Raw genomic sequence first — 72089 nt, 5'->3', positions numbered from 1 at the left:
AGTGGCAGGAGACGGCAGCAAAGGTGCCACAGATAAGTAGGGGGGAAGGATAAAAGGGGAGTGCTAGTCTGTTAGACACTTTTCCCAGCACAGTACCTGAGACCTGAGGCTCAACAGTCTGCTATCAGCAAATACCTGTGAAACCACTGATAAAACTAGCCTGGTAGTCCTTTCAGGGGATGGCTCAAACAGTTCACTATTGCCATCGATTGCATCAAGTCACCCACTGCCAGAGACATGGAGCTTTTATCCCTTCTGAGATAGTCAGCAAAGACTATTCTCATGACAATGACTTGGCCATTTTCAGCTTTGCATTGTTTAAAAAGGGAAAGTGAAGAAATTAGACCAGTGTTAAAATAACACTAAGATTGCATAGTCAAGCACCAAAGAGAAGGAACATACCAGACACAGGCTATGAAATGTATCTGTCTTTGGCCTTCTTGTACCTATGTAGTAGGATATGGCTTCAAAAGAAGTGACTACATACTCATTTTCTCTGGGCACCCTGCTTCTCATTCAGAGCAGAGAATGGCCATTACTTAAAACATCAGATGTGGTGAATGTACAGCGTTGTATAGGACTGCTTCATCCAGACATGGAAAATATGTCCTGGGTTATGCAAGGGGCTGGACGATGGCTTTAGTCTGTCGTTCTCATATTCCACCTCAGTACTGGCATGAATCACAAATGCTTTCCATTACAATAGAAGTCATAGGAAACTGCTTTTTCATATATAAAATTATTTCATAATGTTAACTGTGCATGTAAAATGATCTCCATATTCTGCTGGGAGACATGAGGTTTTGGTGAAATCAACTAAGAGAGGTGGCAACACCACCAAATTTTCAGGATTACAGATACTTGAGACCTGAAACAAGAACAGCAGAAAGTAAGCACAGCTGTGGAGCTCAAGGGAAGAAAGAGAAAAGAAGAATCACAGAGCTGAAGACTGTAGTGGGAAATACTTTCAGAGGTCAGATTAAAGTCAAATGGAGCAAAATTTGGCATTGTTTTCTTCGAGTCAAATGCTTGACTTTATAGGCACATAATTTAGAGATCAGAATGTTAAAATTAGGTATAAGAAAATATCAGAGTATGGAGCAGAACCATTTACCTCCTATTCAATCACTTTTTGAATTCAGCTCAGGCTGTAGTGACTGAAAGCCAGTGAAACGTTGATGATCTCCATCCAGCTTTGCTAAATGTACAGAAACCACCTTCAGCTGAAATTTAGGTTTTCTACGTAAGAGGCAAAGAGCAGTTGAGAACATCAGAGTGCTCTCACCTCCTATTTGAAAAACAGCATTTTCTGATGAAGACCAAAGGGTATTGTTAAGGGAATTAAAAAGCACGTAGTTATTGTCTCCACCATTTGGTAAAATAAAACAAAACACAACAGTTTTATTCTTCCTGCATTTTTCTGAAGATTATTTAATATATTTTTTTTAATTGCAGAGGGAGATGAATCAGGAAGAAACACCACTGAAGAGATATGTAGACATTAGAGGCATGTAAACATTTTCCCCGTAAATATTCCCAAAGTCTAGACCCACACAAAAGCTGGAACTTATCAGGTCAGTCCTTATTGCACAATTTACAATGGAAAGCACTTAGATGTTTTCCCAAAGGCAGGAACCTAGTACCCAGAGTAATGAAGAGTCTTCTTCTAGGACCTGTTCCTAGCTCTCACACCTAATCTGGAAAGCAGAGAATGAAAAGAAAGCAATTGCAGACACACCAAACATATAAACAAACAAACAACAGGACCATAGAAACCATGCACTGTTTTCTAACTCTTTATATCTGGGAGATAATTACTGTTAATATCCAATCACTATGTGTGGGCTTGCATTCAGATAGAATATCTGAAAGAATAGGTCAAAGTATGGCAAGTTCTCTCATTGCTGGTGCTATTTCTACAACTGTAGTAACTTTCATTTTAGCACTGGAATTTTTTAGGTGTTGAGTAATTCCATCAGCTTTCCCAGAGCCTGACAAAGAAAAAAAGGTACAAAGTTAGAAAGCTGTCAATTGCTTTTTCCTAATACTTTCACTTAGAAAACACTAGCAAGGTGTGTTATTCCATTTTTCATTATTTCTTTTGTTTCTGAAAACAAAAACAAACAAAATGGACTCACACTCAATATGCTTTTCCTGAAGACATATTAATTTGTATGGCTTGGATTCCATCTTCAGCTGATATTCTCTTTAATCAAAAATACTGCACAGAATCAAAGAAAAAATGCTGATTTATATTTTATTGCTCATGTTTTATCTTTCTTACTTGCATAAAAGACCTATTTTCTGCATTTTTAACATATCTTAATTTGAATATGTTAACACATATATTCATACGCCTATTCTACATACAAATATTTTGTATAAGTCTATAACAATGCATGCATATATATGAATATACATAAATATGCAGATATACAACTTTCAATTATTTTTTAAAATACATCAAAGGAAATCACTATTGTTATCCACCAGCTGTGACCAGAACTGTCTCTTTAACATGCTGCATTTAATGAGACATTATGTTAGCATTTCTTGCTTTCTGTGTTTCTGAGGAAAAAAAATATCTATGTAAAAATCAGTAAGGGAATTATGTAAATAACGTACCAACCCTGATGAAACAGCAATTATATATCTCAGCAGCTGCGTACATCCATTTATGATAGATGATTAACTAGCAAATTGTTTGCATATTTGTTTTATGGAGCATTTGGCAATTTAACTATTAGCTATGAAGGTTTAGCCAAAAGTCATTAAAATGCTGAGACTAGTATAGATCACAGCTGGTGCTGCTTTAGCAGACTTATAAAACACCAATACGTAAGAACTACCCTAAAGGACTACATCCACAATGGGATTAGATATCATGCTGGGCACCTAATCTAAACATTCAGTGATTTGTGGAGAGTTGGAAGACCTGAGTTTTGGATTCTTCTTCTGTTTGAACCCTAACATGGATGTCACCAAGGCTGCGTTATCCATTTCTCTTTCTGACATTCTGTGAGGAGGGATACCTTTGTATTAGACAAGAATACAAGCACAAGTTTAGAAAGCCCATAGAGTTTCACAAGTAGGTCTTGGCCTTTGGAGGCTTGAATTCCAGTTCCACTTTGATGGATATCTTACATAAATCTCTTGCAGTGTAGGTTTAAATCTGTTCAGAAGAGAACCTGCATCTTGGTTCCCCACAGTCTGGGTAGGTAAGTGCACTGACAAGGGAAGAAGAGCAGACAGATACATTGTAGGTGTGGCAAGAGTGACTGAAGACATTGTCAGAGATTTCTTCTAGGGCTGTCAAGCCAGCAGAATTTAATTGCGAGTTGTCACTCTCTGCTTTTAGCACCAAATGCAGAGATTCAAGCTGTAGAAGCAAACTTTGCACTAAAACAGATGAGAGGTACAGATATTTTCACACTTTCACAGCTATTGCAAGCAGCTGTAAAACTGCATCCTTAAGATGCAGATACCTGAAAAGAGTGTGAGTTGCTCTGAAGGCAGAGAAGTTCAGGTTCTGGAAAACAACTATTAGCTAAAGTGAGCATGAATATTCATTTTGGTATTTAAGACTTTTCTGCAGACTGTATGTTTTTTATTCAAGGGGAAAATAATTCTGGTTCCTTTATTACTTTATTTCATTAATTACATGGAAACTAGTTTGTGTAAGTTTTAAGTTAATCACACATCCGTGTGCTTCAGTGTAGGAGGTGTCCATTCTGCTCTTAGGTGTCCATCCTCTCTCATCCCTGATAATTTACCACTCATCCAACTTCTATGATTCATAAAGCCATTGTCTCCAAGTACTATACTACAAAGATTATTCCAGACACAGTCAGATCTATGGCATACACAAACAGATGTAAGGATGTTTTCCTCCCATGGCTCCCCTGCATTTCTGCCCTGCCTCTGGGCATAGTCAAACCCAGAGCAAACATTGATCTGTTGGTGTTGTTACACAGCGATCATGCAGCTCTAGCTGTTAATTACAGGCAAGGTACACTATTTAGTGGAGAAAGACAAGCATCAGAATAACTTCTCATGTAGCAGCAGCTACACTGCTGTGCGTATGTACATTCACATGATGGCTGCACCCTGACTGCTTGTCCCCTGTTGTCCCTGCCTGCTCTCCCTGCCCTCCAGGAAGGAGCCAGATGAGCTCAGGTTCTAGAAGTATTAAACTTATAAACATTATTTTGGAGGACTGTGCCAAAGCTGAAATGCAACTGTGCTCCTGAAGCCAGACTGATTCCCCAAATCAGCAGTGGTACGAGGCTGTTTCAGCCTAATTTAGCTATGTGAGTAAGAAGAGGTGTTTAAACAGTAAATTGCACCTGACCAAAAGTCCACTGGATTTTTTCCTTGAAATTCCAGATACCAACCATATTTTTCATGTGTTCTTGTTCACTTATTTCATCCACAGCCTTGTCAGCATCAGAGTTAACCTAGAAGATATGTGAGGAATTAGAGAAATACATTGTTTGCTCTGTTTGTGAAACAGGCTTTCCAGGAACAACATTTCCTCCAGCTACTCCCCTCTCAAATTTCCTTTCAGCCTGTTGCTAGGCTTGTGGTGTCTGTAGGCACTCAGTTTACACCATAAGCTGCTTACATCAAGGAGGTACTACTCTTGCTTCTCTGTAATGTAATTTTTTCACTGTGGACATAGCAACATATGCAGATAATCTACATTATACAAGCTAACAGGGGAGATGAGTAATTGATCACGATCATTGCTCCTTAGCGAAATGGGGGCTGTGCTTTGGAAACTGGCTATGATTTGAGTAAGTTTGACAATACACGTTCATCAATGTTGACAGAAAAAAAGAGAGAGAACTTGCACACAACACACAGCCTGGTGATGAGCTTTTAATTTTTGTTCTATAGGTGAAAAGAATAATTTTAAGAAAAATTTTTTGCTGGTGTGGGGTGTCGGGAAGCACTGTGGGATACCCTACCACAAAAGATTCATCTAAAATTTAGATGAACCAAGTCCAGGCTTTCCCACTTTCTCATTTTTCCTGATTCAGTGCACAAGAGGATGGTGATTCCAGCAGGAAGAAAGCAGGAGGAGAATCTGCTTGAAGAGATGCCTTCCTAAATTAAGCAGGATAAAGAGATGACCTGAATTTGTTTGCTTGTCTTTAAATAAACAGCTCATGAAATCTTAAAAAGCAGCTTTTGACTGTAAACAGTGACTTTGCCTATTTACTGCATCTTAAAAGACTTACCCTCCTCCACCTCCAGATGACAAGGAGACTTCCCTGGGAATACATGCAGGCTTTTTGCCTTCTTCAGGCACTGAGCTTTTAGTACTTTAAATACTTTCTAGCCCTTACTGCTATAAAGAAAACCCAAAATATAAAAGCACTCTCCAGGTGGGAAACAGCCATACCAAAGTACTGTCACCCTCTCCCACTTCTCTCTCTATCTCCAACCTACAGTACGGTTCTGCCTTGTCTACTGGCACCAAAGAGAACAAGGACCACTCATCTGAACTGAGCAGAAAGCCTTAAAATCTTGTTGTTTCAAAACAACATATTTTGATGTTATTTATTTGCTTTCTGTGTTTGAGTTTTCAGAGTCATGCCAGTGATTGCAATCATGAAGCCTACATTTTTTCTCCTAAAATGGGACTTCAGGCTGCTGTTAATAGTTTCTTTCCATAGATGAAGCTTTAAGAAAAATATCAAGTATTTTAAGACTCCTAGTAAAATCTCCAGAACTGTCAACATTTTATGTTATTGGCTCCCTTGCTCTCCTCATCTCTTCCTGCTTTGAAAAACCAATTCACTCATGTCAGATAAGAGAGCCAGAATGCATGATATCCATCCAAAATCAGAGTGCAGAAACACATTTTGTAGCTCAGGCAAATCTCATCTCACAATCTTTAATAGCAGCTCAATTTTAGAACATTCCGAGAGAAAAAAAAATTAACAGTAAACAGAAATATAGCAATATTTTCTTTAGATTGAAAATGTAAGTAGGGCCCCAAATATGCACTATGTGGCAGAGTGAGCTGCAGTCCTACTGAGTGAGATGCCACCATTTTGATTTAACTTGGAAATGTGGTTGAGGCCAATAGTTACTACAGCAATCAAAGTAACAAATCATTTTGTTTTTGACAAGTTGCTTTTTAATGAAACTTTGCTTTTTTGATGAGAGATGATTTATGACCAGAAATTTAAAAACATTCCCTGTTTTTTAGAGCAACTCTCTGACTTTCTTTGAAAGATCGAAATTCTGAACACCAAAACCAATTTGAGTACATTTTTGTGAGGAAACCTTTGAAGTGTATATACATGTATGAACTGATCCCATTTGCTAGTTTATTCTGAAAATAAGAAAAACAAAGTTTTCCTTTATTTAGTTCAGTGATGGGAATGCCACAGAACTGCAACTGAATCTGAGAGTCCCACTGTAGTAGTTACTGCAGTAGAAGTCTGCTCCTGCTCCAGGACACGTATAAACCCAGATGTCAGTTAAAGGAGAGAATAATGAGTCAGGGTGATGAGGTCACATTAGAAAAACAGAGTTTAGCAGAAAAACAGGAGCCTCAGTCTGCCACAAGGACTTTTTTCAGGATGATGTAATTTCTATTAAATGACATGAAATTACATTATTATCCAGTACTGCACATAGCCCAAAACATTGACATGTATGAAGTTATGCAGTTTTCCCAAAGAGAGAAACTATTCAAAAATAAGTACACTATCTCAAAGTGCTGTGACTTGTAATAGTGGATGCAAGTATTGTGGTTTCCAAGGTTTTCAACATTTGAAAGAACATTCGCAGACCTCATTTTGAAATAACTGTCCTTGAGTACAGAAGACAGTCCCCTCTTTTTTACAATTAATATAGTAAGTACATCATCATAAAACTTTGAAAGGATTGGGATCAACTTATTGTTTGACAAAGCTAAAGCAAGAAGGGTAATCAATCCCTTGGCAATGGAAATTTTAAATTTAAAATAAGCTTTAACAAAGCCTTTGAATCTTCAAACACTTTATCCTTAAGAAATTAATGGGTCCCTGTAGAAGTCTTATTTCCTTTTCTGTTGAAGTTGTATATACTTCAATTATATTAATCAACAATGCAGCAAAATAGCAGATAGAGGCCAGCCTCCCAGGAAAAAATAGTCCTTGTCTCTTTGCCACTTCTTCCCCCTTTATTTTATTATTTTATTTTCCTTTTTGTATTTAAAGCTGCCTTGGGTTTGTCAGGAAAAAAAAAAAAAAAAAAAAAAAAAAGTATTTTTCTGGGTTTTTTTTGGTTTTTTTTTAAGTTCTGTTTATTTCAGCTTCACTCTGCTGTCATAATTACACCTCCCTCCACCCCTGACCTATTCCCCTCTCCAGCAATTTGTGTTGACTGCGGCAATACCTATGGATGAAAGCAGCCCTACGTGAGAGGTTTCATTCTGCTGAACTTGGAACAGCACTGAAGAGTCCTTCAAATGTTTCTCTTCTTTAAAGGCAATTGGAACTTTATGGAACATTTTCTTTTTCCTCTTAGGAGCAATTACCGTTGTGGTCCCCAAGCTGCCATGCCAGCCTCTGCCTTTGGGCAAAAATGAATATATTTTTCAAGTTTCACTACATCAAAACCTCCTAGAAGTGACCTTCCTTGTTACAGGTATAGATTGTGGCTGCCTTTATTGTGTCTACCCTTAAATCCCATCTTAGTTATAGTTTCAGTATAGCTCGGCTTCTCCAAACATGAAAAGAGAGTCTGTGTGAACTGTTGACACTGTTTTCCCCTCTTGGTTCCTTTGCTCTCCTTAAAAACCCAAAGCCTAAAAATAAATGTCTTCAACTTCAGCCTTCTATCTGGTGTCTCCTCGCACAGCTTTGTAAAGAAGCTCATATCCACCACTGAACATTATTTTGTCACTCTTGTGATGTTTAGCTGATCTCTCTGCTAGCATTACCTGGGAGCACCACCGTGTAGAAGCTGCATGTCTATTACTATTTGTATTATAAATGTTCTGATTAAGGAGTTTATGTAACTCAGAGGTAAGAATTTGGTTTTGGCTGAAAGTCATTACCTCTTAGCCAAAAAGCAGAATTTTGTTTAATTTGACATAAATAAAATTGATGTACTGTGGTTGGTCTATTTTACTGAAGGAAGGGCCCTTGTGTTTAAGTAAGTATCTCCACATACTGCATGAGGATAGCTTTGCTAGCATTAAGTCCATAGTGTTGGGTTAGAATTTGTGTAACACGGATAGCTCTAATGCAAAGTGAGACAGACAGATCTGTACAGAGAATTTCACTATATTAATCCCTCCTGATCCTCCAGAATGTGCATGAGGACCCAACAGAGACATGCTATGTCCCAAGGCAGTAAAAGGAAATTTGTCCTTTTCCTTGTCTATCACATAGAAATACCTCTCATTTGTCTATATTTGCAGATAACTAGCTGATGAGGTGGGCTGATAGTTGATCACAGACACTGAGTTTTGTGTAGAAACATGTATTGGATGAAAAGCTGATGGAGTTGGGCTGTTTCAGTCTTGAGAATGAGCCTTCCAGTACCTAAAGGGAGCTTATAAACAGGAGGGAAACCAACTTCTTACATGCACAGATAGTGATATGACAAGGGATAAGGTTTCAAACTAAAAGAGGAGATATTTCAATAAGATACTAGAAGGAAATTCTTACTATCAAGGTGGCAAGGCATAGGAACAGGACACACAGAAAAGCTGTGAATGTCCCATTCCTGGTGGTGTTGAAGGCTAAGTCGGATGGAGCCCTGGGCAACCTGGCCTGGTGGGTGGCAACCCTTCCCACAGCAGAGGGGTTGGACCTGGATGGTGTTCCAAGTTCATTTCAGTCCAGGCTATTATACAATTCTACGATCACGGAAAAAAAAAATTTTCCTTGCAACTATGTGAAGGCACATGGAAGACAGGGAGGTGATTCAAGATAGCCAGTGTGGTTTCAGCAAGAGCAAAACTTGCCTGACCAATCTAGAAGCCTTCAATGATGGAATGACTATATCAGTAGACACCTCGACTTTTATATGGTCCCAAACAGCATCCTTGTCTCTAAATTGGAGACTTATGGATTTGAAAGGTAGACTATCCAGTGGAATGGGTTGGATGGTTGCATCCAGAGTTGTGGTCAATGTCTCTGTGTTCAAGTGAAGACCAGTGAAGACTGGCATTCATCAGAGTTCCATATTATGACCAGTTATGTTTAATGTCTTTATCAGTAAAATATGTTATTATGAATTGGTACGGTTTGGTCTAGTGAAGGTTCTGGAGAGACCTTATAGCAACCTTCCAGTACTTGAAAGGTACCTACAGGGAAGATGAAGAGTGGCTTTTTATCAGGGATTGTAGTGATAGGATAGGAGGGAACCGTTTAAAATGAAATAGGGCTGATTTGTATTAAGTATATCTGTCATGTAGTTATCTAGATCAATCTGTGTCCGTGACAGGGGGGCAGTTGGCCCATGGGCCTGCTGGCCCCCAAAAATGGGAAGGAAAAAGGGAAAAGAGGCAGGGAGATGGGAACTGGGCTCAAGGAAACAAACGGAGCAGCAGCAACGATATAAGGAGGAAAACTTATTTTACTAGCTATGATATTGGAATGCAAGACAATACACCATAATACAGTCTAATTGAAATTGAGGCTAATAAATCAAATAAAATAAGAGAGAGTGAGTTTTCCGAAGACCGAGAAGCCAACTTTGAAATTGAAGGCTCATGTCTTGGAAGCACAACCACATCTGTTGCCAGGCAGTGAGAGAGAGAGGACCAGTGTCACTTCCATGATGTATTTTCCTCTTTGACCATAAGGTTCTCTGGGACGTGTAGTTCTTCTTCTCTGTGTTCCACATGATGTCATGATGTGGAATACCAATAGAAAAAATTACAAAACCATAACAATATGAAAGAAATTCTTCACTGTGAGGGTTGTGAGGCACTGGAAGAGATTGCCCAGAGAAGCTGTGGATGTCTGCTCCACAGGGCAAAGGTTCTTCAAAGGAATCTTTAGAGATTCCTTTCACCCCAAACCATTCTATGATGGTGGTTCTATGAAATTTAGCCCTGACTTTAATCGATTCTGTCATCTTTAAGACAGAAATTGGAGGGAGAAGGAGATTCCCACTCTGCTAGGTATCTACTTGTACAGATATGTACAGTACAGTTTTGATGATTTCAAAATTGATTCTTGCACATTCAGACTTCCTATGTTTCTATCTCTTTGCTTTCCTCTGCAAAAAGCGTACATACTTTGCTTTGTTAGAGTATTCAAATGGTGGAGATTTGTCTTTACTGAAATTGTCTTATATCACACACCATGAACATACTTCTATTTTTTTTTTTTTTTTAAATCATGATGAAGATAGCTGTTAACAAAGGTTGCTAAATTAGTTCCTTAAACTCAATGAAAAGTAACAGTAACAGACTGGTTATGAAATTAAGTATCTTGTTTTGCTTCCAAGTAAATAGCAGAAACTATTTTGTGGTTGAAATAATTATGGATATGGGTGTGTTTTATATAACATGGGGACTTAATTGCTGCATTTAAAGCACTCTGACTATTTTTATAAAGGGCTTTTATTTATAATAAACTTCTGCATGTCCAAAATTGGTTGCAGCAGTTTTAAAAACTGTAGACAAAATGCATGAGACAGAGCCTTGAAATTTACACCACTTCCAAAACACGGCCATCCTGAGATGGCTGCTGCTGACAGTGCTCCCAAGTTCATTTGAATTTCTGCAGCATTACAGAGAAATAATTAAAATCCTTGGCCTCATTTTTCTGCCCAAGTACAAATTTTCTGACATTTTAGTGTGCTCAATTTACAAGTGGAAATCAGTGTTTATTTGTAAAGAGTAACCTGTTTCTGGTTTTTGTATCCCTTTCTGGATGTAGAAATTAAGCTATGTGGTAGAAAGCAAGCTCTGAAGTTAATATGTAATGGAGAACTGCAGAACTGCACAGGCAACATAAACACTAATGGCTGGAAGGTCAAGTGATGGGAAGACCTAGACTTGTTCAGTGGCAGTGAATTGCTGACTGATGTTGTCCAGAAATCCATGAAGGGTCAGATGATGCAGGAAAAAAGCAAAAAAAAAAAAAAAAAAAAAAAAGCAGCATTTGTCATGCAGAACTTCCAGTATTTCCTGGAATATATATATATATTTATCATTCTGAAGCATTAACACTGGAGAGATGTTGAGAAACAAGATCAGTTTATCTCCCTGACCATAATAATGAGCAGAAGCCTTCTGAAGGAAACAGCATTGAAAAATGTACCCACCAGTAAATGACTGAGTGTCCCAGCATATGATGTACAAAATACATAGCCCCTGCTTGAGGCAGAGTTCCTGACCCATTGCAGAGTGCCTGGGGGAGCTCTGGAGTAGCAGATCAGACAAAACATTCTATACGAATTCAGATATCTTTGATAGCAAGATCAAGAGTGAGTAAACGGGGCCAAAAAGCCCTTTGGGAAGAGTCACCAGAGGGAAGAGCAATGTGGTTCCTGAGCTTTGCAACAGACAGAAGATGGAGCAGAGTATAATTCAGGTCTTTGTGCCTTGTGGCCCTGTCTGGGTTTAAAAAAGAAGTAGTATTAAACTGTCCAGAAGGTGAAATATAGGCAATTCAAGAGCCCATAGAGCATTCACTCATTCTGGGCAATATGGGATGATTTGCTAGACTCAAGTCTACATTCTGACCAGCGCAGCTTCCTGAGACTTTGATGCATGAATTTACAGGACAGATTTACGGGGGAGACAAAAGAGCAATTTGACATCTTGTTGGTTTTTTTTTTCATTCTTTCATTTTTTCTTTTTCCCCCTCTGTCCTTCCTGACTGGCATTGCACACAGCTCCCACACTTCTCCAGTTCAACTGAGACTCAATCCATCACTGATTTATATGTATATAAATCACAGATGAGATCAGAGGCAGAGTGTTTGCATAAAGGAAAAGTCTACTTTTGTAGCTTGAGCAGGATCAGTAATTAGCAATATGATTAACCCCAAACTGTAAATATTACTGTAAACAGTAATATTGTGAAACAGATTTCAGAGCTGAAGTTTGTGGCTGACATTATCAAACCCAGTAAAGAAAAATGAATCTTTAAAGAAAGTTTTAAGCTACTCTGACAGTTCCTTACAAAGCAATGGAATTGGTAAAAAAAAAAAAGGGACATGAAAAGCAACTGTTTTTTTTTTTTTTTTTGTGAAACTGACAGTCATTCTGTTGTGCATTTCTATTTGCCCCCTTTTTTCTCTCCATGTCATTCAGCAGTTTATCCGTATGATTCTGAGACAATCGCAAAGAGAATAAACAAGAATTGTAAATGCTTTGGAGAAAAGTTTGTTCTTTGTGGGTTTTTGTTTTGTTTTGTTTTGTTTTTAACGAGTATTAAAGCTGTGCATCAAGCAGTTCTGAATGATGTCATTAAAAATTAGAAAATACAGATGCAAAAATTGATGGGAAACATCAAATCTTTCTAGAGAAGACAGATCCTAGGCTATTCAACTTGCAGTCCTGGGTTTACTGCCTTTGCACTGCTCAAGCTATCTTTCCTTTGGCATTTCTCATTGATGGTTTTGGCATTAGCATGCTTCATCTGCTGGTTTTGTGGCTATCAGTCTGCCCATGTTTGGTCATGAGGATGAGCCGTTCAGCTTGTAAGGAGAGTGGAGGTTAGATGTTATCTGCTATACAGAGAGATAGATGTCCATCACCTTTCCCTTTGGCTTTCCAGAACAGCTTGTCTCCTCTGTTCGAGCAGCATTTAACTCTTCTGCTGATAGAACCCAGGAAAACCTCAGTTGGTCCCTCTACTTTTGGTGAAATTTGGGATACAGTTATGTTGTCCTGTTTGCCTCTAGAAGTCATTCAGGTCCTGGATATGACCTGGGAAATGGGATATTCAAAGCTTGATCAGAAGTTTGTAATTCCCTTGAAACACTGTCTGACAGGAAAAGGGAGATAGCAAATACTGAAGACTACATCTGTGCTATTAAAGAAGGCATGACAAGGGCTATACTAGAGCCCTGTTGTGCTATCCTCTATACTGTTTAATACTTAGCACCTTTCCTGCCAAATATCCCTCTCTCAGACAATGCTTGGCCTCAGCTTAGGGCTATAACAGAGGCCAAGGACTATTCCCAGCAGGCGTGATGAAAGAGGCCCTCTTGTTTGAGGGAAAACAGAGCTTGGTTGTGTGGACTCAGCAGCACTAAGGAGAGAGCCCAGCTGCTTGTCTCTCTCCTATTTGATTCTCTGGTAAAAATACTAGCAATGAAGAACTGATATGTGGAAGAAAAGTAGCCATATTTTATCAATTGGATTATACATAGTTCAGCTGTTTGCAACATGACTGCTACAAGAAAACAGCTGAACAGAGTTGGGGCTTCTGGTTTTCCATGGTTCTCAGCTGGTTCTGGGATAGCCATGAACAAACCTCTGGACTCTGATGCTGCTGAATCCCACCAGCAGAAACCCAAGTAAAATATAGGCACTATTCAGATACCAAATAACCCTGAAGGTGACTAAAGAAAGAAATTCCACAACTTTGCCTGAGGATTGGCACAGAGGTTCTTGGGGGAGAAAAGCATGGCTCACATAGTCTGCTTTTGAGCAAAAAAACAATCCAGAAAATGGCAAAAGATTTCTACCATTAATTCAAAAACATTACAGCATCATTTGTAAGGGCGTACAGTGTATGGACAGCTTTAAACAGTAACTATTTCAAATAGTGTCTTCACAGATCATTTTTAGAGTGTTATTTTCACGGCAAAAATGTCTGCATTCATAATTACAGAAGGAAGTTCAAGGCTTCTGGAAAAGGAGAGTGAAAAGATGGAATAAAAGATTGCATGTGGGGAAAAGAGATTGAGAGTTACTCAAGCACTGAAGTGATAATATATTCTTATATTAATCTGAATAATTTCCTAGTTTCTATTTTAATATGTAGAATAGGGAATTCTGCATCCCTCATGTACTGATTTGGTCAGAAAAATCACCCGTGCTGTTTTATACAAAACACTGCAGCAGACAGAACCAATTTCCATTAGTGTTCACATTTTTTTCCCTAAAGCATCTACTTACCGTTAATGTAACTGCTCTACATTGTCCTCTTATTGTCCTGGACATGAATAAATCATTAGCCTTATTTTATTAATGAGGCCTAGCTAACAATATTCCCAAACTGACTGTGCTCTCATATCTTTCAGTGTTACAGATAGGTGCATGCTATACTTTTGTTTCTCTACTGGGAAAGTATGGAAGCTTCACCAAGGTGATTATGCAGATAAATCAATAAGCAAGACTTGTTCCAGGCAAAGCTGGAAGGAAGAGGTCAGGTTCAATTTATGATTCATTTTTTTCTTAAGCACTGGAAACTTTTTTCTGCTTTTACATGTTATACTTGGCATCTGTATTAGATAGTACCTTTGTATCTTCAGTATTGTAATGAAAAGCCTTAAGCATCCTTAAGCATGTGTATTCCTGAACACTGTTACAGCAAACCACTGTTTTGGAAGCTGGTGTAACCTTACAGATAATTGTGAGCAGCAGTAGGAACAACTCTGTGCCAGTACTGGGAGAAGTGATGGTTTTACAATGCCATATTGCAGGGTAGAACTTTGCTTCTTTATTTGCACTGACTTGTTTCAGGGTCATTTTGTGATGCAGCCTGTGAGGGGAGATTGAAGGGAAGTGTGTATGGGAAAAGAATTGAGAAGAAAAAAAAAAGAGAGAGAGAGAAAAAAAAAATAAAAAAAGAAATGAGAAAAAAGCTGATATGATATAAAGGAAATTATAAAAGACAAGAATTGGGGTGGACAGAAGCTTGAAGATGATACAGAGAATGTTGTACTGGGTGAGCTGCTGAAATGACCACAGAATTAACAAGAACGCAGTATGAAGACTAGAATTTGAGTTAGATGAGACTAAGGGGAAAGCCAGCAGTTCTGTATTAATGGCACTGTGGCTGTGCTTGCTTCTGAAGATATTCTACTTGAACTCCATAATAGCCATATCCCAAGATATTTAATTCTGGCATTTGGCCTTAAAATTGATTTCCCTCAGTGTTCTCACTGCCTGATTGGGGATGGACAGATTATCTTACAAACATGATGCATCATCACAGTTGCATGGATGGATTTCTCTCCAGCTATAACTCCCAGCCCTTTGAATATTTTTGTTGACCTAAGAACAGAGAGCTTTCATTATATATTTTCTGCCTTTTCACTATGATTTGGAAAATTACCTTAGCCACTGTTTACTCCATCTATGGTAATACACACTCACAGGGGATCTTTCCTGCCAATCTCACATTACGTACCTTATTCCCATAACAGTAAATGGTCCCTCTTGCATTTCTCCCTCCATGAATCCAGATACTCTTGAGAATGGTGCTATATAAATGCCTAAATGGATAAATCAACAAGATACTGCTTTTCTCTGTATCCCTATAGGAAGGAATATGGGGACTGTGCACTCCTCAGTAGTCTCTCTTTGCTTTTAGAATGAAGTATATTTTCTACCACTCCAGCAAGAGAAGACAAGAGGTGTCTGATGCCAGTGAACTCCTGTACTTGCTTTGAATACTACAGTGCTATTGTTTTTAATATTTAAAGCTGCAATGTTGCCATGTAACTGGGGAAATAGCTTTTTGTGTTTAAATATTTTATGGCTTGTTGGAGTCCAAGTACAAGAAGAATTTCTTTAGTATGCTAGAGGCCCACCCTGACTGAAAAGTTTTTGTTAACCCTTGAATGTATCAAAATTACTCTGCATTGCAGAAATATGTTAAGCATGATCTGACTCATTTAGAGACCATGAAGGTCTGTAAAGTTTCTATCTTTTCACTTTTCTATAGACCCTTGTTTATCTTGTTAATAGGCCTTTTATAAATATATAATAGGCATTTTATAAATATGACATTTAAAAGTGTGTTTATTTATAAACTGTTCCATCATTGCAAGCTTCCAGAACTCATTGATATCAGAAATAAAAGTTTAATTGTGAGTATTGGCTATTGTTTGCTATTTCAAAGTTGAACAAATTTCTCTGCCCTCGCTGCCAAAGAAGGCCAATGGTATCTTGGGGTGCATTAAAAGGAAGGTGGACAGCAGGTCAAGGAACGTGATCCTCCCACCTCTTCTCTGCCCTGGTAAGGCCACATTTAGAATATTGTGTCCAGTTCTAGGCTCCCCAGTTCAAAAAAAGACTGGGCTTTTTTGGAAGAAGTCCAGCAGGGAGCCACCAAGATGATAAAAGATCTGGAACATCTGCCATATGAGGACAGATGGAATAACTGAGTCTGTTCATCCTGGGGAAGACTGAGGGGGAGTCTGATTAATGTTTATAAATATGTAAAGGGAGGTGGGAAGGAAATGGAGGAGGCCAAGCTCTGCTTGATGGTGTGTAGCAGTAGGACAAGGAGCAGTGGCATAGAACTTAAACATCGGAAGTTTCAACAAACATGCATGAGAACTTCTTTACAGCAAGGGTGACGGAGCACTGGAGCAGGGTGCCCAGAGAGGTTGTGGAGTCTTCTCCTATCAAGACCCAAATGGATGCCAACCTGTGTGATCTATTGCAAAGTAATAGCTAGGGAGTTGGACTCAATGATCTCTTGAGGTCCCTTCCAACCCCTGTGATTCTGTGAATGTCTCTTAAAAATCTGGGAAAGAGCTACAGCCCATTTGGCTCCTGTGAGGTATGTTCAGGGTGTCACCAACCCTGCAAAGTTTCTTCTCATCCCAACTGGAATCTGCTGAAATTTGATCTCTTCAGAAGGTTTGTGTTTGTGCACTGATGGTGAAATCAGAAAAAATAAAAATAAAATAAAATAAATTGAGGACAGAAAAACCAATTTCTGATATTAGCAATGAAACAAATTGTTTTGAATCAGTTACTGAATTGCAACAATTGTCTGCCTGTCCCCTTTCATTGATCTCATTGCAAATACAGTAAGTACTGACCACATATGGGAGATGGGTTTTGCCACTGCTTTGCATAGACAACTAAAGTAGTAGGTTTATTGTGAAATTAAGGAATAGGGTTAGGGTCAAGCAACATCATGGGGACACTTGAGAATGCTGACTGCACAGGACACTCATAGATAGCACAGTGTTACAAACCCAAAATCTCTTAAAACATAGCAATAAACAAACAAACAAACAAACAAACTTTTCTCGTGAGCTTCTGTAAATGACAGAAATATTTGCCTAAAATCCTAATGTTAATGAAGTATTTTAGGGGAAACCGTAATTAACTTCTTCAAGGATGAAAAAAATATACAGTGGATAATCACTCTGCTGAAAAACACGTTTGTTTTCTCTTTACATTAAAAGTTAATGATGTGCGTTGGCAAGCAGAATGAAGTACAGATGATGGTTTGAAAGCACCCATGCCAGATGTTTGGAGTAGTTTTTCTCTATGCTCTGTTGCTCACACGTCACTCCCAAATGTTGCCTGCAAGGCTGGCCTCAGGGCTCCTGATGCAGGATCTGAAAATCTGTGGGTGAAACTTTGTATTTGCTGACCTAACCTGAGCACGGAGAGCATTACAGATAGGATGCAGGTGCTGTAAGACTTTTGCAGGTAATGTCAGCACCTGCCAGGCACTGGAACTTGCAGCCCTGGTCTGAGTGCATGGCTGTCTGTATGACATGGAACACAGAGAAACATCTCATTTATAACCAATGAAAAGCAATGAACTGAGTAAGGAGACCTAAGGTCCAAAATGAAACTGGAGAGGAAAAGTCTGTGTATTTTCAACTTTACTCTCTCCAGTTTCTAGATGTATAATTTATTCTTTTCCTAAACACCGCAAGGATATCTGCTTCAGTTGGCAGCCATAGGTTTAGCACACTGACCTTGGATATGAGAAATCACATTCAATTTTCTTTTCTGCCTGAAGGTATGTGAATTGAGATCTATGTGAGAGACTTGGCCATCATGCTAGTCTGGGAGAAATGTGTTGAAAATTGCTCTTGCTTCTCCACTGTGTGTGAAGAAATTCGGAATTACTGTGGCATAGAGAGGAAGTGAACCTCAGAAGGACTCTGTGCTCCTGTGCTGACAGCAGAGAGGAAGATCTGGGAATCAGCCACGTTCCAACAGTTACTTGCAATGTAGTTAAAATTTATATCAGTATTGGAAAAGGGAGGATTGAAATTCTTTTCTTTTTTGTCCCATTGCTCGACTGCAAAATCAGGCTTGCTCCCTTCAGCAGTTAAGCACCCCTATGCCAACACAGCAACAATCCAGAGCAACACTCCAATGGTGCCTGAGTGTGTGCAGCCCACATATAGCAAGTGTAGGGCCCTGTGGAGAAATTGGCTTCTCATCAGAGGAAAAGTGGCTGTTAGCTCTGCAAGGGAGGGAGCCCTGCAAGGCATGTGATGTGGACATGTACAGGAAGGTCAGTGGGATGTGGTGTACTTGAGCGCTGGCTGTAGCACAGGCCCTTCAGCGCACGGAGGGAGCCTTTGCTGCTCCAGCAGAACAGGGTGGGGGATAAGAAGGCAATATCTTGCTTGGTGCCACTAGGATTGTGTGCATTTAGGATTCTGTTTATGATATCAAAGCTGTTGGATAAAAAGCTGGGAGGTGAGAGGGAGTGAAAAGTGTGAGAATGAGGGGGAGCAGCTTCTGCAGAATGTGTGAGAGGAACAAGTGCAAGGGGGTGTGGATGGAAGGCACTGTATGTGACTAAATGCCCAAGAAATACAACTTTAAGACCCATTCCTCCCTCCTGCCTTCTTCTGGCATCTCTGGGAGCTGTGTGTGAGCACCAGTGATGCTTCTTGCTTTCACTTGGTTACAAAGTTCCTGTTGCAATAGGTTATGCCTCAATTTTTAGATGATCCCAGGAAAGTCTGAGACAAACATATACACCTGAGAGTAATATTTGGCCTGTTGTGCTTTGATCTTTCAGTGAATATTGAATTTTAACTATTAAAAATACATGAAAAGTATTCAACTGCAATCAAACATCACCTACACCATGAAAAATAAACCCTTCCCAGTTTTGTTGCTCTCTTGAAGTCTTAAATATATCAGATAATGCGCTGAATTCCTGCCTCTGAAATAGCTTAGTTTTTTCTCTTCAGACAGTCCTCTTCCCCGTAGAAGACTACCTTGACCCAGGCTCTGTGGAAGTCCAAGTCCAAAGACACTCTGCAAAACAAAGGAATAATGAATGGCCTGTGATATAAAACTGGTGTGGAATGGCAGCTTAGACAAATCTCAGTGAAGAAACAGACTGAGTAAAAAGTGGCATCACATGCAGCAGATTTTTATTCCTGATTTTCATATTCAAGGGATGGTTCATGTCTGCATCTTCCAATATGATTGGCTGTACAGGGCTCTGAGCAACCTGATCTAGCTGTAGATGTCCCTGTTCCCTGCAGGGGATGATGGATGATGATGATGGACCAGATGATTTTAAAGGTCCCTTCAAACTCAAATGATTCCATGATTCTATGAACATTATGTTTGATGAGTCCAGTTGCCCTGTGTGGAGTTCCTTCCTTGGAAACCCTATAGCAGGTCACTGAGTTACTAATTCTGGATGCAGTGAGTCCCTGGGAAGTTTCAGGTTCATATACCCGCTCTTCCCATTTCATTCATCTGAAAGGACCCAATTGGGCTTTTCCCCATTCAAAAAGTTATAAAAATAAACAAAAGACAGCAGGACATCCATGACTGTTTCAGGGGAGAAGTTAAACAAGGAATCTGAATCCAAATCAGGCAGAAATGAAGGGTAGGAGATGTAGGGCACAACGTCATAATTACTTAACTTCCTTATTCCTAGGTAATTCATGGGAGAAATAACCTTCCCTGATTTGAGGGTATGGATTCATTTTATCAGTCTCTGAGGAGTAGGAACTCACTGAATTAGAAACATGAAGAAATAGCCTGTGCCATCTTTCCAGAGGAGATTTTGTCAGAATCTGAATAGTTTCATAGGAAAATGAAAGACCATTCCTGATATTTTGATGACATAAATACAAAGAAAGTTAAATGAGTATATTCATATTTTGAAATGTACTGTTGCAAAACGAAACAAGTTTAGAGAATGTAATTGTGCAGTACACTAGAAGCTCTATTTTCAGTCATGTCAGAACTAAAAAAACCTATAAAATAAAATGAAATTTAATAGCCTGCTTTTATCAAGACAGCCCTGAAGTACAGCAATCCAAAAAGACACAGTGGCAGAGTTGGTCTGGAATTTTCTGGTGAAACTTTTTTGATCTGAAAATAGTAGTTCCATCTAAGCTGAAGAGTTTTGTGGAAACTAGTCAGCTGAGAAGAATTTCCAGTAAAATAAAACCCAGGGCACATCAGAAATTGTCTTGACTTCTTGCCAAACTGTCTCATGTTCTGCTTGAAGAACAGATTTCAGAATGTGGCTCAAATTCTTTATCATGCAAAATCCCTCACCCCAGTTACTCCTGAGCTTTCTGACCTTTGCTCTTACTGTAATCTTTCCATATAGCTGCTTGTGTGACACAAGTTGTCCTCCAGAAGTGCAGCTCCTGATTATGCTCATTGTGACTCTGCTTTGCATCAATCCAGGGCGAGCTGGAAAAATTCAGGTACTTCTCTGAACCCTCTACTTTATAGGGTGACAGTCAGTTCATCCTGAGCTCGGTGGCTTTTCTTCATTGCTTACTGCCTGGTTTACCCCAGGTCCCACAGGACTGGACAATTATTTCTCTGTCTTGTTTCAGAAAAACAGAGGACTAATCACATTTACCCAAAACAGCATGTTTTTCGGAATGATATTTCCATCAAGTTTTCCTACTTACTTGCTATACTGGAATAAATCAACAATTGATACATGGGTTTTACAATCAAATAAAAACCCTGAGTTTTAAATGACCTCAAAGAAGGAATGAAATCTCATGGGATGAAGTCTCTTTCAAAGAAGTGACTACATATCTCACACTTTTCTAATCCTACATTTTCAGTCTTCCAAGAGCCGGAACTGGGAGCTATTAATATCAGCAATGACTAGCAGTCTAATAGAGAAAGAAAACTGATTGCTCCTTCCCTGCATATCTATTCATGTCTGTGTTAGTTATCCTGTGGACTTATTAAAGCCCCATGCTGTTAGAAGCATAGAGTCAAAGTTCATAATGAAGACCACCAAATACTGTGTGAGTTACATCACCAGATTGACTCGTCTCTATTGCAGGAAGTCTACTACTTAATTTTTCTTGCCTGTAATAGAAGAGACTGCTGAAGAATGATAACAGAAAGCTCAGGGGCTGTAGGACTGTATGCAGCTGTGTTTGTAATGGGGAAGCTGCATGACCTGCAACTTTTTACCTTAACCAGATTAATCTTGTTAGTTTGAAGCTGACTTTTGCATTAGATTTCCCCTCTCCTTTCTCAGAATTATTGAATAAACTGAAATTACTGCCTACGAAAAAGTCACTGAAGCTGAAATAACCAAACAGCATCTGTGAGATCAATCATAATAACGTTTTTGTTCTCCACTAACAACAAAATTTACCTCTTTTCCTTACCCCACACATACCTCTATTGATTCAATTTGTAATTAGCAATTCTTGCTGTTTGTAACACATGAAAATAAAATGTTTGCTATCAAGATTTTTTGTTTTGTTCACTCACACATGCACAAAATGAGAGTTAGCCCTAAGTATATGTACATCTGAAAGAATATGGCAGTAAATAAATTCTGTGGCAGACCTTCAAGCAAATGCTCATGGATCATATTAGATATATGTAAAACTAAATCTGAAATTAGTATGTGGGTGGTAATTTATCTTGAGGGACAAAGACTGTAGCAGGCCTCTTACCACAACACCTGCCAGGGATATCTAGCCCAAAAATCACAGTTTCCCATCTGGAGGGAATCAAAAGGGGTGGGAAGCAGGCGGCAGGCCTGGCCAGCCCACACACAGCTCTGGGCTTGGGACAGAGACCCAGCCACGCTGAAAATCCCCGAGCTGGCTCCCCTGAGGCCAGCCGGGTGCTGGCGGTGTCTGGGAGCAGAGGAGTGCCGGGAGGAGCTGAGGTCTTGCAGCAGATGTACTGGCATACTTGCTGCAATGCTGAAGAGCCCTGTCAAGGGAAAATTATTTATCTTCGGCTTTTTGTCAGGGTTTTCAGTAGCTGAGGCTTTCTGCTCATGAAATATTTCCTTGGTGCTTAAATTGTTCTCTTGTGCTGCTCTTCTGAGCTTTCAGATGCTTCATCCAGTACGGTCTGACAGGCTCCACAACAGCCCACTAAAATCAGATGCATGATGCCAGATAGAGATTTGCCAAACCCCATTTCTATGAAAGCTATCTCCATTTGGTTACTACAGCGGTGATCTAAAGTAGAAAGTAATCTTGTATTCATGAATACATGTATTCATCTGCTGTATTTGCCTTTGATGGCTAGGTACCAATAATTTAGCAAGTGACACGTACCGACATTCACTCCAGAAGTTCAGACTGTCCCAATAGAATAGCAGCACCAGTAATATAAAGTACACCGCCTTTTTCTCTAGAGCAACATTATTTATGCATGACATGGAATAATGCCTAACAGGAGCCATGAAAGGAAGAAAAGTGCAACGAGTGAGTGTGTATATGATATGACCTTGTTAACATTTCACCGCAGCATAATCTTTTTGTACTTTCAAGCATGATAAGTTAATGCATGCCACTGTGAGACATATTGGAAGTGACAGATAGACATCCATTTTTAAAAACCTGGTTCAGGGACTGTCACTTTGCCACTAAGCAAAACAAACAATGGACTAAAGAACAAAAATGAAAAACCTTATAGAAACAATAAAAATCCATCCTTTTTTTCTTCTGAATATTCTCGAAAACCCCGCAGCTTCCATCTGTAGAATTTGATGAGGTAAATCTGAGTAATAAACATACACTGTGACAAACAATTTACAGTTTAATCTAGAAAGCATGAATATTGGCATGAAAGACTGCCAATCATGTGTGAATCTGAGGATATGCTAGTCATATAGAAAGCACCCAGACAGAAATGTGTAAACTGGTCTTGAAAAAAGTTATATCGCTGAATTTTTGTGTATATTCAATGCAGGGCCTTTCCTGGAACTAACTTAAAAGAATGAATGTTGTACAAATAGGATGTATATCATAAAATGAGATTGCTTAGATTTAGGTTTTTGAAACTGGCAAAGCACTTTCTTCCTTGCATATACAACAGTGCAGCTTGACTAAGTGAGAAATTGTGAGCTGTCATGTGGATGTCCAATGACACAAAACAAACAAGTGGTTGCTTGATCCATAGTACACCATCAGTTCAAGGTAGACATCAAGAAAGGTTTCTCTAATGCAATGCTGACAGACAGCTTGTCTGTTGCATGCTTGTGGCATAATTCTGATTTATAAGAATGCTTAGCAGAACTGCTTCACTTTTACATAGCAAAAGCAAGATCTAGACATATGTCTTCTGTGGGGAGAAAAACTGTCCCATGGAACAAGCAATGAAGTCCAGACTGTTCTTCCTCTGGAACTACATCTTTCACTTTCTCAACAAAAATATACAATTTCAAAATGAACAGGGGACATTTGCATGGTTCAAGCTATACACTGATTGCTCAGAACACTTTGCCATTTGACTTCTTCAAAGACTATCTTGCTTGGGTTTAGGTTTTGAATAGTCTGATGATAGTCTTGCCTCTACTCAACAGCAAGTCTATTGCCAAATGATCCCAGTCATCCTGACAGAATATGGAGTGGAAATTCTTCTGTGTGATTTTTCTCTTTTTCCTTCACCTTTCTTTCATATGCACGCAGATAATACACAATTTAAAAGAAGTTATTCTTCCCACTTTGAATCATTGGAAATGTTCTTACTTGATCACATAAAATTTATTTGGTCAAAACCCAATGTGGAAATGGGTTTTGTTTTCCAATTTTGTGGTCACTGGATGCTGGTAAAATGAACTAATAGTGATGTAGCATTTGAAGAGAACTATGAGAGCCCTAACATTCAAAAAGGTGAGCAGAGAACTTTCTAAACAAACTACAGTTATCTTGAGCATTCTCTGGAGTTTCTATGCATGCTAAGGGTATAATCATAGAATCATAGAACCACAGAATGGCTTGGGTTGGAAGGGAACTTAAAGCCCTTCCATTTCCAACCCCTTTGCCATGAACAGGGACAACTGCCACCAGATCAGTCTACCCAGGGTCCCATCCAACCTGGCCTTGAACCTCCCACTGCTTCTCTGGGCCACCATCCACTCTCTTGAAAATTTAATCCAAACATCTAAACAAAATCTATGCCATTTTGGCTTAAAGCCACCAACCCCTGTCCAATCACTACACTGTTTGATAAAGTCTTTCCCAATCTTTTCTGTAGGCCTCTTTAAGGACTGAAAGACCACAATGAGGTCTCCTCTCACCCTTCTCTGCTCCAGACTGAGCAAGACCAGCTCCCTCAGCCTGTCTTTGTAGGAGAGGTGCTTCAGCCCTTTGATCACGTTTGTGGCCTCCTCTTGACCTGCACCAACAGCTTCTCATCGTTACTGTGTGTGGTCCCAAGACCTGGATGCAGTGCTCCAGGTGGGTCCTTGCAAGAGAGGAGCAGAGAGAGACAGTCACTTCCCTTACCCTGCTAATCATGTTTTAAGGTACAATTGACGTTTCTGCAGTAAATACTTTTTGACTTTAGTTGTGTAGAATACACTGCTTACTCCATATTTTTGTTTTGTTCTGTTTTGTTCTTTTTTCTGTTTATGGTGAGAAATAGGACACCATTGGAGAAACAGTTTTACTGTCAATGGAGGAAAAAGTAATTTTCCTTGACATTTTCCCCATGAAATAAATTTAAAGAAAAAAAAAAAAAAAAAAGGAAAAAAAGAAAGGTTACACAGATCGGAAACAGTTTGTATCCAGAGCTTTAAAACAGAAAAAAAAGCCATGTTCCTAGACAAAAAGCTTGAAAATGTACATGGCAGCCTCACACGCTTCCATGGAACTGCAATGAATGTAATGAAGTATTAAACAGTAAATTTAGCACAAAATAGATTGGAATTATAGTTGCCTAACTTCATAAAGCTTAGTTACAGAATAAATACAGTGGAAATGCCTAATAATTTCACCGAAAACCCTGTTCATTGTTGAGAGTAGTTGAGAGGACTGACAGGAAGCAGTAAATGCAGCATTAAAGCAAATCAGTAATAACAACTTTTTGGACATTATTTCATCCTTTACTTTTTTTTTTTTTTTTCTATTTTCATTTTAAAGCAAACAATTTCCTGTAATTTTTCTCTCTCTTTTTTTTCTTCTCTCAAGTTTTTGCTTTTTCCATCACAAGCCTTCCAAAAGAATTGAAGAAAAGGGTAAGGAGATTTTTTTTTTCTGGAAGTCTTTCCATGATCTTTAATCATGGAAGAGAATTTGTTAAGAAGTCTGACGGAATAGATTGTTCTCATGCCACACATCATATTTAATTCTTTCAAACCAGCGTTGGGTGGAAAAAAATTCCAAATCATGGACTGAACCATTCTTGTTTCAGCTTCGTCCCTCTATAAGGCAAATGCAAACTTCAGATCTGGTCCCCATCTCTTTAGTATTCAGATTGATGTTTATTTTTGTAATTACTATAAAGAGATTTGCTGTAAAATGTTGATCCTGAGTGGAAGTATCCCAGAATCCCTGCTGCTGAGTTCCTGGGTTTGGCTTCCAGCTGTAAACCTGAACCCGCATCTGACCTTTAAAAGAATTAGGGATGATCTTTTCTATGTGTGTCTTCTGAGGATGTGTGCTACTCCCTGCTACAGCTATAGCTGCATCCATGGAACTTCAGCTGATGGTTTCTCTTTCAACACAATGCACCTTTCACATTACTGTGTGGAATACATTTAGTATTGAGAGCAAAAGCTTGTTTCTTTTCCTAGTATTCCTCAAGTAATCCCTGACCTTAATAAAATCTGAATATTTTTCTAGCTTGTTATTTACATTCATCCCAAGATCATTACCAAAAGTCATCTGTAGAAAAGGATTTTCACAGAAATGATGGCTTCCAAAAATGGCAGAGACACTCATCAAAGAGCTTACAAAAATGAAACAAGTAGTTGTGCTCCACAGATGTTTTGAAATTTTTCATCATCATTATTAATTAGCTCAATGAAATTACTGTTCAAAAGAGAAATGCATGCCAGTAACTGCTCATCTCATAGAGTGTTTTGTTTTAAGACTGTGTAATACCACTGATGGATAAAGTTCTAAAGATTTGAAAGTTGGATTGTTGATATGAACAAATCACAGTTCATATTTCTGTCTGACTTTTCCTGAGGTTGAAAACAGACTCACAGATGAAACATCTCTTTGGGGAGGCTGAGGGGAGTGCTTTTAAAACAGAGGAGACTTGGTTAAGCAAATGAGACTGATATCTCATTGGTTTTAGGGACATGTTTCTGCAAAATCAAAAGCAGGATTTTCTTTCCATAATTTTATTTAGAGGTTGTCACAGCCAAACCTGCCTTAATCATTTAAGGCTAAGTTTTGATGGCATATAATATCTGTCATGAAGCCTAAGTTCTTGCACTTTATTCATCCCCTCCCAATTATCTCCAAATTCTCCTTCCTCCTCCCTGCATCTGATTCTATCCAAAAACAATCCCTGACCTCGCAGGCATCTTCTTCACTCCAGCATTCACCATCAAGGAAGTCTTTTGCCATTTCATTTCTGCCTCTCCTCATTGACTTCCCTGCAATATGATGCTGAGCTGTCCTCAAAGCTCAGGAGATTTGCACTTAATTTTAGAAAGAGGCCAAATAAATGAATCTTAGATCTAGATCCAAATCTGAAGTTTTCTGTGTCTCTGGCCTTTTGATAAATCTCTCCAGTTTTGTCACTCCCCTGCTTATTTCATACGTACATTCCCCAGCATGTGGGAGTGCTGTTGTTTGGGTCAGAGAACTGGAATCCTGGAGTTGGGAACTCACATTCTTCTAAATTACTCCCTTCGTGGTCTTTTTGACTAGTTACTAACTTGTTTATTTAAGTGACACTGACCCAGGGTGTTCCTCATTTTTTGTGCCAACTTGACACATAGTTGACATAATTTTTGGAAGTTATATTTATCTATTTTAGAAGCCAATAACACTTTGAAGCTATGAAAATTGGCACAGAGCCCTAAGTTGGCCTCTGCAAAACTTAAGTGTACTAACTCAGTGGCAACTTTTGATAATTAGATATTAAAAGACCAAGTTTATCAGTCATCTACCTAAACAAAAGGTACAATTAGTAACCTCACAGGATGGGAATTAGTTGCTTTTTCTTGCAGACCCAGATGTTTCTCGAACTTTCTTATCCTCTCTAGATCCAGATGCTCCATTCTTCTGGTCACCGTACGTGTTGCCTAAGGCCACTCTCAACTGAACTAGATCAGCTTTGCAACTCACTGTGATCCTAAACATCCTTGTTTTAGCAGCAAAGTGTCAGTAAGTTGGTAACAAGTTTGTTTTTTTTTACCAATCTACTATCTCTGATATTGCTGCTGTGAGCCACAATGCAGTTATCACTGCTTTTGGTGCACTTAACCACGTCCTTCATGTTTTGCAAAGCACTGAGTGCTGTTTCAAAGGAGCTTGAGAACTCGCCTGCATTATACACAGCATGTTCTCCACTCTTGCTTGTTTCACTGTAGTAAAGAACTTTGTCACAATGATTTTCTCTGCTTATAGGATGAACTATTGATTTAAACTGTCACTGTAGAGAAATATTATCATTCTCTCAGACAGTGCTGGAATTTGGCTCTCAAAGTGTACTGGAAAGACATACTTGAGGCAATTTCTGTGCTGCACATCGTGCCAAGCATCTGAGTTTTCCTTTCAGAAGCGCCCAAAGACGTTATTGCCAAGTCTCACCATTAAACCAGGAGACATTATTTTTGGTTTTCAATTTTGTTTCTCTCTCATGGGTTTGCATTTTTTTCCAAATCCAATTTACATTTCATTCTACATCTGCCTTCTTAGGAGATCAAAGTGTTTGTACACTGTACAAATGTAGGTTTCCACACCCATCCCTATTTTTTCAGTTTTAGAAGGCACATTATAACATGCGAAATCAGTTTTTCACAGAGCCAGTAGTAACAGAGGCACATATTTCTGCAGATTAATAATTCTCTTTACTGTTGCTCTCATGAATTCTTCTCCTCCCTTTTCCTTCTTCCCTCACAATTTCAAAGTCCACCCAGTGATTTCAGTGATCAAGTCACATTTATACAATTATCTGCTTCAAAGACATTTTTAAGGAGAAAATTAAAAAACAAAATAAAGGATGAACTGGCAACACGAACAATTTCCTCTTCACTTTAATCAGTACCATATCCATTTAAAAAATAAATCAATCCTTCTGATTTCAAATAGAAAGGATCTTTTCTAACTTGGTGGTGTGCACCACTGCTATTATCACTACCACAAAATAGAAGAGTAGGAACCAGAAGAAATGCAAAATTCTAGATCAGTTGGCTTCACAAAAGAAAGAGTTGGTTTGGGTTTCCTGTTCCTAACTTTAGGTTTCTGAAAGCTATGTGTTTGCTCTGAATTAGTTACATAGGCTTTCTCTGCAGGCAATGGCAAGAGATGCATACCTCCAGTTCTAAGGTAGCTGAATGCAATGGACCAGCCCCTGACACTGCTTGCGTTTCTCCATGGGCTTCAGAGATTGCCTGCATGACTGCCTTAGAAGAGATGACATCACTCTGGCAGGTAAATATAGGTGAGATTAATCTTATCCTCCATGTCTTCCTAATGAGATAAGTATATTTTTACTATGTATGTAACCTACAACTATTTGTGAACTCGTATGGATATGCACAGATATAAATACACATATAAATGCAGATAAATAAAGAACGCATGTGTGCTAACCCAATATTGCAGTTGGGTTAATGAACAATAAACACTCAGCTCAGAATGCTTTTGTGCAACCAAACATTAAATTGACATAAATTGCTTTATTCAAAACAATGGAGCAGTTCTCTCCAGTCCTTCAATGGAATGTAAGCAGAAACAAAGAAATCCATAAAATACATCAAGATTGTGCAAATATTTTTAGACCTCCTCTGAGGCATTTTAAAGCTACCCATTCAAAAACAAACAAAAAACAACAACAACCAACCAAACAAACAAAAAAGATGATGAAAATGTTCAGTTCCATGTATTTATTGTTCTGTGAGACAATGCCTGTTTTGTGATACATGCGTGAGCTTAACACAGCTATGGAGTCAACAACAATGACCTGTTAGGCACATATGATATAGTACAATAAGATGGCTGGCCCATTCGGGTGAGATATGGAGAAATCAGAAAGCTCAGTGCTCACACTGTTAAACCTCAGGAGCTACACAGAGCCAATGGGACAGCGCGGCATGCATTTATTTCCCTGAATCTCAACACAGATGGTAGCCCTAATTACAGGCTGCCAGCTTCAGCATTTCCTCCTTCATGCTGGTTTTATTTTGGTTTGTTTTCAAATGATGTATTTCTTCTCTGGTACCACAAGGACAATGAAATAACAGTCTAGGGCTACTGTTATTGAAATTTCTAAACACAAAGCAAAGTAATATATATGGGTGAAAAGGCTGCTTCATTTTATTTTTTTAAACACTTGGAAGCTTGTAAAATGCCATGTATCCCATATGTCTTTGTGGCAGTTATTGTTGAGTAATGCAGAAAATGACCTTGCTTGGTCTCTGTTAGTGCAACTGCCTCTTTCTTTTGGCAGAGAGCAGCATAATTGCATGGAGGCTGAAGTTTCCATTTCACTTCTTGTGAATAAAATATATTGGTATGTACATGTACATAAGGATGATGCAGCCATATCGTTTTCTTTCTTTTTTTTTTTTTTTTCTTTTCTTTTGTTTTAATGGTGCGCTCGTAGTTTATGATGCTAGTAGATGATTATGCAGTTACAGCTCCATTTTCTGACTTTGCTTTTCAGACCTGCAGTGAAAATGGTGAGCAAGGTGGGCAGTGCTTTTCTTCCCATGGTACCACCTGTGAGTGCATAGCTGGATCAGTGCAGTTGTGATGCTTGAAGTCCGTCAGTTTAGTAAATTTTCCCTTGGATTTATTATACTTTGCCTACTTAGAATTAAATATATATATATATATGGTAGAAAAATTGGCTGCTTTTTTTGTTTGTTTTCACTTCAGTTCTTCATAGGACATGGATGATCAGGAATAAACAGTATAAAAATAAATAAAACAGTATGTTCTTAATAAAGGTGTTTAAAAATAATAATAATTTAAAGAACTACCTCTCACAGAGCTGGTCAATCGCAGGAGCTCATAAAATGCCGACAGAAAATACTGTGTTCCAAGTACAGCATCTTTTCTGTATTGTCCTTATACACTACTTAGAATTTTGTTAAAATGTGGGGTGCTGGAAATGAGACACATCCTGGCAGAAGCACAAGCAGTTTTTTGTGAGAGTCCACCCACTGAGAAATCTGTGAAAGCAGCTGTAGGCAGAGGAATGATAGCAGTGGGATCTGGAAGTGATCCTCAGAAAGAGTGAAACAACAGGAGCACTACACTCAGTTCCACCTTTACTGTGTCCAAAAGAAAAGAAGTAATGCTTCAGTATTTCCAGTCAGAAAGCACATTGTGAAATCCACCCTGCTCCTCAACTCCTGATCTATTTTGGAAGTTATTTCTGGTACTGAGAACACTGGTAAAATAATTAGGAAAAGCTTTAAAAGCAATAACCACACATTAAGGTCATTTACTTGCAATTGTAGACAAACATATCACCACACTTTACAAACACAGCTTAAAAAACGGCTTCAATCTGTGGTTATAGAGCCCAGTAAGTTTCCAGAAGTCCAGCTGAGACTCTCACTCGTTTCATTGTTAGTTCTTTTTGTATTCTCCAACATGAATGCGCGTGCATCCATTTTATATCCACTTGTCCTTGTACTCACTTGCCCTTCAGAAGAAAAGACTCTTTCCTCTCAGAGACATGCTTAAAGAAATAAACAGTGTATTCTCTGAGACTTTCTTGTGCTACATAAAGCTATCAAAGTCCTTTCGACTTCTATGTGATGTGTTTTCCATTCTGTGGTTATTGTCCTAGCCCGAGCTTTCACCTGTTCTGTTCTGTTCTGTTCTGTACTCATCTATCAGTGATGGAGGTAGCAGAGACTACTCTAGCAGTGCATTGTGTAATCATGTCAATAGTTCTTTCTTTAACTACAAAACATACCGTAAATCCTTGGCAAAACCTTAAAAACTGCCTCAGAGGAAGTAAATGGTTGTGCAGTATTTCTATTTGGTTGAAATTCAGACCCACGAGTTACTAAAGATTTGAACCTTATTCAGTGAAGTTTTGTAGGTAACTTGCTCATTTGTCAGCCAAAGGACATGAGCTACCTTTTCAGCGTGCAGCTAAGCATAGTTGTTTCTTAATGATCTTAAAGAGAAAAAATTGGTAGGATGGGACTTGTGGGAGTGTTTGTTCCAGGCTGGAAAACTGTAAATTAGCTTTAACAAGAATGTGATAAAATGGTAATAAAAGTAGAATTTATTATTTGTATTCTTTGGATCCTGAAGCTTAGTGTCTACTTCAGACAAAGAAGTCTACGTCCCTGCCCATCCTGTCCTCCTCCAGCACGGGAGGAGCTCAGGATCCCTGCCAGCCATGTCCTCCTCTCGCTTTCTGTTTTTATAAAGCACTTTATGTATATTCATTTTTGCTTTACCTTTTCCATTGTTATGTATTTTTTAGTATAAAAAATACCTACCCTGGAGTCAGGAGAGAAAACTACAAAATAGTTTAACGTTTATCCCCATTCAAATGTGCCTGTCTGTTCTGGAGGATGCCAGGTGCTTCAAAGGCTGCCAAACTTATGGCAGGGCCGTGCGGCGCAGCCGCCTTCAACAGGGAACTGAGCTAATAGCCCCACATGTATTTCATTTAAAAATATGGACAAGCATTCAATCAAAATGAATTTTGTCATCTTGGTCAGGACTGCATTCAATCTGCATTGAGAGACATGAAAGGACGCTCTGTTACCCATATTTTATAACAATGACTCATTCAGCTACTGTAATCCCAGTCAGATATAGCACAATGCCATTCCTTGCCTCTTTCTTTTCTTTCAGCTGTAACTTCTCCTCTGCTACACACAAAACTCGGTGGTTGTCAAGAAGGTCTTGTTAGCACCTGCTTTAGGGGCTACCTACTTACATGCAAGGCTTTGCACTTTCATACCATTTTCTCCCTCTAACTCTGACCCTTTTTCTCCAAGTATGAAAATGTGTTTCATCTTCCACTTGCAGCTGCAGGACAGGAAAACAGCTCTAGTCACAGATCTGTGCAATACAGTCTTTTTGCCTGATTTGTCTGATGAAAAATGTATAAGCAAGTAGAAAACATTATTATCCCAAAGCAATTCATACACAAAAGCATTATAGCCCCACCCGCCCCAGCAGAGGCAGCAGATAACTCAGCTACATACATATATTTTATTATTATTATTATTATCTAAAAGGGATTTACCTTCTATCGTTGTTTCCTAAACTGTTTCCAATGCTCATTAAAAGAACTGGATAAAAAAAGAAAAGCCTTAGTGAAATCCTGTACTCAGTGAACACTGAATTTGCTCACAACAAAATCAGAAATAATAATTGGGAGAAATAAGCATGTAAATTAATCTGTGGTTCTCGTTAGATAGCACTGAGAAAGAGATGCTTTCTTGGGAAGCTGACTGACTCAGATACTGAAGACATGAAGCAATTTTAGTAGCAATGATCAAATGAAATAAAAAGGATTTTCTGTCAGAAAAATCACCATTAAATAACCAAACATGCAGCACCAGATTGCATTCATGTCAGAACATGCAGTTTCCCTTAAGCCGGAGGGAGAAAATAAAGAAAGAAATGTAAGGACTGTGTGTAAGCCACACAGAAATCAATTAATTGTATTTAAAACAATCTGCCACCTCCCGCCTGCCTGCTGCCTGCCTCGCACCAGCTGGGTGCGTGAGCTGCAGGACTCAGGGTAGGGCTCAAGCCAAGGTCTGTGCTCCTCTCCAGGCAAAGGTGGGTTTGAGGTGATGTGTTCCCCACCCCAGCTCCCAGCTGGCCCCAACACGGTGTGACAGCCCTGACCCCATAGCCAGACCGTGGGCAGTGGGCACCCCCAGCCATGGATTGTGAAGAGACAGCAGCTGGGTTGGGTTTCCCTGAGTGGCTCCGCATTTGGTTCTTGTCAGGCCGGAGGGAGCCGAAAGCGTAGCGATGGGTGGATTATTTCGGCTAAGTGATCAGCAGACTGAAGTAAGTGGCTAGACCACAGGTATTTGGAGACAGTAACTGTAAGCTCAGTGTATGCACTGACTAAAATAGCTTCTCGGCAGCTGTAAGTTATTATGTAAACACTGGAATCTTACATCCTTTAATAAAAGCCACTGAGGAACCAGAGCAAATTTAGTTTTGTCTTATGCACAGTCTTATGAAAAAACATATAAAAATGTTCCACGGTAGACTGTTGCAACATTTCTAAAGACATAGCGTTTTATAAGAATCCAACCAAGTAAATTGGGCTAGAGTTTATTAAAAGTCAATTTAATAAATAAATAAATAAATCTATAAACTGTATTAGGGACATCCAAAAGGAGGAAATACTTCTACCTAACAACCTTTTGTATGTGCTCATTTCTCCCTTGGAATCAAAGCAAAGCACATGAATCAAAATGATACTTATGGCCAATGAATGCAACTGCTTCTCAGCCTGTTTAGGGATGTGGGTCCCTTAGGTCAGAAGGGCCTCACATGTTCTGATTCCAAAGGAGGGAGAGATGTTTCTGAGCACCGCACCCAACTATGCTCATTGTGTGTGGGAAATCACAACAGCTGCACAGAGTTTAACATGCATGCTTGTGGATACAAGCTATCTTCTACCAGCTAAGCTGCGTCTGGGAACTCCTAATGCAAAGATGACTACATTTTTGGAAGAAAATCACTAAAACAGGTGACAGTCTATTTCCATGTAATTTAAACATCCAGGTATGTGTTTCCTCTCGGGAACAAAGAACATTTTCAAAAACCTGAAGAAGGAGCCTCCTGTCTCTTTTGCACTCATACACAGGATAGACATTCTATGACTTTTATACAACTAGCTGAATTCCTTCTGCTTAAGATTATAATAAACAAAATGCAAAACAAACTCATAAACGACAGAATATACTTACAAATCAATGAACAGAAGTGAGCTGAAGTCTCAACTGACCAGGAGAGGCAGAGATGCTAATCAGATGTAAAATGGAGCTCTGTGTACTTGGGACCTGGCTAAGGATGATGCCCTGGTATCAGGAGTTTAGGCTTGTGATGCTTACTTTTGCTATTGGTCTCCAGATGAAGGAGGTCATACTTGTCTGTTGTGCTCATTTATTCCTCAAGTGTATAATTACAGGCCTCAGGCTTCTCTTGGACTTTTAGGCCAAGAAATAGAGACTTTTTATTTCCCTTCTTCAGAGAAACTTGAACTCTGATTTGCTTAGCTCCCACCTGAAGCATCAGAGGCAGCTAGAGCCTGGACAAGCTACATCAGTGCTTCTGTTGAAACACAAATCACTCAGGTGCCTCTTATGTGTATACAGAAAATCTGTGTGTACCAGCCACATCTGGGTTTGCAGAGGGATTTTCCTCAAAATTATACTGGTGAGGATGGTTGAATATCATCTACCTACCTTGTTATGATAACTAAGAGCATAAATGCTCTTTTGTTAGAAAACACAAATCAGTAGTAAAGCACTTGACCAGTCAGCTGTCTCTTTGATGTATAACAGTGTGCTATAGATCTGCAAATTGTTACAGGGAGCTGGCAAGCTTTATGTGGCTCCTTTGTGGCTGAACATCTATTGAATGGTCAAATGCAGTAAAAGAGGCTAGGCACAGTAATCTAAATGATGCTTTTCACTCCATGTTCATGTAATAAGTTCACTATTTGCACAGGCTACAGGTATACAGAAGAGAGAAAGATGAGTGATGCACAACAGCAGGGACATCATGGCATAGCAGATGTTCAATGTTCCCAGCATCCAAATGAATGACCTGGTGGTCTTTCACTAGGAGCTGAGGCCATGTACTAGGGCAGATCTGCTGACCTACCAACATCGACCTTTTTAAAAAATAACAACTCTGCTCTAAAATTCATTATCTACTTTTGCTCTAAAGCTGTAAAATTCCTATGAATTTGTTTCACAAAAGCTTATATTTCAATATGTCTTAAATATTTTACTAAAAGTATTATTCTTTTATTATCATTTAATCCAATGTAGTATGAACATGACATTTGACAGCCTGTGACTGAAAATTCCAGCTGCCTTTCTGGATTACTAGCATAAAGTTTTTCAGCTGTATATAGCAAGCCAGTAGGGTCAGCAAAAAAAAAAAAAAAAAGCAGCCTGAATTTTCTATGCAGATCAGTGAAGCTGCTGCTGGATTGTTATTCCTCCCCTTAGTGGGAATCTGAAGAGACCAAATGAGTTGAATTATCTTCTCTTCACTAGTGGACTCGTTTCTCAGAGTAAGGGTCCAGGGAGTACATGAAAAGCATTGGGTACACTTTGAAGTCTTTGGAGCTTCATGATAGTCAAGAATGCAGGCATGAGGGTCCAGTGAGAAGGCCATCATGGTTCCCATGTTATGCTAGTCCTTACATAAACCTCCTTCCCATGGAAAGCCATTTTTTAAGTGGTCAGGCTGTGGCAGGAGGGGAGTTGTGTTTGGCAGCTTCTTTGGAATTCAGTGATGAGAAGTAAGCCAACTGTGTATCCCAGAGAATGAAACTTCTGCCTCTGACCAGCTGGTGCACATACAGGGACCTGAAGTCTTCTACCATCGAGGCTGTGACATAGCAGAGTGCTCACAGTTTACATGTGGCAAGCCAGTGAAAACATGGGTGTGAGGAAACCAGAAGTGGTAGCTCAGCCATAGGGTGTAGAAGCAGATTCTCAGCACTAATGTGGGTCAGTGATAGCTCCAGGCTTCAAAGTGCCCAGGGTATGGTGTGGGACTGCTTTAAGCTGTGTGAACCCAGAGCAAAGAAATGGTTTCTATTGCAAAGTTTTACTAACATGTAACTTAATCTGAGCAATCTCATCTAAGTGATATACATTTTAATGTCAATAACTCAGACTAGAAAAATCTGAATAATATTGAAGGTGCAAAGATTATTTCATGTAAGTAAGTAATTTATTCTGAGAAGATGGAATAGTATCCATTAGGAAACATACTTTGGGCTCATGGCAATCTGATGTGGCTGAGACATCCTACACGAGTTTTGTGGAATTTGTTCTTTACAGAGTTTTCTCTTAATTATACTAGTTATCATTGGAGTATGCAAAACACTGTCCAAATAGTTATAAGCCTTTAGAATTTTGAGTTAGAAAAGTCACAGCTTGTGATGAAGACTGAAAAGCATCAGATGAGGAAATAAAACTCTTCCTCCCAGAACTGAATAGCTTTTTTTTTCCTGAAAAACAGCCAGTAAAGCCACCCTAAATGGCTCTAAAATTATACTGAGGAACACAACTGCAATGTACTAAAAAGGTTGTCACACATGAAAAATCATTCTTCTCAAAAAAGGCCAGCTTCTGTTCAGTCACGATGAATGGCTCAGCTAAAACACAACAAAAGGCGTAGAAGTCCAGCTCTCTTTCCTCGGGCAGCACTTTCACAGAAAACAAATTGCTTGTTTCCTGGGGAAAGCCAGGCAAAACATAAAACTGAGGCAAGGAGTAGATAGACACAGTGCAGGAGCACTGGGTAGGGCAGGAAAGAAGACTTCAGCCACAAAATCCAGCTGTTATTAGACAGGAGCAAGGCAGCCCTCTGAGCATGATCCTGTGTAATAAGGCATGGAGCTGCAGGGAACCTGGCACAGTGAGGCACAACTTTACAGTTTTGAACAGCAAAATAAACCTAGCCACTCAAAGTCATTTGTTTTCCTTCTCTCCCAACTCTCACTTTGCATTTGTAAATGTGTCCATGGGGGTGAAATATCCTTCCTTCTGAGCATCCATCCACACAGGCACTTTGCTTCCTAGCAGGACCATCTCTGTGCCATGCACCATCATCTCCAGCCTTCCCATGAACAAAAGGAGGAAGGGAGAGGGGAAGAAAAATGTGACTTGCATCATGGTCACTTCTCAAAGCTTTGTCATGCTCAGCTAGGCTGGGCTGAGCTGGTGGCTCTGCTGTACTGTGGCAAGTAAAGGGTGTCAGAGGCAACAGCAGAGATGGGGAGAGCTGGTGTCAAGGGCAGCAATGGGGGACAGAGTAGGCTGGTCTGGTAACTAGAGATTAACAGAAGCAAGCTGTATCTTTTTTGTTTAGATAGCAGTTAGGCCTTTTTTTACCCAGCCACAGGGACAGATGAGCTGCCTACAGGCTCTACTGACATGGGAATGAGCAGTGAGTCCTGGGGACACAGATCAGGCATGAGTGCGCCCTGAGATGCAGAATAAGATCAACCCAGCAAGACCTGCATAAAGCACTGACCCGGAAGCCTCCATAAACCCAGAACAGGAAAGGATTTAAGCCACTTTATCCCACCTGACTTCTGGGCTGAATCTGCCTAACTTAGAGCAATTCAAATATTTCCTTTGTCTGTGTATACCAGTGCCAGTACTGGGCATTTGACTCTTCCTGTACTATTTCCTGCTCAAATAGCTTTTCCCATCTCAGCTTTTCCCACTCTTCCTGAAGTAAAACACCTCAATAACAGACAGTTAATTACAGCAGGCACTTGAAGGCTAAGGATGAATTGAGGATGGCAGAAGTGGCCATGGGAATTTAGGGGAGTGATACTAATGGAAACATCTGAATCGCAAGCAGGGATGTGCTACCACAGACTTACAGGGAGAGGTGATCTGGTCCAGATCCCAGCTCCAAAACCAGGCAGATGATACTCAGCCCCTCTTGGCAGGTGTTCATCTGAGTGCTCCATAATGGGCTTGTTGATGGAGATCCTGCAGACTGCCTCTAAAGCCCTGTCCTTGTGGTGAGAAGCATTCACTGCAGTGACTTGCTGCTCCACATTATCCCAACCTAGCTTTTAGCTTAGGCCTGCCTTTGAATAAAGTATTCTTAAGCTTTACCTTTTCCTTTTGTAAAAGTGGAAACAAATAAATATTCTCCTCCTTAATAAGTGTGCTTGTATGAAGATGAGCTTCATGTCCTTCAGACTGCTCTCCCAGTTTTCACTCATTTCTGCCCCCTGAGCCAAAGCAGGAGGTGTGATAAAAAAACAACAACCCAAAAGCAAGCAGCAAGCACAGCTCCTTACTGAATGCCCTCTTTAAACCTTTATTGTGCCAGGAAGAGCAATTTTTCCAAGTCCCTGGTAAAGCAAAGTAATATTGTAATAAGGCACTGCTATGACTCATTGCATCAATCAGTAATCATTTCTCTGGTATCTGGGCTGCTTGATGGATTTATCTGTTGTCTCTCGTCTAATGTTTAGTCTGTGAGAAATATGGAAGAGAAACCGTCTTCTGTGTGCTGATGGGAGGCATCAATCTCTGAGAGTGCTAATTGCTGCCCTAATGTAAAATAATAGACAACAACAATTGCTACATTACAAGTGAATATTGAGAATGATGGCAAATCACACTGATCCCTCTGGTAGCGATCGTTGTAGCAAAATTGGGTAATTACCATCTACTGTTGAATGAAGCAGGAAAAGCTGCGTCCTGCAACTACTTATGTTGGGGTGCTCTCCAGTTTATCTGTGAAGTCAGGCTTGCCAGCTGCTGAAATGCAATTTGGGAGATAACTGGAACAGTTCTTCTCAATGGATGTAAAGCAATGAAGGCTCTGATGAGAGACAAAGGGAGAAGGATTAGGTCACCTCGTATGTTCCAAAATAAACAAAAGGAAAAATAAATCTTTAAGAAGGACTTAAAGAAGGAAGGTGGGAGAAAAGTAGAGATAAAGAAAAATACTGTGAGATACTGTGGAAAAGCATAGCGCTCTATTTGAATGTGTGTCACTGGGCATGGAAATGAAAGGAGATGCTGCTATTCCATTTTCTGTGCACTGAATGTTTAAAGTGCAGATGAATCCCTTTGCCTATGGTGGGGGCTGCTCCAAAGTCACTGCTGTCCTCTGTTTCAGTGCAGAGGAAGAAAAGCACCGGAGCAAGTGGCTTCCTCCTATTTGCTGACTAACAACTTGTAAAAGAAATATTTATCTTTTTTTGTTTGTTTGTTTTTGTGTTTTGGGTTTTTTTTTTTTTTTTTTGCATTATTCTCCTACAAGCAGTGAAAGCAGTCTAGCCTGGAAGAGACAAGTAATTTGTTCTGTCAGCTGCTAAATGTCCTGGGCACTCAGTGCAACCCTGCAGAAACATCCCAGCAGCCAGGAGGTAGCAGGGCAGCTCTGTGCCCCAGGAAGGCTGGACAACAAGGTAGGTTCTCATCTGTGTTGCAGCACAAGCATACACACCCAGCTTTCTCCTGCCCCTGTTTGGTTTATATCCATCACTAACAAACCTTAAAACATGTCATCAATAGTCAGATCAGAGGATTGCGCCCAGAAGTGCATTTGGAATGGCTCAGAGCACAGCTTTTCTTGTTCATCTCTATTTTGAGAGCCAGAAATCAGTGGGGTCACAGCTTAGTTTCTGCCTGGGGCTCCTGGAATATTTCTCTCCAAACATTGCATACTGTAATGCACAGTACATATGCCATGTTTCTTTATGAAAATCTCTGCCTTTTGCATAATTACATGCAAATGGGGTCACTGTACCACAGACCTTAATCTAGCATTAAACCCCTCAAATATCACTTGCACTAGAATATCCTATGTGTTATTCTCATTCCACTGTGAATTTATCCCAAAGCTAATACCCATTTGTGTGTTTTTTTCTAAATGTGCAATAGCCTAAGCACACACTTTGATCCATTAACCTCATACTGATGGAGACAGCACAGAACTCACAGGGCTAAATTCTAACCTAAGTTCAACTTGTGGACTTCAGTGCAGCTGAATGCATATAGTTGGGCTCTAATTTTGACTCACACATGAGAAACAGTAGGGCTGTGTAACACGTACTTGTGACTATGCAGGAATTACACATATGAAAAATTACATTACAGAAAACCTATCCATCAAGAAAATGACAGCCTAAGGAAATTGTAACTTTCAGTCTTTCTCCTCCATTGGCAACATTAATTGTTTTGAAAACATCAAGTCTGACCACTCACTACATTGGCTCCCTATAGAGCTTCTCTTCAGATTCATGTTCCCATTAAATGGCCTAAAACATTTGCAGAGGCAAGGAATGTATTGAAAGTATTGAATTAGCTTGGCATGAAGGATCCATCTGTAACAAGAAATAATGTCTTTTGTCTGAGAGCTTTCCAGGAAGAAGAGTCAATGCTCTGGCCTTTTCATCTGACAGGGTTTCTAATCCACTTTCATTAGTAAAATAAGATATATATATATATTTTAATTAAAACAAAACACACAAACAAAGAAAGAAAAGCACAGAGTTTGTAACATTCCAGAAATGTCTATGTACACGAAAAGAAAGTAAAACTGTGAATGACATGCATGTCCTTATATTCTGTGTTGTCAGAAAGCATTCCAGTGAAAGCATCCAGCGACAGTGGAGAGTAGCATATAAGAGCTTGAATGGAAAGAGTAAGAATATTAGCACATGATATACAAAATAAAAGGAAATGGATAATCTTTCAGCTACCAGGTCACTGGGTCAAATCTATCCCTCATGAGCTCCAGAAGTAATGCCTCTTATTTTATTATGTTGGCCCACAGTGTCAGAAGTGGATACTGGTGGTAAGGCAGCAGAGGTTGACCTTTTCCTCCAATATTTATTTCATTACATTTTCTTGCTGTGTGACAGATGGCAACAGAAGGGCAAGTTGACAGAATGGTGTCTGACATGGAAGTATATATAGACTAAAGGTATGTCACCAATTTCCTTCATGAAGAAAGAATGGCACCATTGACATTCCTTGACTCTTGATGAATGTTTATGGAGACCAAACAGTGGATATGAGCACAGTGAGGCAGTGGGTGGTGTGTTTCAACAGTGACAATAGTGACTGAAGGGCAAGCCCATTCTAGATGACCATGCACAGGTGTAACAGCACAAAATCAAGAGCTCACCTGCACAAATCAGCTAATGGTGGAGACAATGTTGAAAAACAGCATTTTGTGGCTGAGAAATCAATCTCTATCAAATAGTGTCACTGTGCTCTTTGCATCTGTTGTAGTTTCCATGGAAATAGGAGGTATTACTTCCAGAATTACCTACGTAATAACAGATCTGCATGCAGCTTTTTGGTTTATCAGTTCCTCTACTTGGAAGAAATCAGCAATCAAATTTGACTCAACTAGAGACCAACAATCTTGAAATGAACTAAGACAACATCTAAGGTTACATTGTACTGCACAGAGCTGAATGCTCTCTAGTATTCTGGGACGCAAGAGGAGTTTACAGGGTCATGAAGAAAACTTTCCTTGTGAATGTTCACTGCTGGATTCTCAGCTCCGTCCTCCAAGTCCTCTGCAGTTCACCATTACCCAATGAGAAAAAGCAAGCTGTGCAGTGCAGGAAGTCCAAGTGTTAAATGCAGGTCGTTGTATGAAGTCTTGGCGAGATGGCAGTAAAAATTTCAGCTGGTACCAAAGTTAAATTTCACAGTAAGGCTTCATTTTATACTGCCCCCTTCTACAGACCGCAGACCCAAAACAAGATCATGCTGCAGCCTTGGTCGGAGCAGCAGCAGGATTGCTTGGCCATTTCTACAACTAAACTCTGTTCAAGTATCTACAATCTGGAATACTGCTGTAATATTAAGATTAATCAATTCATCTTCCCACTGACAGTGATCTTTTGTGTACAGTGCTTTATGATGCAAAATTTTAGCAGCACGTGTTAGATACATACATAGCCTTACAACAGTTTCTTTGGCACAGAATTTCATCTATCTATCCACATATTTTAAATGTGGTTAGTAATTCGTTTTTGAGTCCATTTATATCAATACTTTATTATGGATTTTAAGGAGGGGTATAAAACATTTCTGTCATTCTCAACTTTAAATTTACCCGGTGTGATTAAACATTACCTATGGGAGGATAGGTGTGATGGAAAAAATGGAGGTTTGCCAGACAAATATTGCTTGAAGAAGGTTTAATTTTGCAAGTGAAGAAATTCACGCAGTGCAGGGTAAAGTCTTGAAAGCTTGAACCTGTCCCCTCTTACACAGTCCACAAGCTGCCCCAGACCTCCAGTTAGCTTTGCGGTCAGCCAGTCTGGAGATTTACAAGCACTGTAGTGATGGTGATTAGAAACCACAAGGTCGAAAGTCCAGCCTCACAAGGAGGTCTGAAGATATGGTGCCTACACTCTGGGGTTCACAATGCATTGAGGTGTCCCACAAGAAATGCTGGATCCTTTCAGCCACTTTTAAAAAATCTATCTGTAGATGAAGGAGTTAAATGCTATATTTCACCTCCACCGCGACTCATATTGCAAGGCTTGTCTAATTCATGTTTATGTGCAGTCTGATTCCTCTGCTAAGTGCATTTACTCTCCCACCCAATTTGGCATGCAGTGAACAGTGCACAAAATAGATTTAATTGATTTGTACAGGTATTAAAACAGATTATCATCTACGCAGATTTGGAGCACAGTCACTGTGTGTTAGCCAAATAGATGATGCAAATAATAATTGTATGAAACAGAGGGTTTCAGAGAGCTGGGTATTAGTAGATCGTGTTAGACAGCAAAAGAATTTCACATTTACCCAGCAGACAACAAAGGAGGTCCAAACATATTGTGAGATGAACTGAATATCCAGGAATGGATGATATAGAATGTCAGTGTGGATATTAAGAATAACATTTTTATGCAAAGGCACTTGATCTTAGATATTCCTGCAAATAATATGCATGATGAAATGCACCAATTTCCAATGCAGTCCAGAACTTCCCATATAGGCACTGACCACAGATAAAAGCCTCATGTAGGAGGCATAACTGAGCATATGTGTGCAGACCCAGCAAGAAAATTCTGCTCTAAAACTCATATACGCCCAACATCCAACGGACAATACTGACATACTGATATATCACTGATAAATAAGTAAAGCAAATATTACCAAATCGCCACCTTCTGCATGCAGTTAACAAAGGAGAAACATAAAACAGAATCACAGAATCATTAAGGTTGTAAAAGACCAGCAAGATCATCTAGTCCAACCATCAACCCATCACCACTGTGCCTGGTAAACCATGTCCCTCAGTGCCACAAGTTATGTGAGCCATTGTCCTCTCTCTTGGAAAGGTTGTTGTCCCTGATATTTTGGAACACTGTTACATATTCATCCCACCTTGCTCCAGCCTGGCACAAGATGACCATGGGCTCCAGGAACTGCACTGATCTGAGTGCAGCACCAGGACATGCTGGTTGCCTGGGGATGAGGATAAAACCATTGCACGCAGTGATCTTTCCATGCAGCATCCGCAGTGACCGTGCTTTTCTATTAAATGAAATTGTGGAAGGAAAATGAAAAACCTTGCCTGGAGAAAAAAGGAGGCACGCTGTGAAGACGTAGAGTAAAAGACTCCCTTTTGTGTGCAAAAGGGGGAGGGTTGTTTTTCCAAGGGCACAGGACGCTCTTACATGATCAGGGCTGTAGAAACTGAAAAAGAAATTGTACAGCATATTCTTTAATCAAATGCCTATGACAGCTGAATTAAAACATTATTTAATAGAGTTTGCTCTGAGATTTGAAGTTTGTTTCTCTTTGTTCCACAGCCCAAGAGACCACTCTTTCTTTATGTCTCCCTGATGTATGAAATCACTGCAGTGTCCCTTGCACGGCTTCAGGAACAACGAAGGCTGGAAAAATACTCTTCTCAGGTAATAAACTCTTAGCTGGCCCATTTTTTTCCCCTTTTACAATGAATGTGCAGTTGAACAGTCTCCTTATTCAGCAATGATCGCTGTGCAGTTCTGACCAAAACTCTGTTGTTCCAGTTGATTTTGAAAGGTGTCTGTTCAGAACAACGTAAACTCCAACAAAACTCCCTTCTGTGATTTTAAGGCTCTTGCACAATTACAGACATCATAGCTCCCAGGCTTTGATTCAGAAAAATACTTACATGTTGGACTTCAAGGGGATTTTTCAGACACAGTGTAAGTTGCCTATGCATATTATTGCATAGAGGTCTGAAGACAAAGTGCTAGTAATTATTGTTCTCTAAGAGCATGAAAAACAATCAGGAATTATTGGGCTTGGTGTTCAGAGGCTGAATAGTTTAAAATGTTGATTATTCTATGGTATGATAAGAAAACAAAAGCCAAAACAACTAACACTTCCTAGCAAATATCTGAAAAATATTAGAAAGGTTACAGAAGTATGGATTATAGAATTGATTGTGTGCCTACGAAGAATTATTCATCACCCAGCACCTCAAAGGGCATTATAAACCAGGACTGCATTTTACTTTGTGGTTAGAGGAAACATGAAGCTCTTGCTTTCAAAACCCCAGTCCAGCTTCTAGGAGATTTCTCCTTGAACCAAGGTCAGCCACTGCTTTTGCAATGTATCAGCTGATGTATCACATGTAGATCCAGTGTGGTTCTCTCCCATCCCCTGACCTGTTCTTCCCTACCGCATGTTGCTGTCTATACAGTTCCTCCTCAGTTAGTGGAAAAAAGGAAACCAGATCAAATTTCAAAGACTAAAATACTGCCTCTAAATAAAAAGAATAAAAAGAAAATTGATTGCGGTAGGCCCAGATTGTATCCAGAGATATCAGCGGTATTAGTTTTAGAAAGCAGTGAAATAATAAAAAGCCTTGTCAAATAAAATCTTCAAATGAAATTTAAGATTTCCACTGAAAGTGGAAAATAGCACATTATTGTGTACTATTATTATTGTATACTAATACAGTTTTGAAAACAGTGTTATATAACCTTCAGTTGCTTCAGTTTGAACCTATTTATTTATGATACAACTGACCTATTCTTATCTTACAGTCTTTTTATAGACAAACATAGCTTGCTTTCAACAACAGTCCTTGTTCTGTGGGTAGCAGAGAGATTTGTACTTTCATTACAACTAAAGTGCAGGTACAGCTTTGTCAAGACAAAGTAATTGCATCAAACACAGACCTGATAGAGTCTTAATAACAACAGAGCTACATGGTTGAAATGCGTGCTCCTCTCCTCCTGGGAAATCTAAAATTCACAGTGGTACTTCTTCAGGTAAATGTGTCTTAGAGGCTTTTTGGTGTCATTGTTCACTGACGTATTTGCCATCAGCAGAAGAGAATGTCATGGGACAGAATATAAACTTTTTTGGAGAGCAGGCAGCACAAAGCTGGCCTTATTTTGTTTTTCTAAAGTTACTTGGCACTGTGGATCTCTAAATAAATATAAAGTCATTCACAATCAAACGGGCAAGCAAGAAATGACAAGTGTTTTGACAGTGTTCAAAATACTTTGAGGTATTTTTAGCATATTTCTGAGTCGTATTAGCTTAACCTGTAATAGAATATAAATGAGCCCATATGGCAGAGATGTAATTATGCTCCATGTGAGAAATCCCTGTGGTAGATTTGGGGAAAAAAAACTCACCACATGTGCCTTCTGGAGGGCACGATTTACACATGATTACCTACTCATTTGCATCGAGAAGAATATGAAGTAACACAATGCTAACAACACTGTAATGAAAAGGGCAAGCAAAGACTCCAGATCCCTGGGGGTGCTGATCCCTCTGACTGACATCCAGTTAGGAGCAGGGAATTCTTCCCTTTAGGGAGTACATTTTATGAAGCGATCTTTGATTATGTGGGCACAGTAATCACAAGTCTTAATTATTATTACTGTGAGAGAATGGGCTACAAATCTCCGGGGAACGTCTCTGTCACAGATACTTTGCCGGCGAACGCTCTAAATGAGTGTTTTCCCAAGGATCATTTTCATTCCAACCTGATATTTAGCTGAAGTTTCTTTGACTACTAGTCATGAAACATTAAATATAGATTAGAGGCAGAGAGATGTTGAAAGTTAAAATTCACCGGAGGTGCACACCCGTGCACTTGAGAGACAGCCCCAAATGTTGTCCAGATGTTGTAGCAACAAGGCTGAGGGTTCCCAAGCTGCAGCACAGCCACAACAGAAGAGAAAGTGGATGTTTAGCATTCCACCGGCCTTCTGTTTAGTTTGCTTGTAGTGTATTAATTTAGCAGAAAGTCCTAACAGCCTGTTAGCGGTAGATGTTACCAAGTATACACTGCCCTGAAAGAATGAAGAAATTCTTTTATAGCAATAAAGGGAGTAATTCAAAGCATGTAATTGATTTTCCACATTTTCAAACTGTGATAAGACTAAGCTTTAGCAACAGAAACATATGTTTGCAGTTTTGCCAATGTTCCTCAATGAATTAAAAAAAGAGCCTATAACTTATTGGTTAGATTGTTAACATGCATTGGGCATTTCAGTGGCTATTAAAGCACTTGCCAAAACACTATCATCTTCTAAACAGAGGTGGTAGGTACGGCTTTTTTTCATGCCACGGGACACGTTTTCATGATTATCTAAAGTAACAGTTTTTGGAGGAGGAATGCGACAGAAGAACAACTAGGCTTTCTTAATGAGCTATTGTCAGGTTTCTGTGCTGTCCTCCCTTACCTCCTCCAGCCTTTTCACTCTGAAGAGGCGGACTGAGGCACAGCTTGTGCCTTAGTATACTCTCACAGCACTTCAGCCTGCTGCTGAGCAGTGTCTGACAGCCACGCTGCTGTCCCCAGGCTTCACACTGGTCCTCACAGCCCACTCTGGGTCTCTGATGAACCTCCCTGATAACATCCAACTCAGAGTAGAAGCATTTGAGTAATTTCCAAATGTCAAGCAATGCACTGCAGAACAGCAGCAGGAGGCTCAGGTGAACTCCTGCAGCTGTCATTTCAGATAGAGTTTAAGTCCAGAAGGAACATTTAGAATTATTATTGTGGCCTTTTGCCTCAAACAAGCCTCAAAATTGTATCAGGAATACCTGTATCAAATAAAATAATTTGATGGTGTGTAAGAGCTTATTTCTTGGAAAGACAGCCAATCTGAGTTTAAAGGCTCCAAGTAACAGAGCTTCCAGCAAAATCTTTTGATGTTTCTCTCATTCAGCAGTTTTACTGTTAAAAATATGTGCTTGTTTCCATATTAACCATGTCAGAATTCATCACTGCAGTTCAGAACAATATTTGCTTTCTCCTGACACCACAAACAGACAGTGCAGAGTGCTATGGCCAGACTACAGAACCCACCCTCAGGTTTGTCATGTTTCAGCAAGAGGTCACCTTCCTTTTTCGGACATATTGCAACTTCCGTTTTCTTTCTATCATCTTGCATTGTGAAAAATGTAGGATGCCTTATAATTCCTTTACAGGGAGAATAAAAGAAAAAAAAGCTAGGGGACGGCCTCAAAATAATCTTACCTGCCAAGATACACAAGAGAGATACAGAAAAACTGAGTCCTATTCCCACTTTCTTGACCTTGGAGTTGACGTTTCAAACTTGTCCTGTTGGGCGTGCTAAGGCCTGAACTGCAAACTCAGATTCCTTTTGTGTTTCAGTAAATGCTCATGGAAAGCAACTCAGTTGGAGGTGGCAACATTCACTGGGACCCACCAGAGAGCTGAGATAGTTACAGCGGAGAAAGAAGCAGAGGTTCGTGTCATCACATGTCATTTGCTCCAACTCCCATGTCGGAAGACTTGCCAGAGAAGGAAACAGCTTGGAGGGTTGCCTGCTCCCAGTCAGGAGGGTGTTTGCAGTATAGGGGTAAGGAAACCATCTTTTGGCATAGCAAGAAGTTGGCAACACTGACTGAGAATCAAACAGGGCATGGGGGAAAAACCCTCAAAGACTGGAAGTGCAAGTTGGTTCATGTTCATTCCCTCAGGACAGCACAGAGCATCCCCCGCAATGGGTGAATTCGTAGGTTTTAAACCATGTAAGCAGGCTTCAGACAACAGGAAATGGGAATACAAGACCTTTTAAACAAGACTCTCTAGGTTTGAGTTGGCAGATGGTGGGAATAAGTACTGAAGTTTGTCACCACTTCACTGCCGTTTGGTGCCAGGAAGCAGCACCTTGTGTGACTTCCCCCTGGACAAACACAGCAAAGATCAGCATCTGAACGAAGGCAGGTTTCCTGGAGGTCAGAGAAAGGAGAATATAGAGGCCAGGAGTTTCTTCCACCTCTGCAAGTTCTTCTGCAAGCACGGACAGACTTGTTGTTGCTTCTGACACAATGGTGGGTGATGCATTTCATGAGGCAGCTGCACACTTCCAGCACAAAGTAGGGTTTTAAAATCTCTATACATGAAGTATAGAGATTGGCTGAGAGATGTGCTTGCTGCCCCCTTTCCCCACAGGAACTGGTATTTGTAGAGTCACAAGGCTTTTCTTCTACAAAACAATAAAAGTAGAAAGGCAAAATACTGCTGAATTCATTCTGTTGTTTAATCTGACAGCCTGGAAGAAATAGAAAAACAAACAAAATCCCCAACGGTTGCACTAACCTATCCTTCCTCCATACATGCCTCCTCCCTTTCAAAAGCTATGCACAGTGAAAACACAAAAGGAATGCTGCTAACTTCCCTGGGGTTTAGAGAGCTGTTTGCAGTGACCACTGCGGGCAGTGTTGTTTACATGGATATATTAACAGCAGCAAAACCTAACTGCTCAGCTCCAGGTTTTAGCAGCTTATAAGACCTTAGTGAGTAGCTGTGCAGTGTCCAAAGAATACTACGGACTGTGCAAGGTACTGGCATGAGGGTAATGTGAATGGAGGGTGTTCCTCCACAGATATAGCCAAAACCTTGATGATCCCAGCTATTTCTGCTTTCTACTCTCAATTTGCACTTAAGAACTCCAAATAAACAGAGCCTTCGTACAACAAATTTGTTTCTGCCGCTTTCCAGCCCTTCTTTTGTTTGTTTGTTTGTTTTTTTCCCAGTAGTTTGGAATATAGTAATAATAACAATTACAGTAATAAAGAAAAAAACAAAGAAAGAAAAAAGGGAAAAGCTACAGGAACTGCATGTGCTTCACTGCAAATGCTGCTGATGTAATTCTCTTTGAAGTGAGCAGCAAACTCCTTTGGAGGTTAATGAGAAGAGGATCAGGCCCTCCACACTGAACTCGCATTGAGAGCAGATAAGATCTTGAATCACTCAGAGCCAAGCATGTTATTTGTGCAATATGGGCAGGCTGAGTCAATATCTGAATATTTTTAATGGGTGTCAACGTGAAGTGTTAATTCCACAAGTTATGTTGTTTGCCAGTGCCTGCTCTCCAGGCTGCCTCCATAGATGGTATACATGCCTCCATCACCTATGAAGAATAGCTATTGCACAGAAATTTCCAGAGCCACTGCAAGAAAAAACAGCATTGAGAAAATAGAAAATGAAACTTTTACAAAGAACTGGAAAAATAAAATGATTGTAGAAATACCTGCTTTACCTTCACATTCTTGGCTTGCATAGAAGTAAAAGTAGCCCCATTTTAAAGAGGTACAACGACTTTTCTAAATAGGCCCCCAAGTCAAAACAAGTGTTTTGTAACTGGTCATTCTTGGGAAACTAATCTTAATCTCCTTTTTATGATAAAATAGAGGAAAAAGGTACTGAAGAGTCAAACATTATTATCTGCCCCTGGAAAATGCCTTTATGTAGAGGATCAGAAAAAATGAAAGGAGCAAAGCATTATGAACATCTTTGGAATGAGAAATCTTTAATTTTCACATTACATTTTTTCTATCCTCGTGATCTCAAAGCACTTGTTAATGCATCTTGAACCCAAGAATAAATTACGACCCTACCAGGGGCAGCAGGAAACTTGCTGTTGCCTTAGCAGGGTGAGGATTTTACCCTTACTGTAAAGATATCTTTAGAAGCACTGGGCCCACATGCCCACTTGTATGGAAAAAGTCAGCTGGAAACATAGCAAAGCCTACCACACAATTTCCTTTTCATTCTCCCCTGAGGGAAGATTTTTAATCTCGGAGTAGAAAACAGGATCCAAGGAAAGCTGAAGGAAAGCCTGTGGTTGCCATCTAGAAGGAACTCCCAACCCACTACCACCCGCAGCCACAGCCGGGCCCATGCCTGCCCTGGTGCAGTGCCTGCCTGCTGCCCTGGGCCATGCTGCCAGGCAGGCTGGGCACCCATAAGCAGCCAAGAGAGCAGCGGGGAGGGTGCAGGAGGCTGCTTTGTGTCAGAAGGATTTTGTCTAGTCTTCAGAAACACCCAAGCAGAAGTTGTTTCTCAGTTTCTACCTTCCCTGGCTCTGGGACACACTGATGGAGAATTCTCAGTGGTTTCTGCAAGCTCTGGTGAGCCATTTCCTTTCCACATCAGTTGTAGTGACCCTTCAGCTACCTTTGGCAGGGGCCGCAGTTTCCAATTCATCTCAGATCCTGCCAATGCAGAAGATATCTCTTGCTGCCCTTCTCTTCTGCCTCCTTGGCCTCTCCTTGCCCACACAACACAGCCTCCTGCCTTCCCAGCCCGCATTTCCACCTCTTTCTCCCCATATCCTCAGCAGTGGGGGACAGGAGCCCCAGCACGATGCCAAGAGTTACAGGACTAGAAGCACTGGTTACAGCATTCTTAACATGTTGGTGCTTCTGGGCTTAGGGCTCCAATGCATTGCCACTCAGGAACTGCTAACCTTTGCCTTTGTGTCAGGAAGCAAAGATGGCACTCAGACATCATGTTACAGCAATGCCGGTTGCAGCTCTTCACTGGAATGGGAGAGATTCAATTTCCTCACCTTTACAGCTGGGCACAATTTGTTTCTAACAGTTTCACTAACATTAATGTACCCAGTCCCACAAAACACTAATCTCTTGAACACATTGCAAAATTTAATTTCCCTCTGAACTATTTTTTTTTAAATTAAGAAGTAAATAATGTTTTAGCTTAGGGCTTCATGCTAAGAAGTGACTAATTCCTGTCTCTGCTCACAGAAGGCAGAAGGAAAGCCTGCAGTTGACATCTAGAAGGAGCTCCCAAGCCACCACCACCTGCAGCCACATTGAAGTGAAGATTTTTTACTGCCATCGACAAATAAGTACTGAAAAGTCAACAAGAATTACAGTAAACTTCCTTCCTATCCTCCTTCCTTCATATCATATCCTTCGCTTCCATTCCTTCCTTCCTTTCCTTCCTTCTTCTTACCTTCCTTCCTTCCTTCCTTCCTTCCTTCCTTCCTTCCTTCCTTCCTTCCTTCCCTCCTTCCCTCCTTCCCTCCTTCCCTCCTTCCCTCCTTTCCTTCCTTATATATAAAAATATTTTTAGAAACCTGCCTGGATATTTTGAGGTTTTAATTTCCCTGAAGGTAATCATGAAGGTGTGATTGTACCCTTTTCTTCTCAATTTTATACAGAGCCAATTTATCATAATGCACAGTAACATCTGAACAAGTGGAAAATCCTTATTTGCTCATGCTATACTTTCAGTGTTAACTCAAGATCAGCTATGTTTGGATAACATCTGTTCTTGTATTTAAGAGTAAAAAGTCTCAAACAAAGAAGCTGTAGAATCGCTTCAGGGCCATTTGGTTCTCTGGCCAGCAAAGACTCTGTGATGAATGTTGCGTGGTCAGACCTCAAAAATAAACTGGTATCTGAATGACTTGTGTTCTGACAACTGCAAGAGCAATGTAGCTCCTACTAAAGTCACAGAGATGGCATAGGCGAGCAAGCAGCAGAATGGGATCCACACAAAACTGGCTAGGGATGCTTTAATGGCACATGCTACCGGTAACTTCCTCTGTCAACTGCAGGGATTGAGGGCAGCCAGGATAGTCTCCGCCCTAGGTAGGTGGGGGAAAAACAAAACAAAATCCAACACATAACCTGGTAAGCCAGGAAAATGAGCCAATTCAGCACACCCCCTATAGTGCTTCTGCCAGTAGGACACCCATGGAGTTCACAGAAGAAGCAAATGTTACCTCTGAGGGAGGGTGGGAACCTGGGAGGGTGGGAACTCAAGTGTCCAGGATGAAGCTGCAGGCACTGAATCAGTGGTGGGGAAACTGCCAGGGAAGACTGACACGCTCTCATCTTTCAGAAACAGACTGCAATCTCCTGTGGCTACCAGCTCCATCCTTCACTTCTGTAGTAATCTAGGCATGGTAGTGGAGGTCAAACAAGTCACCAGTGATAACACAATAGTAATTAATGTAAGGAAGACAACACAACAAGTCATACGGCATTGATGAGTCATACTGTTAGTCTCTTAACAGCAATGAGACCAACACTGAGTCATCACAGTAATGTAAAATCTGATATGCATCAAATATGAAACAAAACAACATAAACCCATCCCAGCTTGGGGATACAGAACAATTCTGTTTTTTTTCTTATAATCTTTATCACATGATAAACGACTTTTTAAATTGTGTTGCAGTAAGTAGTTAATATTTGTAAGGGTTGTACTAGAACTAGTCAAAAACACTCCTCCATTCAGAGGGATTCTGCTGATATGAACAAATGAACATGAACAGACTTCATTTAATGTGATATACTACTGAACTATGGTAGCCTTATATGTTAGCCTACAATTACACCTTCCTAAACATTGCAGACCATTAATAACGAAACAGTCTAAAAGACAGCTAATTGCAGATAAATGTCTATCTCTTCAGTTATAAATCTGGTGAAGTTTTATTTCTACGATAGCCCATCAGGAATATCTGTCACAGTGGCAGACACACCTTTCCCAATGCACCATGTTTACATTGTAGCTTTATGGTTAGTGTGAAGTTCCACCTAAATGCAGACACATCACAGCCAGCACTATGAACCTGGGGACGGAGCCTTGGAATACTTGGAGAAGACAAGGTTTGCAGGGTCTCCTCTGTCTGCAACATTTCAAGTGACATCTGTGGCTAATTATGGGTCTTCACTGAGAGTCGTCTGACTGGAAGGCTAGAGGCTATTTATTCAACCTCAAGATAAGCAACGTAATTTTGCTGATTTGAATGCAAACAAGGGCAAGACCTCATGCATGGAAGGCTCTCTGATGTGGTTACGCTGGAAGTTTAGACTAAACACAACTTGAGATCTGAAGCACAGTTGTCAAGGCCTACAAAATCAGGGTGCTTTCTTAAAAATATATAAATTGTTTGAAGTGTTGACTACAACTAAACTGCCAAAGTGTCATTGCTTTTATCTGCAAACTGTAGCACTTGCACTTATATATTGCTTATTATGACCTATTCTGCTGATTCACAAATACTCTCCCAATATTTTCTACTTGATTCTGTGTTCATATAGGAGTTATTACTGACCTAAAATGATTAACAAAATGCCTTTCATGTTTCTTAAAGGGCCTAGTTAGTGTTATCTAATCTGTTTTAACACAGTTACTGAGCTACTCTCAAATCAGCATGGGGGCTCAAATGCTTGTGATATGTCCAGGACCCAAAACTGGGGTGCTCTGTTATTACACAGCTATTTCAGATTTAAAGTGTTTGGAGACTTCTAAAAACTGAACAGGGAAAGCAAAACCTCAGGCTCAAAGTCACCATGCCTTGTTTCCTAAGCTCAACTCCACCCCATTCTTAAAATTATGATACTGTTTCAAAACTGATCAGGAGCTCAGAACAAAGCCCTTCTGTGGCAGCACTTCTGTACAAGGGGTTCAACCTAAAGCAAGAAAAACAAAGTTCCCTTTCTCTTCATGAGTGTGAATCATTGCCAAAGCCTTCCAACACAACCTATGAGCTACAGATGCAAGTATGTGTGAGAGCTACAAGGGCAAGTGCATGAGAAACCCCCACAGCTGTGGAATGGAGAGTGACCCTCACTTCTAATGGGAACACACAACAGAAGGACTCGCATTTTAAATCAGTCTTTACGTTCAGAATCCATATGATCTATTTGCTCTACATCTGCAAACCATGCAGAACAATGATGCTCCAGTTCAACAAGTGCAAACAGCGATTAATAGAAATCTAATAATGAAAAAAGGGAGGGAATTATTTGATATTTAGGATGTTTAAAGCTGATTTTACACAGTATTGCTACAGAATCCTGAAGGACTATCAATGCAAACTTCTATAATGCAATTCCAGTGTTTGAGCACTAGAGGGTCAATTAGTGATGAAAACAGAGCCTTACCTCAGTTTCCTTGTTTATAAAGGTAAACAGTTTGACCTTTTCTCACCTCTTCAACTGTCAGAAGAAATTCTGCTAGCTGAAGCTTTTTGTGATGCCATGCAGTACTGGGATGGAGTCGTCACACAAATGCAACCCTTTTGCAGACAGTACCATCAATAATTACATATGTCACACCAAGATCTTGACATATTTCCCTGCTCAGCTGTTGCGTGCACACCTTTCAAATGGATCATGAGGTTGTTCTACAAGTTGCCTCTTTTGACTAGGGGGACAAGAGACCGATGAGGTACTACTACTAGTCTGTAGCCCATTTTCAGAAGTACTCATCTTGTGCATTTATGGCAGCCTCATTTCATATCTAATGATCACCTTTTTGAATTATACCAAGTTTCCAACTACTGTCCATTTAAACAAATTACACCAACTGTAACGCACTTGCACCCAACAGGAATTACTGAGATGGCAGTAGAAAGGTGGGCACCATCCACAGGGCAGAGTTCAGACCATGTAGACTTCAGCTTTTCCATTTGATCAGGGGAAGGGGAGAAAAAACAAACAAACAAAAAAGCAAAAACAAACAAACAAGGAAACAAAAAAAAAGCAACACTTTTTCAAGTATATGCGTGGACTAGAAATTTGGGGCATTACGTTATGAACTAACCAGAAATCCTTCCCCTTACCAATAGGATTTGTTATGGAAACAGCATATAATTTCATTCCAATACCACAAATTTGCCACTACATTAAAGAGCATTACTGTTACTGAAGGATGAACAGTAAATCAGCATCCCCAGTTCTCCAGGCTACAGCCCTCTTCAGCGGAATGGTTTGAGTAACTTGGTAATTCCCAGTGCCCCTTCATTTCAGGCTATAAATACACCCTGTGAGAGACAGCAAAGTTGTCGACTAAGGAATGCCTTAACAAGTACTTCTAAACCTAGGATACTTTGCTATACCGCAGCTTTTGTTCTTACATTATTCATCTTGTCAGGGAGGAGAGGAACTGGGCAACACTGCTTCTTTTTAGACAGGGATGCTGTCTCTGGAAAACACAGTACATCAATTACACAGATGGTGCTGTAAAGAATCCTCTCTGAATTCCCCAGGGCAACGGACAGATTTTGTTTATGGAGCAAGGTAAAAGTATCAGTGATCACTACACTATACCTGTGCAGAAGACACCTTTATATTTTATGAGTAGAAAGTCTCCAATAGAACGATATTTGACACGTTGAGAAATAAAAGCATAAGAAACGAGGGAAGTCACACAGATAGCACCAGAGTGATCAGTAATAGCTGTGACCTTTCAAATTACTGCAATGTGAAAGTTCACAAAAAATTAGCAAACAAAAAGGCAGAGGTTTGCTCTTCTAAACAAGGCGAGTCATTTCAATGACTTTACTGTGCTCCTGAGTGTATTTATTGAAACAACCAAGACTGAACGTGGAAATCAGCTTGGCAATATATGGAAAAAAAAAAATCTAAGAACTGGAGAGATCCCATATTTGTTGCAAAGCACAAAATGCAAAGATTAATGTTTTACTTCATAAGGAAACAATTCTATTACTGAACTTTCCAAAGTATTTTGTTTTTAAATTGGTCCTCCATCCCTCCCTGCTATAAATACAAAGTTTCTATCACAATCAAACATGTTCTCTCATGCATAAATAAATCACACACATTCAGCTGCAAGAAGACAGATCAGTCAAAATGGCTCAAATGTAATTATACACTGCCCAAAAAGAATTCCATTGCAAATGAAACGGAATGGCTCGCAGTCCAGGTCATCAGCTGAATGCTGACCGGTACAACTTTTAATGCTAAAATTCTATAGAAGAAAAAAAAGAAAATACTGGGGAAAAATGGGGAAAATATCTGAGGAAGCAAAAAAGTAAAGTTATTTGAAACAAATTACAAATGAGGGAACGAACCTCCATCCTCTCATCTCACGTCATTACAGGAGGTTTGAAGCTTCCCTTATTTCTCTATGGCTGTTTACGCACCACAAAAAAAAAACAACAAAAAACCAACAAAGTAAATGCGCCTCAAATTATTCCCACCTTTCTCTCACTCTGCAGAATGAGACGCTGTACAGGGTTACAGCAGCGGAAATCAGATCCCCATAATTAGGCACTCTTTCCTAAGAAAGCCACGCGCACAGAACGGCACTTGGAATGGTGAATACTGAGACACACACAAAAAAATGGTGTGTTTAAAGGTTTAAGAATGCGCACAGTTTTTGTAAAGCTGGAATATTTCCACGAAGACACCCTTTAACTCTGGATTAACCGAATGCTTCGGGAAAACAAAACTATTTTACTCATTAAAATATTCTGACAATATTGCAACATAATCTGAGTTGCACTCGGAGCAGTGAGAAAATCTTTTTATTTTAATAGGAAAGAGAGAAGAAAGGCTAAGTTGAGAGAACCCTTTTCTTTAAGGGGGGAAAAAAAATAAAAGAACTGGTGAGCTTCTTTCTTCTCCTGCCATATAGCAGATCTCTTCTTGGATTTCACACCACCAACCATACCCTGTCAGAGATCTTGAACAGTTTACATTACTTCTTTTGAAGGATTAATCTAGACCGGCCCAGAGATAAAAACCAAAACGCACAATGAATTCCTGCATTGAATTCCAGCTTGTTACTGTGAACTCAACACAAGAAAAGAAAAAAGTAATCCCACACATCTTGTAGCATACACACTGCTTTCACACAGCATCTGACTTACACAGAGGAATACGTGAAAGGACAAGATAGTTTTGTACAAAACCTCAATTTATTTCAGAGAAATTAAAAATATGGTATTTAATATATATAAATTTCTATTCCTCTATAAATATAGATGATCTCGTGATAATGAACAGAAATAAATGCATACCAAATTCAAATAATTTTGCATTTCAGGGTATGGTAGCCATAGATAATGCTTATGAACCTAAATACAGGCATTTGTAATATAAAAAGTTTAAAACAATACAATCAGGAGAGAAGCATTCTGCTGTTTCTCATACAGAGGACTAAATATTCAAACGCATCCGTTGAAAGTTACATTTCATTTTTAAACCTTTTTATTTTATTGTATTGTATTTTTGCAAGAAGCAGCACATTCCCAGGAGCATACAAGGGAGTAGATACACTGCACACATGGCATCGGATTTTCGTAGTGTGCCATGCTATTACCATAGTGGAGGAAAAAAAAATAATAAAAGGAAAAAAGAAAAGCCAGCAGAAGGTCTTTAAGGTCTAACACCCCACCAGAGCGCTCAGACGTTCTCGTTTTCTGTTTTCCCTTTGTTTTTACTACCGGCAAAAATCATCACACCCTCAGAATGTGTAATGAATTAAATGTCAATGAATTAAAATTCAGGGGAACGGCAACGGCTCAAACGCTTCCAAACTGAGGAGCCAGCTTATGGATTTAATTAAAAGAAAAAAAAATCTGAACGCTGCATTTTATTCCGATGAAGCTCTTTTTACTGAGCTCATATTTCCTGATCCTGTTTGCGCAGAGCCCGCAGTTAACCCCAATGAGCACCAGCAGGCAGCAAGGCGTTCCAGGTAGTTCTCCCTCAATGTTTTCCTTATGGGGAGAACAACGCCAACGCATATGAGCTGCCCCGTGAGGACAGAGGAAGCTGCAACTGACTCCTGGGTCTGGATTTGCAGGTGGCCTTTATCTTTTTCTCCAAAAACTCTGCACTTTGTCAATGACAAGAGCAACATTTCATTTCTGAGGGAGAACGCAGAGTGGGCACCTCCCGGCTTTACAGCTCAGAAGTTCACCAGGGTGGCTAAAATATATAGATATATAAAGGAAATTTGGTATACCTGTGTCCCCATTCACCTCCAAAGCCATCAGACATGCTACAAGTGCAGACAGTGATTGACCTCAACTCCTGGCTGAAGCGCAACAGAACAGCCAACTCCTTCTTCAACTATGTGGTGCATTTCAATCAATTTAACAAGGAGAAAGGACAGCCAGCAGCCAGTCCCTAATACAGGACACTGTGGTAATACTCTCCCTTTGCAAATAAAGGACGAATAGACCTTCGAGCAGGACAGGCTATTGTTTGTCACCTCCCAGAAAATTGGGCCCCATGGACAAAACTTGTCCTGGGAGGGTTGGGGCGTGCCAAAGCGTGGTCCAACAGCAGTGCCAGGCCACATAAATGGCTGGGTGGCCCTCCCGGACACGCTGTCCCCACATGGTATGGGGCAGGAGGCTGTGAGGCAGTGCACTCCTCCCCACCCTGCCACCCCCATAGTCCTCAGGCAGGCAGGGAGCAGTACCCAGGCCAAGGTTGGCTGGAGCTGCTCCACGCCGGCACTGGGCAACCGCCCCAGCCCAGGCTCTGCTGCTCCTGAAACTCTGAGCAAAGCCACTGCAAAACCTGCGTGAGGGAGAGGGAAGGGGGCTGGTTTGGTTTCTTTTGCCGGAAATTTTTCCCATCCTGCCTTACAAAATAAAATCCCAATGCCTTTTTTTAAAGTTAAAAAAAATAACAAACAAACAAGTGGTGGCAAGGCAGTAAAATCTGCAAATGGGTTAAAAATGTCCTAAATAATTAAAAAAAAGTGAGTTGTTTTTTTGTTTTTGTAATTTAAATACAAATATACTTACAAAATCTTACAGAAGCTATTTACATCTCTCTCTCCCAGCCTCACAGTATGTTCAGTTCCTATGGGAAACTGCAAGAGAGAGGAGAGGGAGAACAAAAACCCCCAAGTCTGTCCCAAGCACAGAGTTCCCCACCTGACTTCCTCTGCAGGAACACCAGCAGTCCGCACAGTTTTCCAGCCCGGCCGTGGGCTCACACGGTGGTCTCGCCCTGTTTGCTGTTGGTGAGCCTGGTGTAGAACTTCCGCCAGGACTGGAGTGTTTTGCCAGACCAGATCCAGAAGCCCGAGGTGATGCCCACAATTAAGGTCATGAGGTACTTGATCATGAAGACAGTGAAGTCAGGGCTCATGGGTGGGTGATGGCTGCTGTGGTTATTGGGGCAGGGGATGGCATAGCTCTTACAGCTCTGCGTGACCCAGCTCCTTTCCCACTGTTCCCTAAAAGCTTGCTCGTAAAAATAGCAGGCAATGACGATGGTGGCCGGCACCGTGTAGAGGACGCTGAAGACCCCGATGCGCACCATCAGCTTCTCCAGCTTCTCTGTCTTGGTGCCATCGTGCTTCATGATGGTCCTGATCCTGAAGAGGGACACGAAGCCGGCCAGCAGGAAGGAGGTGCCGATGAAGAGGTAGACGAAGAGCGGGGCCAGCACAAAGCCCCGCAGCGCGTCCACGCTGTTGATGCCCACAAAGCAGACTCCGCTGAGCACATCTCCGTCCACCTGCCCCATGGCCAGGATGGTGATGGTCTTGACGGCTGGCACAGCCCAGGCGGCCAGGTGGAAGTACTGGGAGTTGGCCTCGATGGCCTCGTGGCCCCACTTCATGCCAGCGGCCAGGAACCAGGTGAGGGACAGGATGACCCACCAGATGGAGCTGGCCATGCCGAAGAAGTAGAGCATCATGAAGAGGATGGTGCAGCCCTCCCGCTTCGTGCCTTGTGCCACGGTCCGTGAGCCGTCCTCGGCGAAGCGCTCGTTGCAGACCACCCTCTCCTCCAGCAGGAAGCCGGCGATATAGGCCACGGCCACGGCAGTGTAGCAGCCCGAGAGGAAGATGATGGGCCGCTCGGGGTAGCTGAAGCGCTGCATGTCCACCAGGTAGGTGAGGACGGTGAAGAGGGTGGAGGCGCAGCAGAGCACCGACCAGATGCCGATCCAGGTGCGGGAGAAGCGCAGCTCCTCGGGCCCGAAGTACATGAGCCCGTAGGGCCGGCCCGGCTCGCAGGGCGCCCCACAGTCCTTCTCGCCCAGGAACCGGTAGTTGAGGTAGGCGGGCACCTTCAGCGCCCGCGGGCAGGAGAAGCGCCCTCGGGCCTCGCCCGGCCCCGAGCCCCCCGCGCCGCCCCCGCGCTGGGGGTTGCTGGTCCAGCTCTCGGGGCGCAGCGCGGGCGTGGGGGTGCCGCGCTCGGAGGCGTTCTGCCCCACGCAGATCTCGCCGGCACCGTGCACAGGGAAGTTCTCGCAGCGCAGCCGCTCCGGCCACTGGAAGCCGAACTTGTTCATGAGCGCCTCGCAGCCCTGCCGGGCGCGCTCGCAAAGAGAGCGGCAGGGCGGCAGGGCCTGCTCCAGCACGGTGCACACCGGGGCGTACATGGAGCACAGGAAGAACTTGAGCTCGGCCGAGCACTGCACCTTCACCAGCGGGTAGAACTGGTGCACCTCCAGCCCCGCGTCCTCCTGGTTGGTGTGGCCCAGCAGGTTGGGCATGATGGTCTGGTTGTAGGCGATGTCCGTGCACAGCGGGATGGAGATGGGCTGGCAGAAGCCGTGGTCCGGCACGGAGATGCCCCGCTCGCTGAGCGCCGCGGGCTGCGCCGCGGGCTGCCCCCCGGCCGGCAGCGCCGCCGCCCACAGCAGCAGCAACAGCGGCAGCGCCGGCGGCCGCCGCGGGCCCCGCTCTCCGCCCGCCCGCCGCCCGCCGCCAACTTCCCCGGAGCCGCCGCCCGCCGTCCCGCGCCGCTCGGCCATGCTCAGTCGGTGCCGCCCGCCCGGCCGCGGCTCCCGCCGCCGCGCCGCCGCCGCCGCTGCTCCTCCCGGCCCGAAGTTGCGACTCATGAAGGGAGCGGGGCGCAGTGACGGGGCGGCCCCGGCCGCCGCTCCGGAGGCAGCTCCCTCCCGCCGCGCTCCGACTACCGCCGCCGCCTCCTCCGCCGCCGCCGCCGCCTGACCATTTGTGCCGGCCCCTCGAGCCCGCGCCCCTCGCCTCGCCGCGCCGCGCCGCGCTCCCTCCGACCGGTTTCCAGGCGCCCCGCAGTCTGCCTTTCACCGGGAGGGAGGAGCCTTGAAACCGACGCCGAACTTTCCTGCGTAAGGGACCGTCTCCCAACGCCTCAGCCGGGGGCGGGCGCAGGCGGGAGCGGGGCCGCACAAAGGCGGCGGGGGCGGCGCGGGGGCGGGACGGGACGCGATGGGACGGGGGGCGGGACGGAGGGGCCCGGGGGGGGCGAGCGCCTCCTGTGCCGCCGGAGGAGGGGGGGGAGGCTGCCCCGGGGGACCCCCCGTCCCCCTCCTCCTCCTCAGGCTGCCTCAGCAGGCAGCGCAGTCCCGCGGTCGCCGCTTCCATCGGGCGGGACAAAGGACGAAGCCTCACACAAAGCCCCGGCCCCGCGCACCACGCGCTGCCCTCAGCGGGCGGCCGCCCCCCTCCGGCGGCGCCGCGGCCCGGGTCCCCCCTGTGCTGTACGGAGATGGGGCACTGCCGGTTCCCCTCGGCGTCCCCCTCCCAGGACGGGCAGCTGCGCTAATTCCGGCTCCGTGAAAGCCCAGCGGGAGCTCGGGAGGGGAAATCGATATTTGCCAAATGGAGACGGGCGCGGTGCTGTGGGGAGGGGGACACGGGACCCGGGCCGTGCTGCTGTCGGGCTGCCAGGACTTATGTTTGCAGGGGGTGAAGGAAAGTGGGGACGGGAAACAATAGCGGGGCATCTTTGCGGGAGTTGTGTCGGGACGGAACGATCGCTGGGACAACTTTGGAGGAGAGGCGGTAGTATGAAGGCTGAGATGGTGATAGCTGCTCTGAGCTGTGCAGGGAGGTGTGGGAGCAGCCAGAGGCATCGCAAGTGTCTCGCTATTCGATGTCGATGTACGTACGTCCTCTGTCTAAAACCTGTACAGCAGTAGCTTGAAATACAAATCATGAAAATAAGGCTTTGCCATCACCCTTGCTTCACTTGCCCAATGGACAGCTATTCGAGTTTAATTTAAGGTGAATGCTGCCTGGCTTAAAGTACTTCAGGTCGGGGTTTTACCCTATTTGCTATATCCTGACTAGGAAGTGTTCTGCCATGGGCACACAGTAGTTGCCAGCAGTGGCCATTTCTTCAGTGTGTCTGGAGTGCAGAGTGGCAGTTCTGTTTGTTCTTCCAAAATATGTAACCAGAAAAATGGTAGCAACTAAATGGGGGATTTACTGTACTCACTGACATTGGATATGAATAAGAAACTGCTGCTGGAGGTGAGGAGGATGCTAGCACGTTTTCCAAGCAGTGAGTAACCAATCCTCTGTGCCGTGGACATGGAATCATTAAGGTTGTAAGAGACTCCTAAGATCACCTAGTCCAACCATCAGCCCATCCCCACCGTGTCCACTGACCTTGTCCCTCAGTGCCATATCTACATGTTTCTTGGACACCTCCAGGGACAGTGAGCACTGATGGGTTGCAAAAACCCATTAGGAATGGGACAAGCCCAGTATTTATTCCAGGCTGCCACAAGTGGCAAGGGTTAATGAAAGACATTCGTATCTCTGGGAGAGCTGCAGATAAAACTTGGACGTGCTATTTAGGCCACTGTCTTTCTCCCAGCAGTGCTGTCCCACATTCAGACTAATTAATAGCGAGATCTATGCTGTGTAACGACTGTAGGAGTGGGATCATGTTTAGGAATTGCACAACCTTAAAGATGTCGATTGCTGATGTCCTCAATTACTGAGGTTCATCGGATTCTTTCAAGAGCTCTCTTCTTTGAGGACCGTAGTTCAAAAACGACGTGTGCAAATGTTGCTTTTTTCCATCGTTTACTGAAAAAAAAAGTTTGATTCGTTGCAGAACGTATTTACAGGTTTAATCTGCAGATTCTCCTCTTCAGATCTGCCTCAGTAATTAAAATTACCCCTTCCTAGCTCAAAGCTCAATTTGCATTCAGCTAGAATTGTTTTCCTATTCACTCTGAAACAATTCAACACTGCATCTTTGGACAGGATCATGTTTCATGCTGACTCTTTCTCACTTAAAATGAATATGGACTTCAAGCCACTACCAGGAAGCTTCTGTGGCTTTCCACCTGTGGTTTCTAACCCTAGGAGTACATTTTGCAGTCCATGACAGGTGGTTAAGATACACAGGTCCATCCTCAGTTGTCTTAGATTTTCTCTACAGGGGTAATTGTTTTATTGTTTGTAATATTTAGAAAAGGTTTCTCAAACTTAAATGACAACAACAACAGAAAACCCACTGAAAAGTCACTAAGTTGCACTGTGTGCAACAAGCCAGAAGTTTTCAAGGAGAAGAATTGGTGTATGCCAGACAAGGTTGGCACACACTTGTAATACCTGTTATCAGGCCAGCTGGTATGGAAGAAAAAACAGACATGTGTCTGGGTTAACACACCATTTTTGTGGTTCTGAAGCAGTAGCTACTAAAGCTAAATGTGGCTTGGGAACAGTTACTTAGATTTCAGGTATGGGTGTACCAGTGAGACCAGCTTAGAAAGGAAGAAAGAAGCAACTGGGATGAATGGGGTGCTGCGGGGAAAAGAACCTGGCTGAGAGCTGTTAAGTTCACGCACATTCATTCCTAGGACTTGATGGTTTTAACTGTTTACTGAGTTTTCCTGTAACAAAAGAAAATTCTTTGTGGTAAAAAATCCTCCCAGTAGCACTTGTCCTAGATTTCAAGTACCCCAAACCACAAAACTCATCAGTAGAAGCATAATTCTCTGTGGCTCAAAACACCAGCTTCATTTAAACTGAGCCAGAACAAGAAAAAGATACAAGTTCACATCTGTCAGCTACTACTGCTACAAATGCCCCTGCCACCAAACCATCGGCATGCTCCAGTCTCACAGTTGCAGCTCCAGCAGTGGAATGTTCTGTGTCCTGCACATGGCAGTGCTATCAGTGGATGAAAGTTTCCCCCCAAACAAGACATTCTTCCCCTGCTTCCATCACCCCACTTATCTCTCTCTGAAAAAGGCCTTGAAGTAATTGTTTCTCCTTATCGTAAAATCATAAATCATTTGAGTTGGAAGGAACCTCTAAAGGTCATCTAGTCCAACTCTCCTGCAGCAAACAGGGACACCTACAGCTGCATCAGGTATCCAGAGCCCTTTCCTCCCTGACCTTGGCTGTCTGCAGGGATGGGGAATCCACCACCTCTCTGGACAACCTATTCCAGTGCCTCACCTCCCTTACCGTAAACAACTTTTTCCTTACATCCAATCTAAATCTTCCCTTTTTGGTTCGAAACTATTTCTCCTTGTGTTGTCAACACAGACCCTGCTAAAGGGTCTATCCCTTTCCTTCTTATAGCCCCCCTTTAGATGCTGTTCTCCCCGGCGCATTCTCCAAGCTGAACAGCCCCATCTCTCTCTTCCTCATAGAAGACGTGTTCCATTTTTGTGGCCTTCCTCTGGACACACTCCAACAGGTCCACATCTCTCCTGTACTGAGGACTCCACATCTGGACGCAGTGCTCCAGGTGAGGTCTCACAGTGCAGAGTAGAGGGGCAGGATCAGGTGATGGCCCTGACTTGCTGGCCATGTTACTTTTGATGCAACCCAGGATATGGTTGGCTTTCTGGGCTGTGAAGGTACACTGCTGGCTCATATCCAGCTGCCATCCACTGTTCATGTCACTGATGAGGAAAGAACACTGGTCCCAGTACTGACCCATGAGGAATACCACTTTTCACTGATCTCCATCTGGATATTGGCCACCACTCTGGGTACAATTTCCCAACCAGTTCCTCATCCATTGAAGAATGTTGTGGGGGACCATGTCCAAGACTTGCTGGAGTCTAAATAGGTGACATCAATGTGTCTTTTACTGTGTCTCCATTGGCACAGTAATGCTATCACAGAAGGCCACTAGATAGATCACACAGGACCTGCCCTTGGTGAACCTGTGCTGGTTATCCCGTACCACCTCCCTTTCTTCCATGTGACAGGTGGAGGTGTTTATGGTCTCAAACTTACATTATTTCTATCTCAGTAGCATTCTCACTATGTTGCTGTCATCAGGGTGCATATCTGTACTTTACTTGTTTTGATGAGAGGGATGAAAATTAAAAATATTTGAGGAAAAGCAAATGAATTTCTAATTTTGGAAAGAAAAAGTAGTTGCACTATTTTCTTGCTTTCCTGTAAGGGGTTGGCAGAAATAAAGTGAATGTTTCATTCCCACAACCTTTAAGGAAAGCTTTTTCCCTAGAGGAAATCAGTTTTATATCACAGACCTATGCTACAGACTGATAATGCAGTACAACCACAAATGATGTGTGTAGTAAGGTTAATGCCCCCACATATCAATGAGAACTAAAGACAAATGATGACATAAATGTATCTTTGTCCAGTAAATTAAAACAAAACCTAATGAACTTTTTTGCTCACAATTTTTTGGGGTTTTTTTTGGGGGGGGGTAGGGGGCAGAGGGCGTGCAGCATTACTGCTAGATGGAAAGAAAGGCTTTTTATTAGCTCAGTAGAGATAAGTATTCAAGTACGTAACGTACAGAGATTAGTAATAAGTAGATGTAATATGTAGAATGTATATTACATTCATGAGTCCGCTCAGCATGACCTAGAATCCCCTCTAGACAGGGGATGAAACAGAACAGATCTTCGGTTCAGATGGGCCTCATTTCAGCATCTCTTTTCAGTGCTGGCAGCACAGGTTATGTCAAATCCTCACCATGCACAGAAGAAGATGGTGGCTGAAGAATCAGTATGGACTGCACAAGTGTGGTGAAATGAAGGGCATAGGTGGTCACAGTGTTATACATCTCAAACTGTACGATGAAACAGGGTACTTTCTTCCATTGCCATGTTAAAGCTACTGCATATTTCTGATGATAAAATCTTGAATCCACATAATACAGACTCCTTAAACTAAATTGTTTAATTCTCTAATTTGATACAGAAATATACAGACCAAACTTCCGGAGAAGAATTATCTCAGGCAGTGTTTACAGTTGTGTAGTAAGACAATTTCACTTTGCAGCATACCAATGACATAGCCATCTTCCCAAAGGCCACGAGTGTCTCACGGATTTAGTCCTGCTGGAAGAATAAAATCCTGACAATGTAAAAGCCTACCTTGGTTACTGAATATTTCTTGGAACATCTAGAAGACTTGGAAGTATGCCTGCATGGACAGAAATAGCAAACACATGCAGCAACTGGCAGAGCAGATTGGTAGGAGCTGACCACGAGCCCTATTTGATGGTGCAGCCAGCAGCCAGAGGACTGCAGCAAAGCATCTCACAGCTGTACAGCCAAGTGCTCAGAAGGCCATTTCAGCCATTTCAGCTCTGAGCCAGTTGTTATTCACAGGTGCTTGACAAGATACCAAGTAATTCCCTTACCATCAGGTCTCCTAGGTCATCTCACTCTCAGATTTCTCCCAGATGCCTTTGTACTTGCCTTTTATTAATTGGCTGCATTCCTTTGTGGTTGTTGATTTCGGTAAAAAATTTACTTTGTATCTGGGGATTGTGAGAATAGGAGAAATAGAATGGAAATGGAGCTCTAGCCACCGAAGTCAGTGGTAATTTACTCCTGCTGTGTGACACCTATTGTAACCCAAACTCCTATGGTGTAGCACTGGCTAGGAATAAAGAGCAATCTCTGACTGGCGCTCCTGTAAGTCAGACCCCCATTACAGTTAGTTTATACACTTTAAAGATGCACAAGGAGAAACGCTGTGCACAGTCAAAGCAGACTACAAAGAGCCTCTTCCTCCCGATACCAGCAGCATTTTTTTTCCCCTTACTATCATTTATTCAAGATAGATTGAGTACGTGGAGATTTGATTTTGTTTTCTTTTCAGAAGAAATGCAGATGCTCCCTTGCAAATTGAAGCCGCATGTTGCCTGCCTTTCCTGACGCTGGGTGAGAGGCGTGGGGCTGCAGCCTCTATGCTGCCGCAAGAAGTTTTCTGGGGAATGAGACAAAGTCACAGCTCTTAAAAGGGCAATTGTGGATCACAGCTCATTTTGTTCAGAGGAAACGTGAACATTTTTACTCTCTTTTTATTTCCCTTTCTTGGGTGAGTTCTCCTGCAGTTACGTACTGTGCCTGAGAACAACACAGCCTCTCTCTTGTTCCTTAGACACAGATGCTGATTTAAGGGCTGGAGCCTGCAGTCCTTACTCCCCAGAGCAGACCTGCTGCTTTTATTGATGCAAAGGAAGTGAGTAGAACTCGGTAAGGCTGGGATGTGAGGAGAAATTACAGGAGGAACTTTCACTGCTTCTGGCCTCGCGCTGCTTCTGACGTGCTTTAAGCATGTTTCCATTAGTGAAATTACTCCCTATTTACACTGATGTAAATGAGATTAAGATCATATTTATTTGTCATATTTAGTATTTTAAAGCATCACATGTAAAGGCATATGTGACAGGATAGAGCGGAGGGAAGTTTGTCTTTGTCTTTTAGGCACACATGCATTTTCCATGAATGTTATTGAGAGAATGAGCAGGATGAGGTCAGAGCTGGGAGTAATTCAGAGCTTCGATTTGCCTTTATCTACAGAATGTGGCTTGGTGCAGATTAGAAGAGAATCTCAGCTTTCACTTTAAAAGAAATCTTTTGGGCTTTTGTTTTACTTTGGAAAGACAGTTTTAAATATTTAACCAGTGTAAACAGAGGCAAACTGCCCAGGAAGATTGAAAGGACTGAGCTGCTAGGATCTGCTTGTAAGCATTTCTTCTCCCCTGAATGCATTCTTTTTCATGTCAGAGGAGTCAGCTCTATTTTGAAGTAAATTCTTTTCAGAAACTTTGGGCTGGTTTTGTGAAAGGAATTGTCCTAGGGATGGAGAGCACTGGTTTTCTAGGCCTTCTCTGGTTCTGCAGCTGGTTTTTCCTGTTGGAATTTCCACTGCTCTGTGACCCTGGCTGCACACCCACTGTTTGACATGGCAGCACCTCCAAGAGTATTCAAGATATTGCACGTGGGTCCCATATAAACCATTTCTCAGCCTCATCTTGGTGTGCTGAGTGATCTGTTCTCTTCAGCTGCCTGTGTGCTGAATGCAGGATCTGAATCAAGGTTTTCTTCCTTATACTGGAGTCTCATGCTCAAGTGTCCCATGTCATGTCTGAGATGGCCAGTATGTAAACAGCCACAGCCTTGGGGCTGCTGGGCAGGAGTCAGCCCACGTACAGGATTTATTCTGGCTAGGCAGAAACACATAATATTTCTGCAAAGCCACTGAATTTTTGTATTTCTATTTATATAGTTTTTTAGTATTATATAGCTTCCCCTTGGACATACCTTAGCTCTTAAAAAAATGCAGACTGATATAAATAGCTGCTGTTTGCAATAGGAGTGCACTGTGCCTACACGTACATCCTTCCAAGTACGTATCTGACTGCAGATAAGCTTTGGAGATTGAGGTCTTCCTTTTGGCACAGAAGGGCTAGCAGCATCCTTAACTTTATCTACACTAATACAGGCTGATACACTGATTCTGGTTTAGCTACAAGAATCATATGTATTTGACTGTTTGACTGATATATTAGTTGAGAAAAAGGAATCAGTGAGTGCTAGTTCTAAAACTTCTCATTTTAACTTTGCTTGGTATGAGAACAGCCTTGTTTTTCTCAACAATTCTGCTTCACAGGAGCACTGGAGTCACAATAGACTACTTTTATCTTTGCATCCACCAGGTGCAAGGACTTTTTCCTCAGATTTCACATATATTGTTTTGGATTAGAGTGCACTAAGATAGAAAGTTGCTCATTATGGCCTAACAAGCAATGGAAATTTGCCAAATTGGGGAAAAACAGCTAGAGGTCAGCCAAAAGTCACTGGGATGAGGCTGATGATGGAAGAATGAGGAGAAAGTACACGGTTGTATGACCACCTTAGATGCAACTGCACATGCTCAGAGGGACATTAGCATATATTAATGAGTTCTTGGGAAAGAATGAATATGTATGCCAATGTACTGCATATGTATGTATTAACTGTTTAAATGTAGAACCTGAACTCTGAGAGAGCGCACCTGATCTGTGAAGTTGCTTGGTACATATTATAAGGAATAAAGGAATGCCACTTGTAACACCACACTGGAGTTAAAGAGTTTTATTCCCAGATTTTGGATGACAGCAGCACTGCCACAACTAGCAAAAGGGTTTAGTGAACTGCTTTAGGAGATACTTTTCCCTCCTTCTTGCGTTGGCTGCTTCCAAGTTACATGATGGAGACTTTTTACAGCTGCAGTTGATCTGCAGCAACGGTTCCAGTGAAACTGCTGTGAAACCACATCCTTGAACCCACATCTCTGGCATAGGCCAGTCAGCATCATTTCAACCATTAAAAAGCCATGAAAAACTGTATTCTCAAATGAAGTGCTAGACAGGAGAAGATTTAGAGATGCTTCAAATGAAAGCAAGCCTGACTTTGAGACAATGCAACACTCAGAATGCCAAGGAAAAGCAAGGAATATCTTAAACCTAATTGTTTTGCCATCTCTACCACTTCTTTTCTTTTTCTTTTTTTTTTTTTTAATTTTCTTTTGAAATATTCCACACTGGGGATATGAGGCTTAAAGGCTTGTCTGTTTCGGAAGAAAGTGCCAATATTAAACGAACCCCCTGTGCAGACACTCTTATTTCAGTTTAAATGTATCTTTCAAGGAATTAGCAAGTTGATTCCTTGCTGACATAAGCTTAATCAATATGAAGCACTCAGGCTGATGTAAATTTGTCTCCTCGATGGGGTTGCTCCAGTTTCTCTAGATCTCTTTCAGAAAGCATTTAGTTAAATCAGTTTTTTCTTCAAATGGACAAGCCCGCATTCATTGAAGGTTTGCATGACAGCATTGTTGCCAGCTAAAAAAAAATGAATCACTTTAGCAGTACGTAAATAACTCTTTTCCTTTGTTGAGTACCGCCCATTAGAGACCTTGGAGCTGAAAATATCAATAACTTTGAACAGCTTTGCATCAGTGTTCTTAATCCCCATTTTCCAAATGCAGGAGCAAACGCACAGAGAAACAATGTGTTTCCAAGGTCAGAGAAAATGTGTGTGGTAAAGTTGGAGAGGAAATATAGGCACGTGATTTTGGAAATAGCCCAATGGCTTTGAATATCTTTGGCCCCAGCATCTTTTGGAGACCTTATACTTAAAAACTGGTGATGCCCAAGCTGTCTGGTAATTGGCCCTTTAAAGTCAGATTGCCAGAGCTGGACTGATATATCCCAGAGTAACTAGTCTGTAACCTCTCATTTGAGATTTGTAAATACAAGGCCGACTTTTTCCTTTTGAATGATGATCTGTCCTTGTAATAAAATCACCAACTTGATAAATATTTATTTCTAATGGTATCCTCATCTAGCTATACATATAGACATTCTAATCTCAAATTCTGAGGCAAAAAGGGTATTCTACCACTTGTTATGGCTGTACCAAGTATATTTTCTCTAGAGATAAACATTTCAAATATTACTCTCAGAGTAGAGCTTTTTAGACTAAGAAGAGGAACACAATGACAGTATTTATATAGTACTATCATCCATTCTGGAAAAATGGTCAAGGTCCAAACAACCATTCCATCTGCTCTGTATTAAAGCAAGTTTATTATTTTGAAGTCCTGTAAGTGTTGGTTCTGGTCTAGACTGTCCATTAGCTCTGCTGGAAAAAAAAGATAAAGGTCTGGTGAGCTTGAACTGAGCTTCCCAGATCAGGTGTGGGTTCAGAAGAAGAGCATAATGCTATGGCATGAATGATTGCAAGGTAACTGTGTGTAACATAGACCAGAGCTAATGTTGTTGTCACCACAAAGTGCTTGCTCATTCTTTTGTTGAGTGATGTTACTGGAAATTACTGTGTCTTGAAACACACTGAAAATGCTTCCAAAGCTTGAAAAAAAGCCTTCTGCCCTTTGCCATACATGTTGTTCTTACACCATGAAGTCTCTTTGGAGTTCAGTTGCAGCAATAATTTGCCAAAAGAATGGAGACTTACAGCATTTTTAGCTACTAAGAACTTAGCTGTGCGGTACTGATGCAGTATATGATTACTGCAATTAAAAGGGGAAGCTTGAGATGAAAACTGTTTAAAAATATTTGCAGACCTCTCAGATCTGTCTGTTCCCCTGCTCCCTGGGTACTTGGACACCTTGGCACCTCAAAGTCTCTAACATATTTCTTCTAAGGGATAAAAGCACAGCTCTGTTATTTCGGGGAGGGAAATCTAAGGCAGAATGAGATGAAAATGGCCTGAATCAAATTCAGGTGAGAAGTCTCTGTTAGAAGAGGGAATTTAACCTGAAGCTTGCAATTGCATTTCTTTTTCAGGAGACTATGTTCCCTCCATGGAAAACTTTTGAGGGCTGTGAATTGTGATTTTTTTAAGGTCCCTGATCCCTTCATCAAACTTCTGGCCATTTCTCCCAGCCCTCAGAAGAACAGGGCCGAGTCACCTTGAGCTAACTGCCCTGTGAATTGAGAACTGGATGGCGTTATTTATTACCTCACCCTCATTGTGTATGGCAGGGCTCTTTAAAATGGATTTATTTAATCTCACAGTGTTGGTCTGTAGCCAGGATAGGACCTTAAACTGTATTCTTTCATAGTAGCATGTCAGTTTCTTAATGTATCTTCTCTTGTCTTAAAAGCAATCAATGTGATAGATGAACATCCTGACTAAGCATTTTTATAGTTATATATTTATTTCTTGCTTCAGCTCCAGCTTCCTCTCCCTACATCCCTCATGCGCTCTAAGTAACAAATGTCTCTCTCAGCATGCACTGTCAATAGCCACTGAAATACCTATCAAAGCAGCACTCATGTTGTCAGTTAATAGGAAGGGAAGCCTCAAGGCCAGGACTATATAGCAGACTTTCCATCTCTACTAACCTGCCGGTTTTTACAGGGGTTCTTGTGCTGTGAGGGGATAAATGCGTGGCACTGAGGTGCACTGCACACATGGGTTTAATTTACACAGCAGACCAGCTGTGATACATCTCAAGTGACTTATCACTGGTCACTCTAGAGAGCAGATATCTTCCTTAAAGAAGGAGGAGGC

The 72089-nt window shown here is 41.4% G+C and overlaps 1 protein-coding gene and 1 long non-coding RNA gene across 2 annotated transcripts; both read right to left on the bottom strand.

The window, feature by feature from the left end:
- Positions 1 to 38319: 38319 nt before the first annotated feature.
- Positions 38320 to 48815, bottom strand: LOC107309046. The gene is made up of 3 exons (XR_001553051.2): positions 41170 to 48815; positions 38695 to 38853; positions 38320 to 38579 (listed from the first exon to the last, which is right to left on the bottom strand). It is a non-coding gene; the product is annotated as an uncharacterized LOC107309046 (long non-coding RNA).
- Positions 48816 to 56970: 8155 nt separating this feature from the next.
- FZD1 (frizzled class receptor 1) lies at positions 56971 to 61008 on the bottom strand. Its single transcript, XM_015853491.2, has one exon. The coding sequence runs from the start codon at positions 60891 to 60893 to the stop codon at positions 59028 to 59030; it is 1866 nt and encodes a 621-aa protein (XP_015708977.1). The 5' UTR covers positions 60894 to 61008; the 3' UTR covers positions 56971 to 59027.
- Between the last annotated feature and the right edge of the window lie 11081 nt (positions 61009 to 72089).

The sequence above is a fragment of the Coturnix japonica genome, chromosome 2 (assembly GCF_001577835.2).
Source record: "Coturnix japonica isolate 7356 chromosome 2, Coturnix japonica 2.1, whole genome shotgun sequence".
In the NCBI taxonomy this organism is placed as follows: domain Eukaryota; kingdom Metazoa; phylum Chordata; class Aves; order Galliformes; family Phasianidae; genus Coturnix; species Coturnix japonica.
This window is presented reverse-complemented; position numbering and strand designations above follow the sequence as displayed.

Excerpts from the sequence above, each read along its gene's own strand:
- FZD1 (XM_015853491.2), bottom strand. The coding sequence starts at position 60,893 with ATGAGTCGCAACTTCGGGCCGGGAGGAGCAGCGGCGGCGGCGGCGCGG.